The sequence below is a fragment of the Gossypium hirsutum genome, chromosome A09, assembly GCF_007990345.1.
Source record: "Gossypium hirsutum isolate 1008001.06 chromosome A09, Gossypium_hirsutum_v2.1, whole genome shotgun sequence".
NCBI classification, from domain to species: Eukaryota; Viridiplantae; Streptophyta; class Magnoliopsida; order Malvales; family Malvaceae; genus Gossypium; species Gossypium hirsutum.
Window position 1 is genome coordinate 75,273,837 of NC_053432.1, and position 72,089 is coordinate 75,345,925.

Consider the following 72,089-nt stretch of genomic DNA (forward strand, 5'->3'; position numbering starts at 1 on the left):
CATATGTACATACTCATTCAGGGTATCCGAACCTACCTGACTAAATTGCAGAAATACCAAGATTTAGGGGCATATTGGTAATTTACCATTTTCCCAAATTTCACCCAATCTTAAATTGATAATTTCATTCAATTTATTAATTTAGATAATAAAACAATTTATTCCCTTCAATTTAGTCATTTTTTACATTTTTACAAAATTGCCCCCTAAAATTTTACTTTTATTCAATTTAGTCCATGAGCTTAAAACATGCAAATTAGCCATGCTAACTGAATATTCATATATATTTTTCCTCCTCCTCCTCTCCATTCCACATCCTTAATGTATATAACATTCTTGTAAGTACGATTTCACAATTTACTTATTAATGCTCACATCAATCTGTTCACACGAGTCATAGTCACTCAATTATTTATAATTCGAGCTACAGAGCTCAAAATTAAGATCCGTAAATTTTCCCTAAAACTAGACTCACATATCATTCCACCATAAAATTTTAAGAATTTTTGGTTTAGCCAATTAGTACAGTTTATTCATTTAATTTTCCCCTATTTCACTATCCAACAGTTCTGACCTCTCTTCACTAAAAATTAATTATATCATAGTACAAAACTCGGATAATGTTCCCATTGATTTCTATTGAAAATAGACTCATTAAGGATTCTAAGCATATAAATTTGAGACTCTAATTAATTTTATCCAATTTTTGGTGATTTTTCAAAGTCAAAACAGGGGAACCTGAATTCATTCTAACCTTGTCTCACAAAATTCATCATATCTCATAATTTACAAATCCATTGCTTACACTGTTTCTTCTATGAAAAACTAGACTCAATAAGATTTAATTTTATATTTTATTCATCTTCTAATTTGATTTCTACAATTTATGGTGATTTTTCAAAGTTAGTCTACTTCTGCTGTCCAATATTGTTTTAGTTCAAGATGTTTATTACCATTTTTCCTCTAAATTTCAAAGGTCATATAATTCAGTCCTTGCTCAATTAGCCCATCTATTAAGCTAATTTTTCTCAATTAACATTTTATTCCATCATTATAAACTATTAAACAACCTTTGAAAATCATCATTTTAACACTAAACCTTAATTCACAACTTTTTCACAATTAGGTCCTAAAATTAATTTCTATTGAAATTACTTGATAAAATCATCAAACAACAAAATCAAAGCTTAAAATTCATTTTATTTCATCATAAACAGCCAGAACTTATCATTGATATCTTTTAATTTTGTTCATAAAATAAAAAAACTAATGAATTAAACACTTGGACCTAATTGTAAAAGTCACAAAAACATAAAAATCTCAAAGAAAAGGGTAAGAATTGAACTCACATATGTCAAAGTATGAAACACCAGCAGCTTTTAGACCTCCCATGGCGTTTTTGCTGAATAAAAATGATGATATCTCTAGATTTTTCAAATTTGTCTTGTTTTATATGTTTAATTTGCAAAATTTCCCATTTTGCCCTTGTTTCTCCTTGTCTTTTTTGCTGATTTTCTTACCCAACCGTCCAGCCCATACAATTTGGGTCCAATTGCCTTTTAAATCCCTCCTTTTTAATCACTTAAACTATTTAATCACAATTTAATAAATTTCGCACTATTTTCAATTTAGTCCTTTTTAATTAATTGACTAACCAAACGTTAAAATTTTCTAACGAAACTTTAATACTAACTTAATAACACTCCATAAATATTTATAAAAATATTTATGGCTTGGTTTATAAATCCGAGGTCTCGATACCTCGTTTTCAACCAAATTTACCTGATTAATTCTTTTAAAATCGCAAAATTCACTAATTAAAAATAATTCTTTTAAGTTCGCGCTTGGCCTATAATTATTAGGGTTTATGGTTTAGGGTTTAGGGTTTAGGGTTTAGGGTTTAGGGTTTAGGGTTTATAGTTTAGGGTTTAGGGTTTAGGGTTTAGGGTTTAGGGTTTAGGGTTTAGGGTTTTGTTAAAATTTCTAAACTTACTCGTCGGATTTAGTGATCTCGAATCACTGTTTCCGACACCACTGAAAAATTTGGCTGTTACATGAAAACAACCTCCAATTCTACTACATTGATATACGGTTTAGTGCCCAAACTACCATAGAACTTTGATTTCTTTTTTTTTTTTTGACATGGCCAAGAGATGCATTTACAATTAACTTAAACATTTAAAGGAAAAATTCCAAAAATAACTTCAAATCTTACCTCCAACTAGCCAAGAAGGTGCCGAATTGCCCTAATGAAATTTCTCTTTTTTTTTCTTTCCCTTTTGTTTCGGTTTGTAACCAAGAAGAAGATGAACACTTTTCTTTTCTTTTATTCATCTTTTTATTTTTTTATTCATTATGATTTGAATATTTTATTCCTTTGCCAATTTAATATACAAATTAATTTAGTGGAAGGGCATCATTACTTGGCTGGCCACTTAGTGCAAAAATGGGCATTTTGACATGCAAATCCATGCTTTCTCACCTTATTGTTATTTAATCCTTACAATTTACCTATCATCTTTTCTAAATTTCTCAACTAAGTCCTTTCAAGAAAATTCACATTCCTAAGGCTAATTTTAAGCATTTAATTTTTTTTCACACATACACTATCACACATAAATATATGCAATTAAAACAAAAATAAATTTTTGTGACTCGGTTTTGTGGTCCCGAAACCACATTCCGACTAGGGTCTAATTAGGGCAGTCACAACTCTCCCCCACATAAGGAATTTTCGTCCCTGAAAATCTTACCAGCGAATAAGTTAGGATATCGATCCTTCATAGTGTCTTCAAGTTCCCAAGTAGCTTCTTCGACCCCATGTTTAAGCCACAGTATCTTCACTAATGAGATTTTCTTATTTCGTAGTTCTTTTACTTCACGAGCCAAAATACGAACCGGTTCTTCTTCATAACTCAATTCAAATTGAATCTCAACCTCTGATGGATTAATTACGTGCGATGGATCGGATCTATAACGTCGAAGCATCGAAACATGAAAAACGTTGTGAATCTTTTCAAGTTCAGGGGGTAAAATCAATCTATATGCGACCGGCCCAATTCGTTCGGATATTTCATATGGCCCGATGAATCTCGGACTCAATTTGCCCTTACGGCCAAATCTGAGCACCTTTTTCCAAGGTGAAACTTTAAGAAACACTTTGTCTCCAACCTGATATTCAATGTCTTTTCTTTTTAAATCCGCATACGACTTCTGACGATCCGAAGCTGCTTTCAAACTTTCACGGATCACTTTTACTTTCTGTTAAGCATCTTTAATCAAGTCAACCCCGAAGATTTTACTTTCACTAAGTTCGGTCCAAAACAACGGTGTACGTCATTTACGACCGTACAAAGCCTCGTAAGGTGCCATCTTAATGCTTGATTGAAAACTATTGTTGTAAGCGAATTCAATTAAAGGCAAATACCTTTCCCATGAACCATAAAACTCTAGGATACAACATCTCAACATATCCTCGAGTATCTGAATTATCCGCTCAGATTGACCATTAGTCTGGGGATGAAAAGCGGTGCTAAAATACAACTTGGTACCCAATGCTTCTTGCAATTTCTTCCAAAATCGCGATGTAAATCTCGGATCTCTATCCGACACAAGAGAAATAGGTACTCCATGTAATCGAACAATTTGGGAGACATATAATTCTGCCAATTTATCGAGCGAGAAATCTGTATGGACAGGGATAAAATGAGCAGACTTCGTCAATCTATCAACAATAACCCAGATTGAGTCTTTCTTACTCTGTGTCAACGGTAAACCAGATACAAAGTCCATCGTTACTCGATCCTATTTCCATTCGGGTATCATGATCGACTGAAGTAATCCCGAAGGCACTTGATGTTCTGCTTTCACTTGTTGACATATCAAACACCTTGAAACAAAGTCAGAAATGTCTCGTTTCATACCAGGCCACCAAAATTGACGTTTCAGATCGTTGTACATTTTTGTACTACCCGGATGGACTGACATTCGACTACTATGAGCCTTGCTTAAAATTATCGAAATAAGTTCCGAATTTCTTGGAACACATAATCGACTCTTGAACGTCAAACAATCATTGTCGTCAATCTGAAACTCTGATTCCACATTTGAAACACATTCAGCTCGTTTAGCAACCAATTCATCGTCGACTTTATGGGATTCAAGTATTTGATGAATCAATAATGGTTTGGCCTTTAATTCTGCTACTAATACATTATCGGATGAAAAGGACAGGTGAACATTCATCGCTCTCAAAGCAAACAGCGATTTACGACTTAAAGCATCGGCAACCATGTTAGCCTTTCCCGGGTGATAATCAATGACGAGTTCATAATCTTTCAACAACTCAAGCCAACGTCTTTGTCGCAGATTCAAATCTCTTTGGGTCATCAAATATTTGAGACTTTTGAGATAGTATAAACATGGCATTTCTCTCCAAATATATAATAACGCCAAATTTTAAGAGCAAACACAATCGCAGCTAGCTCGATATCATGAGTTGGATAATTTTTCTCGTGAGGCTTTAATTGTCTCGAAGCATATGCAACAAGTCTACCCTCCTACATCAGTACACAACTCAAACCATTCAAAGAAGCATCACTGTAAATGACAAACTCTTTACCGGATTCGGGCTGCACTAGCACTGGAGCTTCAGTTAAATAGGTTTTCAATTGATCGAAACTTTTCTGACATTTTTCTGACCATTCAAACTTAGCATCTTTTTGAAGTAGTTTCGTCATTAGTGTGGCTATCATCGAGAAACCCTTTACAAACTGTCTGTAATAACCAGCAAGTCCCAAAAAGCTCCGAACTTCAGTAACATTTCTCGGAGGCTTCCAATCGAGTATGGCTGAAATTTTGATCTGATCAACTTGAATACCCGATGCGGATACCACATGTCCCAAAAAGCTAACTTCTCTCAACCAGAACTCACATTTACTGAACTTAGCATATAACTGCTTATCCCGTAAAATCTGCAATACTAATCTCAGGTGCTCGGCATGTTCGATTTCATCTCACGAATAGACCAAAATGTCGTCAATAAACACAACTACGAACCGGTCCAAATATTGTCTAAAGATTCGATTCATCAAGTCCATAAATACCGCAGGGGCATTAGTGAGCCCAAACGGCATCACTAAGAACTCGTAGTGATCGTATCTCGTTCTGAAAGCAATTTTAGGTATATCTGAGTCTCGGACTCGCTATTGATAATAACCCGATCTCAAATCTATCTTTGAAAACACTGAGGCTCCCTTCAGCTGATCAAACAAATCATCAATACGCGGTAATGGATATTTGTTCTTTATTGTCACTTTATTCAATTGACGATAGTCGATGCACATTCTCATGGTTCCGTCTTTCTTTTTCACAAACAATACTGGTGCACCCCACGGTGAGAAACTCGGTCGAGCAAAACCTCTATCCGTCAACTCTTGCAACTGAGTTTTCAATTCTTTCAATTCAGTTGGTGCCATACGGTACGGAGCTATCGAAATGGGTGTAGTCCCAGGTACAAGTTCAATGCCGAATTCTACCTCTCGAACGGGTGGTAATCCGATAATTCCTCAGGAAAAACATCTGAATACTCACAAACCACTGGCACTGATTCAAGTTTCTTTTCTGACTCTTTGCTATCAAGTACGTACGCAAGATATGTTTCACACCCCTTTTTCACATATTTCTGAGCCAACATCGAGGATATTATTGCTGGCAATCTGTTCAGGTCAGTAGACTCAACTCGGATTATCTCATTATTTTCACATCTCAAATCAATGGTCTTTCTTTTGCAATTTACAACTGCATCATGTACAGTCAACCAATCCATACCGAGAATAACATCAAATTCATCAAACGGTAAAAGCATCAAATCGGCTGGAAAATAGGAACCTCGGATTATTAAGGAGCATTTATTACACACCTTGTCGACAAGCACATATCGACCCAAGGGATTCGACACTCGAATTACGAACTCAGTAGACTCAACAGGTAGAGTCTTACTGGACGCTAATGTTTCACATACGTAAGAATGAGTTGAACCAGGATCAATTAAAGTAAGCACACTAGTACTATAGAGAGTAAATGTACCAGTGATAACGTCAGGGGAGGATGCCTCTTCTCGTGCATGGATGGCATAAGCTCTGGCGGGGGCACGAGTCTCAGATCGAACAGTCGTATCAGTAGTCCCTCTCTGATTACCACCCCTGCCTCCTGCATTTCTCGGTGGTCTACCTCTAGTTGTTGTACCATTCGACCTCCCACCTTGCAGTTTATTTTTCTCATCAGATTCCGTGCAATCTCAAACGAAATGATCGCGCGAACCGCATCTATAACAGGCTCTGTTAATAGATTTACCCCAACTTTCACCTACATGTCATCTTCCACACTGTGGACATTCGGGTTTTTCTGGCCGATTGTTGCCAACACTAGCAACCGAAGTAGCTTAAGAATCCGTTGATGGTCGCTCCTTAATAGAAATTCCTGCAGTCGTCTTTGATCTATTAGTATCGTCTCTGAACTTCTTTGCAGGCGAGAAAGAAGTTTTACCCATCGATCTTTTGCGAAAATCTCTAGCTTCAGTTTTAGCTTTCTTTTTCTCCTTTCCAAGCTCTTCAGCCTTGCAAGCTCGTTCAACCAGTGTTACAAATTCTTTTAGTTCTAAAATACCCACCAGTAGCTTTAAATCTTCATTCAATCCCTCTTCAAATCTTTTACACATGGTAACTTCATCAGCTACACACTCCTAAGCATATCGACTGAGCCTTACAAACTCACGTTCATATTCGGATACCGTCAAATGGCCTTGTTTAAGCTCTAAAAATTCTTTGCGCTTTTGATCAATGAATCATTGACTGATATATTTTTTACGAAACTCCATCTAGAAGAAATCCCAAGTAACTCGTTCCTTTGGAACAATCGAAATCAAGGTTCTCCACCAATAGTAGGCCGAATCGCATAATAAGGATATGGCACACTTTAGACACTCATCGGGTGTGCAAGATAGCTCATCAAAAACACGGATGGTATTATCAAGCTAAAACTCAGCCCTTTCAGCGTCATCAGTAGCGGTGGCTCGAAATTCCTCGGCCCCGCACTTTCTAATCAAATCAATAGGAGGTTTACTCAGCCTCATAGGGTCAGTAGTTGCTGGTATTATAGGCACCGGAGAAGGATTATTCAAATTTGGGAATTGTTGAGCAGCCGGGTTTGTTCGGGCATACTGTGCAACCCACTCATTCATCATGGTAAAGAAGGCTTATTTAGCCCCATCATCTTGATTACTCGCATATGGTTGAGGTTCAACAGGCGCTGTCCCTTGCGTGGGAGCAGGCGCTACACTCTCAATGTCATCCGCTAAGGCTCTCTCTGGAGCGGATTCCATTTACTAATCAACCAACAATTCCAACCGTCAGAAGTCATCACACTATCATATCCTAGCATTATGGCATGTATAGCTAGACTCATACGCGCTGCAGTAGTCCTAGAATCGACTAAACTTGGCTCTGATACCAATAAAATGTAACACCCAAATATCCGTGTCGATTACTAGAGTAGGTTCATAAAACATAACATGCTTAACTTTTCAATAGAACACTTGAGATACAAAAGAAAATTGAAAAGTGAAATCTTAAAATTTACGAATAACATTACCCGATTAAAACCCTTCTATTTATTTTATGATTTATCCCCTATTGACAGAGTGCACATACATAATATATATAATTCAATCATATCACAAATATGAAGTTCTAAATCAAGATTTATAACCAAAACATTTTCAAATTCATACATAAAACTTTAGCCATATTCGTATGACTTTATATACAATTATATCAAAATAGCTAACCTCCCAAAATTACTATCCTATACATGCCATAATGTCTACTAAAGTTTCAAACAAAAGTACCAAAAAGGTTGACAAAAGTTGCGATGACTTCGTGATGGTTCCCAAGCTTTCCTCGAATAAAATGATCTATACCAAAGCGAAAAACACACCGAGTGAGTTATTAACTCAGTAGGTCCTAAGAAAATTTCAATACTATAATAATTCAATTATCTACAAACTAAGTAATTAACTCAATACTATTCGAACTTAGCCATGATATCACAAGGAAATATATTATGTCACAAACGTACCTTATGCATTTGGTACATACTTACCCGAATACACCATATACTCCTACTCTAAATATTCACAATTAAAATACCATGGCAATGTCATATACAACCATTGACGTGTATATATATATATATATATATATAATATTCAAAGCCTAAAATTTAAAGCATAAACCAAGCCACTCCATCTATCAATCAAATCTCCAATTTAATGTTTAGTTGCATTCTTAATTGCCACAAATAATATTCCATAATCAACATTTCACACTTAGTGCTCGATTTGAAAGTCCGCACACACAGTGCTTTTACTTATTCGCACACATAGTGCAATGTTTTCTCGCACACATAGTGCCACATAGCTTCGCACACATAGTGCTGTATTTTCTTATCTTTAATCGTCATATTATCATAGATTGATCAATAATTTCACATTCGATTCCCAAGAACATATATATACTATGATATCTTATCTAACTTAATTTGTCTCATCTATGCTCAAAGTTAACTATAACTTGATTACCTAAGGACTTACCTTTTTAATCGGATGACAACTCCGATCGGCTACACCATCACTCTTGCTTTCCCTTTTTCCGAACTTGGCTCCCTTTGATCTTGAGCTCCAACTCCAACTAAGCAAATAAAATAACTAAATCATCGTAATCCCAATTTATACTTCTTCCTCATAGACACACACACACAAAGATTCGGTATTTGCTCATACATAATTTAAAATTTAAATCTTTAAACTTAATGTATATCCAACATACTTCTCATATATTCCTATAATTCAATACATTATAAGATCAATTTCGGCAATTCACATTTCCAAATTTTATTAGCTAAGTTCATTTTCGGTTAGTGCTCTTTTAAAATCTATCAAGCTCGTATTCCTCTAATTTCATGAGTTCAACGTCTTAGTGCCCATAGTAACTACTCAAATAAATTTCGAATACATAAATTAAGTCACCCCAAACTATCTTGATTTAAAATCGACAAACATACATATGTCAAACTATTTTAACCAAATTTTACTTATCACTTATACTAAAATATGCACTTAAACTTACTATGTTTACATCATGCCTTACACTCCCAAAACATAAGACATCAATCTATTTCCTTCTTCCATGTCTCAGTCAACTACTCATTTTACCCCATAATCTTGAATTTTGCATTTTAATGTATCTATCACGACTTATTCGGCTTACATTGAACCATTACTCATACAAGAAAATAGCAAACAAAATGAATATTCCATTCAAATCCTCATATGGCCGAATACACAATGTACTACCCAACTAATAATTCAACAAGTTCAATCTCATTCTCTCATCTACATATTCAAAACAACATGAAAACAACCTCCAATTCTACTACATTGATATACGGCTTAGTGCCCAAACTACCATAGAACTTTGATTTCTTTTTTTCTTTTTTCTTTTTTCTTTTTTTGACATGGCCAAGAGATGCATTTACAATTAACTTAAACATTTAAAGGAAAAATTCCAAAAATAACTTCAAATCTTACCTCCAACTAGCCAAGAAGGTGCCGAATTGCCCTAATGAAATTTCTCTTTTTTTTCTTTCCCTTTTGTTTCGGTTTGTAACCAGGAAGAAGATGAACACTTTTCTTTTCTTTTATTCATCTTTTTATTTTTTATTCATTATGATTTGAATATTTTATTCCTTTGCCAATTTAATATACAAATTAATTTAAATTAGTGGAAGGGCATCATTACTTGGCTGGCCACTTAGTGCAAAAATGGGCATTTTGACATGCAAATCCATGCTTTCTCACCTTATTGTTATTTAATCCTTACAATTTACCTATCATCTTTTCTAAATTTCTCAACTAAGTCCTTTCAAGAAAATTCACATTCCTAAGGCTAATTTTAAGCATTTAATTTTTTTTCACAGATACACTATCACACATAAATATATGCAATTAAAACAAAAATAAATTTTTGTGACTCAGTTTTGTGGTCCCGAAACCACATTCTGACTAGGGTCTAATTAGGGCCGTCACAAGTGGGCTAAAGGAAAAAGGGTAATGAGCTTCAAGATATACAGCTTCTATTAGGCCAACGATTGGAAACGGAGGTATCTATTTATTTAAATTTGAACTATATAATATTAATGTAGTTGGTTTCGTATTCAGTAGTATATATAAAGCTAATGTTTTTATCACATTAATATAGTTTGAATGGACACCATACGAGGATCCGACAATTCAATAAGTCATCCCCGAGGAATTATTTGTGAATCCCAACATCTAGCACGTGAATGTCCCATTAGTAGTGTATGCTACCATTGAGATGCACAAAACTGATAGAGTGTTGCGGTAGTTAGGATTCCGACAATTGATTCTCGTGGCACCTTAAGACCTTGATGATCTGCATCCTATCGACTTGCGGTGGCCAAATGAGAATTGTTCGGTATCCACTCCCAACATATCAACATGTGGAATAATCAATATGATTTCTTATCTACTCGTGAACCTATTATCGTTTTGGAGTTAACATGCGATCTAGAGTACATGCCATGAGTTAGGATCCATGGCAAGCCATATTTGTACGAAAAAGAGGCGAGGCGTCGACATCCCTATACGAATAGGTCACGACTGTAATGACCCGAATTTTACCGATACTGAAAAAGTGTAATTTCGGATATCTGTTTATGAAAAATAGATTCCGACAATTGATTCAATAAGCCATATTCGTAAATATTATATTATATATATAATAAATGGAATAAAAAAAGATAGAAAAGAAACAGAATGAAATGAAACAGAGAGCAGGGGAGAAAAAGAAGAAAGGGGGAAAAGGGAAAATTGAAGGTTTGAAGCTTTAAGCTTTAATAGGTAAGTCAATCAAACCCTTTTTACTTAATTTTGATGTTTTAGAAGTTTCAGAACAAAGTTTTAATGAAATTAAGTTGATATTTTAAAAGTTGTTAGATTTCTAGATATTATCCATGTTAAATTAAATGATGAATTAAGGGCTAAATTGATAGAAATTCAAGTTAGAAATGATATAAGGATTGAATTGTAAAGTGATTCATAAGTTTTATGCTTTAAGGACTAAATTGAAAGAATTTCAAAATTATGGTTTTATGATGAAAAATAGATAATTATGTCTAAGTTTGGTTAAAAATTGAGTAGAAGTAAAGTATAAATTAAGATAGAAAAGCAAGTGAATTTAGTTACGATTAAATTGAAATTAAAAGTAGAAAATCAACATTTTGCACTAAGACTATTTTGGACAGCAGCAGTAGTCTAAGTTTGAAAAATCACCAAAAATTGTAGAAATTTAATTATAGGATGAATAAAATATGGAATTAAAGCTTATTGAGTCTAGTTTCTTATAGAGGAAACGGTATAAGCAATTGAATTGTAAATTATAAGATATAATGAATTTTGTGAGACAAGGTTAGAATGAATTCGGGTTCTCCTGTTCTGACTTTGGAAAATCACAAAAAATTGGAGAAAAATAATTAGAGGCTTAAAGTTATATGTTTAGAATCCATAATGAGTATATTTTCAGGAGAAATCAACGGAAATATTATCTAATTTTTGTACTGTGAGATAATAAATTTTTAGTGAAGAAGGGTCGAAACTGTCAGACAGCAGAACAGGGGTAACTTTAAAGGAATAAACTGTACTTATTGGCTAAACCAAAAATTCTGAAAATTTTATGGCAAGAAGATATATGAGACTAGTTTCAGAAAAAATTAGCGGATCTTAATTTGGAGTTTTATAGCTCCAGATATAAATAATTTAGTGACTATGACACAGATGGACAGCTTGAATATCCATAAAAGTAAATAATAAAAATTATAGATAATGTTACTTACAAGTGTGTTATATACATTAAGGATGTGGAATGGAGAGGAGGAGGAGGAAAATATATATGAATATTCAGTTAGCATGGCTAATTTGCATGTTTTAAGCTCATGGACTAAATTGAATAAAAGTGGGGCAATTTTGTAAAAATATCAAAAATGACTAAATTGAAGGGAATGAATTGTTTTATTATCTAAATTAATGAATTGAATGAAATTATCAATTTAAGATTGGGTGAAATTTGGAAAAATGGTAAATTACCAATATGCCCCTAAATCTTGGTATTTCTGCAATTTAGTCAGGTAGGTTTGTATATCCTAAATGAGCATGTAAATATGACAGTTTAAGTATTGTATCGTATTTTATATGATATTTTGAATTGAATATATGAAAAGGATGTTACATGAAATATGAAAATGAATACTAAATAATATAAATTAATTGAAATTATTCTGAAAATCTCGATAATGCCTCGTATCCTATCCCGGTCTCAGGTACGGGTAATTAAATATTCATATATATTTTCCTCCTCCTCCTCTTCATTCCACATCCTTAATGTATATAACACACTTGTAAATAACATTATCTATAATTTTTATTATTTACTTTTATGGATATTCAAGCTGTCCATCTGTGTCATAGTCACTAAATTATTTATATCTGGAGCTATAAAACTCCAAATTAAGATCCGCTAATTTTTTCTGAAACTAGTCTCATATATCTTCTTGCCATAAAATTTTCAGAATTTTTGGCTTAGCCAATAAGTACAGTTTATTCCTTTAAAGTTACCCATGTTCTGCTGTCTGACAGTTTCGACCCTTCTTCACTAAAAATTTATTATCTCACAGTACAAAACTTGGATAATATTAATGTTGATTTCTCATGAAAATAGACTCATTAGGGATTCTAAACATATAACTTTAAGCCTCTAATTATTTTTATCCAATTTTTGGTGATTTTCCAAAGTCAAAACAGAGGAACCCGAATTCATTCTAACCTTGTCTCACAAAATTCATTATATCTCATAATTTACAATTCAATTGCTGATACCGTTTCTTCTATAAGAAACTAGACTCAATAAGATTTAATTCTGTATTTTATTTATTCTCCAATTAAATTTATACAATTTTTGGTGATTTTTCAAACTTAGACTACTGCTGCTGTCCAAAATAGTCTTAGTGCAAAATGTTGATTTTCTACTTTTAATTTCAATTTAATCCTAACTAAATTCACTTGCTTTTCTATCTTAATTTATACTTTACTTCTACTCATTTTTTAACCAAACTTAAACATAATTATCTATTTTTCATCATAAGACCATAATTTCAAAATTCTTTCAATTTAGTCCTTAAAGCATAAAACTTATGAATCACTTTACAATTCAATCCTTATATCATTTCTAACTTAAATTTCTATCAATTTAGCCCTTAATTCATCATTTTATTTAACATGGATAATATCTAGAAATCTAACAACTTTCAAAATATCAACTTAATTTCATCAAAACTTTGTTCTGAAACTTCTAAAACATCAAAATTAAGTAAAAAGGGTTTGATTGACTTACCTATGAAAGCTTAAAGCTTCAAACCTTCAATTTTCTCTTTTCCCCCTTTATTTCTTTTTCTCCCCTGCTCTCTGTTTCGTTTCATTTTGTTTATTTTCTATCTTCCTTTTTTTTTATTCCATTTGTTTTATATATATAATATAATAACAATAAAAATCTACTAAATAACTAATATTTATTTAACATTTGTATCCATTTATATCCTTACATTTGCCTTTCTTTAATCTATTTATTATATAAATATCTTTTACTTAATACTAATATATAATTTAATAATATACTTATATGATAAGTAAATATACATGTATTTTACAATTGTATGTATATTAATATTACACATGTCACCATATCCATATACACCATACATTTGTCTTTTCTTAATTTATTTCAAAATATAATAATATAAATAATTTAATTTGTAATATAATAAAATAATAACATTAATAATATATTTATAATTTAAACAACATAAAAATTAAAGATTTTTATGTTTTGCCGCCTCATTCTTTAGAATAGGCTTAATTGCCTATTTAGTCCCCCTTATCTTCTTTAATTCTGTAATTAAACTTTTACACTTCATTTAACTTAATCCTTTTTCCTAATCACTCTTAATTAAGTTAAATTCACTTAATTAAACTCTAATTAACCACTCATTTTACTTCGTAAATATTTTTAATAAATATTTACGAATCCATTTTTCATAAACAGATATCCGAAATTACACTTTTTCAGTATCGGTAAAATTCGGGTCATTACACAACTGTCGACCACCCCGATGTGGCATAGATTCTGATCGACATTTGGGTTGATTAATTTTATCATTGTATCGAACATTTATATTTTTTCAATGATTTTTATTATTATGTTTTTAAAGGAATATTGTTATCATTTAACCAAATTAAAGTTGAAATTTGTTATCATTTTACAAAATTGAAGTTGTAATTTGTTACCGTTTCACAAATAAAAGTTGATGTTTATTATCATTTCACAGAACTGTGCGTTTACATGTTACAATAGAATTGATATTTGTTTTCTAGTTTGCATCTTCCTCGATTGGTTTGACTTGTCCTAAATATCCATGTTGTCGCGTATTCGAGTCAACGTTAATTAACCTTTTGGTTTGCGATGCAATGACCTATTGGGTAACAAATTAAATGGAGCGTTCGATACAGGTGGCCACATACGATTGGTGTAAATACAAATATTTTAAATATCAAATTCAATAAATACTATTATTATGTTAAACGTTTAATCAATTTAAATTTTAAAACCCTAAACCTTAACTTTAAGACCCTAACCATAAACTCTAACACAATAAAAACCATAACAACCCTAATATAACACGAGGGGAAATGCTTCCAGCTAGAAGTGCTTTCCTAATTTAGCCTATACACATAAATATTCAAAAAATTGTTCTATTTTGATAATTTTGAAAAAAGAATTGACATTTTTTTTTGTGATTTAATCAATTTACCGTATTTTTTACAAAATTTTATCATTGACAATTATGGATAATAGCATCAATTACATTGGTAACTAGCTAAACATATTGCAATGTAATGAAAGCTTGAAAGCTTGCAGCCCTCACATGGCTAAATGATTATTGAGGTGAAAATTAATGAGTCGCACCACTCCACTGAAAATTGAGAAGATTTTGATAAAAGTATAAAGATTGAAAAATGAGTTTAAGTAAAATTTAAGGTCCGTTTATTATACAGGGGCTAGGTCTTGGGCAAGATATTTGGGCTGAGCCCGGCTTGATCCAAAAATATTATGTTATAAAAGAATACTTATATTAATTATATGTTAAATAATTATTATATATTTATATTAAATCACAAACTTAATAACAATTAAACTTATTGCCCAAAACCTAAAAAAAAATTATCCAACTAAATAATCTAACTCAAAATATAAAATTTTTAAAAATTATATTTAATAAAATAAAAAATTATTATATTTATAGTAATATTTTTTAATATAAATATTTTTAATGTGTTAGAAAATTTTTATATTAGTGTTTTTAGTATATTTTAGTGTATTATATTTTAAAAAATATAAAAATTAATCTAAAAATATTCAATAAATATGATTGGGGTAGGTAGAATCTAAATTTACATTTCTTAAATGGAGTCGAACTTAAAAGAAATTATTTTTTGAATTAAATTCCAACTTAAAAATTAATCTAAATACCATCTCTAACGAAAAACTGGTGAATGATTTTAGAATTTTCATTATTTTAAGGCAAAAGACAAGTTGTCTACCGACAACATCTTGGGCGTTTGAAATTTGCAAATGAATTTTTAACAAAGAAAAAAAAACATTGATTGGGCTTTTTAACTAATTACTAATAAAGGTGGTGGTGGTCATTGGAATGGAGACATTGACTATGACTACATAAGCAATGGAATTGTTTGAAGCTTTCCTCTTTTTGTCTCTTCTATCACGCCTTTCCCACTAGTCGTTATCAGATTACATTCGGCTGGCCATTATTTACACAAATTTTACTTACTAATTTTATTATAATATAATTGCTAGACACGAGAGAAAATAAAATATCTTATGATGAAAGACAAAAATATAATTGAGTTAATGAATATATGAATAAAAATATATTTATTTTCAAGTTGGTGAAATCAGATTGAAAATGTTTCACACAAATAAAATAGAATCAAAGTGTAGCAGGGCAGGGGGAGCCCGTGAAGCGGCAGAAAGATTGTGAAATCGGGGTCTTAAATATCTTTTTTTTTTCCAAAAAAAATAATCGTAAAACTTAAGAAATTAAAAAAGAAAGCAGAACAATAAAATCACGATTCTTGATTTGCAGAGTTTTTATTGGGAAATATACGAATTTAAATGTAATGCACAAAAAAAAAGTAATTTAGTTTTTCAAAATAAAATTAAAAAAAAAGGAAATAAATGAAGTTGGTTTCATTGTAAATTACAATTTCAACCTTCACGTTTCATATATATATTCTTCATTTCTCTTAAAACTCGGTTTTTATTATATATAATTTCTTCTCATGATAATTTGTATGTTAGAAAATTCAATGCTGGAAAAGAGTAGAAGGTATTGAATCATGGAAATTTATTTCATCTTATTTTATTTTTTTAATATATCTCCTTTAATTGGATTATTATCACTAATCAATCAGATAACCACTTAATTGAATAATTATATTATTTTGAAACTTTAACTACTATGATTTTCATTTTAACTAAAATTTCCTTTGTTTTTAATTTAGTTTTCTATAAATATATTACTTTAATTTTTTTTAAGTATTAACTGTCCAAAAAACATTATTTTTATACTTCCTACAAGTTACAAGTTTATTTAAAAACATGATTTTAGATTATTATTGCATAATAATTATGGATTGTGTGTAGAGCTGATCATGAGTCTGGTCAAGTCAATGCAAAAAGTTAGGCCCGTTTCCTAGGCTCGATTCTAGTCTAAAAATTGGACTTAAATTTTTGCCCCAAGTCCGTTTCAAATAAAAAATTGCTAAACTCGAGTCCAACTTAGCCCGCCCGTATGAAAAATTTTAGATTATTTTTTATATAAAAATAAATTTAAAAAATATAATACATCGAATTGACTAAAAATATTTATTTCCCAACAAATTGAAAATACATATAAAAATATTTATACTTAAATAACACTAACATAGTTGCAACTTAACAAGCAAATGCCTTTAAAATAGTAGCAAAATTAACAATAAAACAAATATTATACAGTATCCAAACAATAACAACAAAATAATAATAAAATGATAGTAAAACAACAACATAACAGCAATATGCAATAGCAAACAACAACAATTTTTTTTTCAAATTCGGGCCGGGCATGAGCCAAAAAAGTCTTACCCGACGCTCGACCCGTTTTCTAAATAAGTCTTATTTTTTTGTCTAAACTATTTTTCAAGCCTATATTTTTGTCCAAATGCTTCCATTTTTCAGGTAAGCCTTCAAGCCTAAACAAGTGGCCCGGCTCATGAGTAAGTCTAATTACGTGGGTTTTTTTCTAGTTTAGTTTGGTTTTTGTTCTTTTGTTCTTTTTTTTTTGTTCATTGTGCATTATTTGGTTGATTTTGTATTATAAATGGTGGGCATATATTTATATTTGTACTTAAGTTGTATTGTATTAATAAGACTTTAAAAAAATTTTGAAATCTTATCACACACGTATATATGTAGAAACCACAAATTTGGAACACATTGTGCACGTTAAAATAAAAAATGTATGAAAACATTAAAATGAAGCTTTGGTTTTATGGTAAATTTAAATTTTTACTAATTCAATCGGCGTAAGCTCAAATCTAGAGCTATCCATGGACTAGACTGAGTCAGGCTGAGGCCCAATTCCCAAAAATTTCCATGCTAGACTCGTTTTCAAGCTAGCTCGACCAGCTTAAAAAGCACATTTTACTATTCAAAAAAATTAAAAAAAATTAAAAAATATTTTTAATTGATATTTTATAATTAAAATTAAAATTTAAAAATATTTTTATTATTTAAATTGAATTCAGCTAGATCAAGTTGAGATACAAAAATTTTAATCCAAGTTTAACCTAAATTGGGCTAGGCGGGTTACCCAACTTTTAGACAGCCTACTCAAATCTCATCAGAAGTATATTTTTATTAATCATTATGAAAATGAAAAGATTAAAATACGATTAATAAATAATATATTTTATTTTAATTACGAAAAAATATTTGAATTGGTGAGTGAATTAAGAGTTTCGAAAATTGAATAAAACCTATAGATATAGTAAATTGTAATGAACCAAACATTCATGCCCTCAGTCTGCTGCTAAGTGCTTCTGCATAAGATTCGGAAATACAATCTGAAATGGACCAAAATTAGATACTTTTTTCACCAAACTAAAAACTAGTGTAATTAAAAAGAAAAAGAAAGATAAAAGTTGAGATTAGCACATAATCTCTCAATATCTCCCATTAATGGTGGGTTTGGGTGGAAGGTTTACGCAATCCATTATAGCAATCCAAAGATTCTCTTTTTCTCCAACTTCACTTTCCCTTTGCTTCCGTTTCCTTTCTCTGTCTTCTACTCATTAATCAAATATCCGTTTCGTTCCTTCCTCTCCCAAACAACTTCATTTCTCTCTTCTTTTGTGGGAAACCCAAAATTATTGACATGAATTTGGATCTATCTTTGTTATAAAATTCTTTCCTTTATACATATTTATAACAACTTCCAATTTATTTCCCTTTATTTTCCTTCTTCTGCGAAATACCATGGGAAACATCGGAAGTAGCGGTTCACATGGCTGGCGTAGGAACGGCAGTCGCCGGAACCACCCTCCGCCGCCGCATCCGCCGCAACCGCCTGCTCCATCTCAACCTCAACCTGAAATCACTGCCAATCGCTACGTCTTTGCCGCCGCCACGCCTTACCCTCCCCAGTACCCCAACACGAACCCTCCCCAATACTATCAATATCCAGGCTACTACCAGCCTCAGCCGCCGGTTCCCTTGCCTCTTCCGGCGCCTTACGATCATCACCATCGAGGCGGTCCGCACATGGAACCCGCCAATTGGGGTAGGTATCCTTATGTACCGATGGTGCCGCCTCCTCCAGTGCCGTATATTGAGCATCAAAAGGCGGTTACTATAAGGAATGACGTTAATTTGAAGAAGGAAACTTTGAAATTGGTACCTGATGAGGAGAATGCTGGGAAGTTTTTGGTTTCTTTTACTTTTGATGCTACTGTTGCTGGAAGGTATAAAACTCATAACTTTTCCGCATGAAATTTTCAATTTTCGTTGTCAATGAGAACCAGTAGTTGCAGCTTGATTGGAACTTTACTCTGTGCTTAGAATTGATGTGATTATTGTTTAAAAGCTGTCTTTATTAGAGCTTGAGATGTATATTATGTCAAATTAGAACGATAAGTGTATTACAGTTGGAGAGAGAAGCACTTTTAGATAGATTAAGCTTGCCAAGGGATTTCTAAAATATGGACGTTTTGGGTGGAATTGAATGAATGATTATCGGGCCAGCTTTTGTTAACTTATATCAATGTTGTAGTTTGTCTGTTGTGATTCGAGGTCTTAAGGCTTCCTTGCTTGAATGGGGTTTGACAATGATTAAAGAACCTGGTTGTCTGTAAGTTTATTTACAATTGTGAATCTACTTTAAAATACATACCAATATGGCAGGAAAAAGGATGAAAACTATTGAAATGGTATTTCAGAATCCTGTGCGTGTCAAAATTCAAGCTGTGTGATTTTGTTGTTTTACTTGACAGAGAAAATGTTAATAGCTTTAATGTAATCAAGACTGAAATGATGGTGAGTTCTGTGTCCTGGTGGTAATCGATTATGGGAACTGCTTAACTTGACTAAATTATGGAAAAGTAAGCTCTATGCTTTGCTTGAAAGAAGTTTTGCAATAGATTACCGAAAAGAATCATGAATGGTTTGTTGATTGGCACAACTTAGGTGACAAGCATTTATCTGGCACAATTTCTTTCTGAAAATGTACAAGTACATTTCATACCGTCCTTTGGTCGTTCAATCATATCACATTATGGGTGGTATTGTACTTTGAATTGTTCTAATGGATATAGCATTTATGGTATTTTTGTTTCTCTAGCATCCATGTAGCCATTACCGACAAAGTCTTTTCCTTTTCTTCTTCTTACTAGCATTTATGCATTGAGGTTATTTCTTATACAGCATCTTATTTTTCTTCTGTGTTGCTTCTCTCTACTGAAGATTGCCATTTGTGTGTCTCTGATATAGTTATTAACAAGATGTAGTGTTTTCTTTTGCTCTGTGAACAGAATGACTGTTATTTTCTTCGCAAAAGAAGGTGAGGACTGCAATCTAACACCAATGAAGGAAAGTATTCTACCCCCAGTAACTGTGCCTTTCGAACAAGGTCTAGGACAGAAGTTCAGACAACCCTCTGGAACAGGGATTGATTTCTCTATGTTTGAGGAGTCTGAATTACTGAAAGTGGATGATGCCAGTATCTATCATCTGGCAGTGAAAGCAGAGGCATTGCCTGTCAACCAGAGTGGACCAGATGGAAATCAAGTGGCGGGAGCCATGAATTCTCAGATAACTCACTCAGGCAGTGTTTGAGAAGGAGAAGGGTGAATACCACGCTAGAGTAGTGAAACAGATTCTATGGGTGAATGGTATGAGGTATGAGCTGCAAGAGATATATGGAATTGGAAATTCAGTTGATAACGGGGTCGATGCAAATGATCCTGGAAAAGAATGCGTCATTTGCCTTTCGGAACCTCGGGACACAACCGTTCTTCCCTGTAGGCACATGGTAACCAAACCAATTTTTTTCTCTGCATTTCTTTTTTGGTGTTTTATAATATTGGTCGATTAGATGAGAAATCAGGGGCAAAATTTGATTGTTTCCCTAAACCAATAAATAACAGACCTAATAAGGACATTATATCACAGTGGTGGGTCTCAAATAAATGGTGGATTTCGCCAATTTTCAATCTAAAAGTCTATTCACAAAGAAGACAGACAAATGCAGTAAAGAAGATACTATATGCATATGACTGGTTGCTGAGTCAATTGTTTTGTTTTTTTTTATCATAATGCAGTGCATGTGCAGCTCTTGTGCAAAGGTTTTGAGATGCCAGACTAATCGCTGCCCAATATGTAGGCAACCTGTTGAGAGGCTTTTGGAGATAAAGGTCAACAATGGCCCTGATGAATGAGATGACTATGTTTCTTCAAATATCTTCCTGTATAGCTTGTTCCCTTTTTTTTTTTGAACTTTTACCCCCATCTTTTTCACTTTTTCATTGCCTCTCTCTCACTATATGTTTGGCCTTTCTAATAATCAAACAGGAAGTTATAACAGTTATGCTGCTACATAGAATGAATGAATTGATGGAATTTTCACACAATATCTATTAGCCAAATAGGTGCTTTTCTCATCTGTGAAATTTTCTATTATGATCTGTTACATTTTTTTTAATGTTAAAGAAGAAACAGTAAAAATCATATGGTCGAATCCCATCTTATAAACATGATTTACCCAAATTTGAAGAAAAACCGTGTAAGCCCAGTCACCTAACTCGTGGAGCCATCCACATGTTCAACATTAATCTTTCAATGATCCAACAAAAAATCATAATCTTAACGGCTATGATGCATCGCCAATAATAAATAACAACTCAAATTCACCTCTAAGAAATACAAATCTTAAAGGAGCGACTTCATGTTATTCGTGTCAGTGTCATCATATATTCTAGGAATAGCCGTTTGTAGTTTTATAATGGAGGGTCTTTCGTCCTCCACAACTCTTTTGTGCTGTCAAATGGATTCATCTCACTGGAATTCAATTCAGTTCAAACGGTTGTAGTTCAAGACAACCAACGGGTTAAAGAGGTGAGCGGCCAAACTTGCAAATCAAAATGACAGAAAAAATGAAACCACCACCTTTGTCTCGAATCTTGATGATGGTCTAATCATTGCTTGTAGCTAGAACCACCAATCTTGCTGGGAAGTAATAGCTTATCCTTGGCGCTGCTACTTAATGATTCGGTGTTGCTTGATTGACTTTCTGCAATACCTGGTCTCATCCAGATTTTTATGTGCCCCTCTTGACAAACCGTAAGTACAGATTCCTGGGTAAAAATCAAACCCGAGAGGGGTTCAGAGTGTACGCGATGAGCAACCACTGGTGAAATTTTTGGAACATCTCGAATGCTTGAAGCAGGTTGCAGGGTACCCAATGGGGATACATTGTCCCAATGGGAAGACTGGCTCCCGGTGCTGTAAGTAGGAGACCCTCCAGGAGGGCATCGACGTAATGGCACCACAATTTCATCCATTACCAAGTCCCACAATAGCAATTGTGTGTCCTACAGAGATGAAGGCGGTAATGAGATATATATAGCAGGTGCTACAAGGAAGCATATTCTCAGAGCTTGATGTTCAGTGCTAATATATTAATGCTCAAGCACTACAGTCGGATGCCCCTCTTCAACAGGAAAGAAGGAACTATTTTTTTATGGTCAAACATATTTTGGTGCGCATCTGTGGGTTGTGTGGTTGGGATGGTGTCCATTATTTGGCAGGGGGTTGCTTTTCCCCACATGTTAAAGGATCAGACGGGAAAAAGAATCACAATAACCAACTTTTATAACCGTGTTCCTTGACCATAAAATGTTTTTGTAGGACGGTAAGACATTTCATAAATCTGTTCATCCCAGAATTTTCTCCAAGTACTCCCTTCTTCTCTGCCAATATTTTTTTTGGATTTGACCATCATTGTTCAGTTTAAGCCACTAGTATTCCCATATTAGCTGTAGACGGCACTATTAAACAAGAACCTAATCCAAAAAACCTACAACGGATAGTAATCTATGCAGAAGTAATGTTACATAAAGGAGGCAACCCCCCACTATAAATGTTGCTTCGTAACTTTAACATAAACGTGAACCATCTATAACTTGCAAAAGCAAAGACAATTGCACAACTCAAGCGTGATCCCACATAAACACAATCAAGAAACAATCAGAATTCGTAAGCAGGAAAGAACCACAGGAAAACATGGCATAAAGATAACAGGGCAGTCATTAGTTTGACCAGATTATATACCTGTCCAACAGAACCAAATCGGTACATCACGGTCTCCGCTGTGCCATCTGAATTAGGTGATGACCAATATGAATCAAACGCCACTCCACTGACCTGTCAGTGCCAGTTCATAAGAAATGAGTCTAGAGACATCATCCAAAATAAATAAAAAAGAAGCCTTCATTAGAAGACAAAAATCTCACCCACGAGTTGTGCCCCTCACCCCATGCCACAACCTTCCGATCTTCCATACTCCAAACTTGAACCAAATCATCTTCGCCCCCAGTCAGAATATATTTCCCATCCATACTGTTCAGTGGACATTGTGTCAATAACAAATTTTATTTTATGTATAAAACAGATAATATTGACAAAAGGAGAACACAGTATACTCTAGAGAAACAGCCACAAGTTTAAAAAGTTTAACAGCAAAAACAGAGCACCTCCAAGCACAACACAGTACAGCACCATAATAACCTTTGCCACCACATACAAGCTGTTCTTTTGGATAATCAAACACTCGCAGATAGCCTGCACCCGGCATATGAAAAGAGAAAAAGAGAACTTAAACTTCAAACAAACTAGAAAAGAAATGACCATAAAATGTAAATTATATGAATTTGAAGTAAAATACCATCTCTTCCAACGGTGGCCAAGTAGGCCCCATCAAAGGAGAAAGCAATGCTATTAATTGACCCTTGACAAACATGCCACCTTGCAATTGGATTACTCTGCAAGTAAAAATGGCACATCAACAAAGTGAAAGACACAGAATACATGGAAAGCTTGGAGTAAAAAGTATACGGCTTCCTCAATGATGTCAAACAACAGTCAGACTAATCCCAAGTTATGGTGCTAAGGTAGGTCCACTATCTTGCCACGTACGAAGACTATCATAGCATTAACTGTAACAAAATAAAAAATAAATATATACACCAGCAGTCAAGCACAAGACTAAATTCTTTCTTCTTTCTTCCTTCTTCTTTCATTCCTGTACCATGTAGCCAGCTAATCTGTTGAGTAAAGGTTTGCAGCATGCATGATTAACATGGGCTTCTATATGACTACTTGCAGCTCTTCAAAAAAAAAAAAACAAATATGGGCAAACTTAGGACTAATTGCAGCAGTCTAAGAAATTTGGGTGTAAATTACCATTTTCATAATCTAGATCATGAACACCCCAGCTGCATAAAAATCATCAAATTTTAAACAAAATATTTTCCAGCTAGAACTTACTAGATAAGCGAAAAATATGTTATAAGCAATAAAGCACCCACTAGAGCTGTACAGATGATATAATGCTAATGGCCTTCTCCTTTAGGTAAAGAAGTTCTTAGGTAAAAAAAAAAAAATACTAATTTCAGGAAGCATACACAAATGACAAAGTCAAATTTCTAAAATAATCACCAACTGGTACCTTACTGTAACGTGCATGTGCTACAGAAAATTGAGTTTGGTCTTTTATAACAGAGAATGAAGAATCGCCAGCACCATCCTTGTTCTAGAGGGGAAAAGAAGAAAACGAAAACTCAAAATCCAATGTACTGTATAAAAAATCATGAAATTCGTAAGTTTTACCCCCAGATGAAAAACAGCCTTGAAATTATTGGAACTTGCTTTTTCATACACATACATATTTCCATCAGCATGAGCAACCACAAAAGTACCATCACCTCCAGGAACCCATGCGATACTAGTACAGCGACTGCTGGAAATAACAAGCATTAGTCAAAAGCCAACACTAGAAATAAAAAACCATCAATATCAAAGATAAACACCAATTAGTCACAAAGTTGGTTGCCCCTTTCCATTATCCTAAGGGAAGCCCAAGAGGAAAGCAAAGGCAGAAGCAAAATTACAAGTCAAATATTGCTAACAAGGTTAACAATCAACTCATAGAGAGGCCAACTAATTGCTAAATTTAAGCGGATAACATTGATACCTTAGACATAAAGATTGAATATTGAAGGTCAAAGAGAAAACAAATAAAGCACGCTACAAAAAGGTCTCAAAGGTGGATGGAAGATTAAATTCATGGTCAACCAAAAAGGCAATATTGCCCTGTAAAACAGCATATTCCAGAGAAAGATATTTTGATAATGATCTTATGGGGTAAGCTACATATGCACACCTGAAAGAAAAACTAAGCTATATGATGTCATGGAAAATTATTCTGCTTCCAAGCCTTTGGGTATTACAATATGTCTTTCTTCTATCCTAGAACTGAAACATATAAATCTGCGAGTCAACACCATGCAGTAAGACCTAAAACAGAACCTGCTGAACATGGAGGCTTAGAAAAGAACTTGGGTAGGGAAAATAAGTTGAAAGAGTCTTTAACTTTGAGAATGTCGAAAAAATGTATAAAAGATGTGGTATTCTTAATCTTGCCTGTTATTGACACAACCATCTTTATTGTAATGATGTGCCCCAACAAGCTTCTTTCCAACGTCCTGTAACTGCTGTCTCAGTGACACGGAGTAAACTACAGCAATAAAACAGAACCCATAAGTTGCAGAATTTAAACCTTGGAATCAAAATTGCAAATCAGAACAATGATTACCATCAGCAGAATTCAACCCAATAAGCAAATCATGCCCTTCCTTGGCATCCTGATCAAAAGCATGGCAGACAGGGTTTGAATTGCTGAAATGGATAGACTTTATTGGATCCTGCGTCAAACATCAAGGTTCTTAAAATAGCACCATGTAAAACCCTTTCCATTCATCAAACATCAAGCCAAAAATCTAAATTACCTTTTCCTGAGAATTCAAATCACTTATAAAAATAGCATCACCAACATTGGAGATTAAATAAGTTCCTTTCCCATCAAAATTTGTATTAGTCATTGAAGTGCTTGAACTTGAAGTACCCAATGACCCAATCCTACTAGTACTACTAATACTTTTACTCCCACCATTCCCTCCAACAAAGCTAAGAGCACGGCTGCCATTTCCAGAACCTAGCCACCTTGCTGCAGCTGATTTTACCCCAGTGCTAGCACCGAAGCTGGAAGATGAAGCTGTTGGAGTTGACGGAGCTGGCTTGTCCTTTAGATGCGCAAGGGTAACCTAGAAAACCAATATTGAAACACAACACTTGAAATTTGAGTTTAGAAACATGGGCATTAATTTGAAGTCCTTAATATTCAATCTTTCAACAAACAATGCTCTAATTGAACATGAAAAAGTAACCTATCAAAATCCATCCATTCAGTGCTTCCAACAAATGAGTGTTTGTTAAAACCCTATTTTTACTAATAAATCGGAAATGTTATTATGTAATAAGAAATTTTAAGTACAAACCCACCAAATTGAAATTCCATACTACAAGTAAGACCTACTTAAAGCGAAATAAAAAAGATGGATCTTGATTACAACCCCAAATATAATCTCTCCCATTTTTAAAATAATCTAAGAAAATGGACATATAAAACCCTAGAAATTTTGAAGTTACCTGAGTAACAGTCTTGCCATGAGCGTAGTGAAGAAGGCTAGAAGGGTGAGTCTTTTCATAATGAAGCTTATATCGACCTTCTGGGGTTTTAAAATAAGTTTTCAAGCCCGGCGATTGAGCGTTCGCCGATGAAGATGATGTCGACATCATACCGTTAGCTGTGTTGATCATGCCGTCTCCTAATCATACACCCAAGAATATCATCTGATCATGACACTCTAGGGCTTCCTCTTATCTTCTTCCATTTCTTCTCAATTCTCAATTTTTATCATACTAAGAAAAAGACAATAAAAACCCAAAAATAAAAACAAAAAGACTTCTTTTTTCTGTTCTTCAATGGCAATAGCCTAAAGGGATCAAAGAAAGGAGCTAAGAGGAGGGGAGGATCCTGTGTGGTTGCAGCTTATGATAAGTTTCTTAGTTTGCACTGATCGGTCTGTAATCTGAGTTTTGCTTCATATTTTTATATAGTTAAGAGTTTGACTTTGTGGCCAAATGAGAGGAAAATCAACACAATGGACGGTGGAGATGGGATGGAGAATTGAAGAGAGCGTTTCTCAGGCTTTGAAGCTATAACTTAGAAAGGGTTGGGAGAGACTGACAGACAAAGATGAGATTGAAGAGAAAAATGGCAATGAGTCTGTTTTCCTTGGTTTGGTGTTTGAGATTTGATTAAATATATTTCAGATTTTTTAGCTCCAATTTTCACTTTTCTAAACTTAATTAATTTATGGGCTTTTTAAGGCTTAAGCCTACCTTAGAATGTTTTTTACAAAAAAAAATTAGTAAGGTTCAAAGATTGGGCCTTTAATAAAAATTATAATCCATATTTTTTTAATTAGCACCAACCCAAAAAAATGAATGCCGAATGAAAAGGTTTTTATGAACTTTTGTTAAAGTTGAGACTCTCAACTCAATGACAAGATAAAATAGATAAATTTCTATTTCACTTTGATTTTTTTTTGAAAAAAAAATGAAGGGTTTCATTGAATGGACTACATTATAAATTTTTGGTTAGAGCAAAGAAATACCAACATTTCAGGAAAGTCAGATATAATAATTCATTTATTTTAGTTATTTAAATTATTTTTTTTCCATTTTGGATTCAACCAAAGGAAAAAAAAAAAAGCTTTTGTCAATTTGGTAAAGATCCAATAATCAGGTTCAAAGGCCCAGCTTGTTTTATGAAAATATCAATGGGAAAGTAGTAGTAGATATATGACAAATTAAACTTCCAGTGAACCAATGAAGAAAGACTCGGCATATAACTTAGTAAAGCTCTTCAATTTATTTTCCTATCATTATTAACTTATACAAATTTTAAAATGAATGAATGGAGCAAAACTTTGTTAAGGGGATCAATTCTTTCTTGTAAGAACAAACCAGTTATAGTGGATGTAAAAAAGTTACATACTGCTGGAAGATGTCAGGAAAAGTCATGGTGTTAACGCTCAAGATTGATAATGTAATCTCTTTATAACCCATATGGTAAGGTATCAAAAGTTGAAACCAAATCCACCACCTCCAAAGCCTCCGGGAAACCCTCCATCAAACGTAAACGTGAACTGCTGTCCCCCACCACCACCACCACCAAATGGGTTGAAACCACCACCTCCCATTCCCATGTCTTCGATATCTTCTCCCCTGTCATACTTTGCTCTCTTTTCGTCATCCCCAAGAACCTGTAAAATGCAATCTATTATTACCATTTCATATATTTCATCTTTAGAATGGATGGCGTCAATCAAAACGTATTAATCAGCAAAGTTTAAGTTAAAGAGAGTTGAATATTAATGAACCAGACCTCATATGCGGCAGCAATTTCCCGGAATTGTGCCTCAGCTTCTTCTCTGTTATCAACATTCTTATCTGGGTGCCATTGCAAAGCAAGCTTCTTGTATGCACGTTTAATTTCAGCAACTGAAGAAGTCTTTGAAACCCCTAAAATCTTGTACCAGTCTTTACGTTTGCTCATCTTCAAAGCTTTCTCAGCTCTCATAAGTGCTTCACGGATATTCATGTCCTGCAAAGCAAGCAACTTTTAGCTCTCATGAACTCAGAGATGCACATAATTAGCATAATAACCAAAATATAATTCTAAGTAGATCTAAACTTTCATTAACAGTAAGAAGACAGCAATGAAAGTTTTAACATAAGGATTTTGAGGCTGTTACTCTATTATATCATCCATTATCACTTGCCAATAATTCGTAGAGTGACTAAAAAAGCCATGAAAGCAAACAATTTATTAATCTCTTCAAAATGCACAAAACCTCAGCCTCAAATCTGTCCCACACATATGCCTATAAATTTAATATTATGACTAACCTGAGGTGATTTTTGAGCCGCTGATTTCAGATCATCCACAGCACCTTCCCAATCTTCTGTTAAAAGTTTAGCCTCACCCCTCTGAAGAATGCAAACACAGTTAAAGAATGAGCTATGGCATTACGTTCAACAAACTGTAGTAAAAACTTATACCAAGTGAATCTACAGCAGACCTGTACTAAAGCTTCAAGGAGTTCCCCATCAATGTTAAGTGCCTCGGAGCAACTACTTGAAGCATCTTTCCCTCTGCCAAGCTTAACCAAGACCTTACATAAACCAAGGTGAAGATGCACATTATGAGCAAGATGATTGGGATCCAATGCAAGTGCACCTTTATAGTCCTCGACTGCAAGGCGTAGCTTACCCTTGTTTACATTATCCTCCGCCTACACAATGTTCCATTAGCCCAATTAACAAAATTAGGACATATAGTAGACAATATGACCAACTTAATGTTATAAAAAAAATGTTAAATTGAAGGTTGCTCAAAAATAGGGCTCATACCGAACAACCATATCTAAACCTAGGCTAAGCTAAAACTAGACATAAAAGGGAAAGGCAGGATAAAAATATGCTTAGTAGGCTTACACTTTTAGTCTTCTTCAGTAAATTTTTCAATCCAAAATATGCTTTCTTCAGTTCACTGTGCTCTGGATCAAGGCGGAGACCTTTCTGGTAATGCCTGAAAAGATCATGTATCACGTCTATTTAATCACTATTCTTTAGGTAACCCAATAGTAACATAATACTCTTTTGCAATAAAAAAAAGAAACCTTTGAGCAACATCATGATCTGCTAAATAGTAGTATGCTTGACCTCGAAGGAGTAAGGCCTCAAGATTGTTCTCATCTTCCTTGAGAATAAACCCAGTTTCTGATATGACACTAGAATAATCTTTAGCTGCTAACAGCAACTTCGCCTTCAGGATCTTAGCCTGCAAACAAATGAAGCAAGTTAGACTTTATAAAGATTGCTATAACTCAGGGAAAGATAAAAGAAAAGAAAATTAAAGTCGGTGCTACCTTTGAGCATGCTGGTGAAAAAACTAGCACAACTCTGTCCAGGTATTCCAGAGCTTTTGTATGGTCTCTAGAGTCAAAGAGACTGAAAGCTGTTTCCAGAGCACTTTGAGCCTGACGCAATTGAGACAGTTCCTTTTCACCAACTGAATTTCCAGGTTTTAATTCCAGAAACTTTTTGTAGCTTTTCTCAGATTCCTCATATCTACATCATCGAAAAAGCGCCTGTCATGTAGTTTTCCAATCAAAAGATGAAGATAGAGAGAAGGATATAAAGAGAAGACCAGAAACTTTTTATTTTCAAGGGGCAAAGGAACCATAAAACTTCAAAAAAATCCATACCACATTTTCCCAGCAAGTATAAGAAAATGTCATCAAAGACTTCAGAATATCTCAATAAAACCATATTTTGTAATAATCCCTTCATTTTGAATAAAACATGAAAAAGGGAAAAATAGCTATTGTGAATGATAGAATGCAAATTCATGTCCTAACATCCTAAGTTTCAACAGTACCGGCATAGTTGTCGCAGGATGGATGCACGGTGAAAATATGCTTCTGAAAGTGCTGGATCTGTCTCAATAGCAGCATTAAGATCATTGAGTGCCTCACTGTAACGCTTCACTTTTATATTCTGTGAAACACTCTCAAATAACTCAGCAGCATTTCCTGGCTTTCCACCTGCACATCCAAGTGTAAATTCTAAGGGCAAAGAAACAGGGAATGCATGCATTTGCTAATTAACAGTTACAAAAACAGATCAATAAACTGAAGAATACCAATTCTAATCTTCAAACAAGAATCACTAGATATTCTGCAGCTGAGACTTAAAAAATCATACAAAAATCAAACAAAAGATATACATTTCTACAAAGATGTTAGCAGTTATAAGTAGTCATCACTTTCATGCTGGAACCACCTGGTGCTTTTCAGTTCAATTTTTAACTATAGTACATTATAAAAGGGTGAAATTTGATATTCTTCATCATGCTGAACTATCCGATAGAAAATTTATACTCCACTAATGCCAAACAGAGAAGGGTAATGAACAAAAATGATGATAAATCATAAAAAGAATGAGGAACCTATACGTCTCAGGCAACTAGGATATTAAATTGATAATCCTTTTATAGCCTCATTCCAAAGAGGCCTTTCATTTCATATTTTCTCTCTAGCAGTTTTGCATATTACAAAATTCAAAACTTCTTTTCTATACTTATAATGAAAAAGAAGAGTCTTTTTTTGGTCACATGTCTACTCAATGGATAAAGAAAGATTACTAATGGATAAAGCAATTAATAACGCATATGACTAATTGACTATCCAAGGACTGCTTTTGAAGAAAACAATAATCCAAGAAAATCCCCAAAACAGTTTCTTTGACAATGAATAAAATTATAATCAAAACTAAAACAAACAATTAATGTAAAAAACAATGTAATTTTTCCCTCCAAAAGACTTCAAGTTTCACATGATCTCTAACGCAAGAACTTCCTTTATCCTCAAACAAAACCTAGATAATGAATAAAACTAAAGATTCCGTATTTAGAGGTAAAACCCACCAACTAGATGCAAGGAAACCCCAGATCAAATCGTGAAATGTGCACAGTCCTCAAAAAAAAAATAAAAAAGAGTAAAGAAGTTGACTAACCCAAAGCAGAAACGAGAGGTTGAAGACAAACCAAAACGAAATGGAGTATGAAAACTGTGTACAGCAATCCTCTCCAAGCCATCGAATTGAAGGTCCAGCTCAAACTCAACGTCTTCAACATCTGTCTTCCTCTCTTTCTATAGATTTACATACCACTTGTTTATTTATTTGGTGATTTGGAGACGTCTCAATATTGGGGTAGTCGTTGGAATTTCAATTAAGCATTCGAGGACTTGCATGACATTCCACGTTGTTTCATCCAATGGGTAAAGTACACGTGGAAATTACTTGGCTGGCAACATTCCGACACGTGGAATTTTGAACCTGTAGTAGATTAACACGTCAGGTTATTTGTTCTTGGGACCAAAGACTAGCCCAACCAAACACTTTGTCGGACTTTCCTAAACCCAACACTTGCTTACAATTGGAGCATTTGAAACAAACAGCCCAAAGAGGAAGTTAGTCCCAAAAATATTGGATATTTGTTGTAATGGTTATGGAGGACGTCATTGCATGTCTAAGGTTGCTGTCTTGATTTGTGAAGTTTATCAAAAAAAAAAAAAAAGAAAAAAGGTTAGAAAGTCTCAAAATTAAACTAAGTAGAGAAAATGTTTTAAGAGTTTTTGCAGATAATAAAAAAAAACAAAATTAACATAACAGATGATACTTGAAATGTAATATAAATCCATTAATGTTTATGTAACCATACTTATCTCAAATTCTAATTACTACCACCATACCTTTTATATTGCATTTTAGCCCTTTTATTTAAAAAATATTTGTTTTAGTGTTTATATATAAAATATAATAATAAATTTAGCCCTCAACGTTTACACATTTATTCCATTTGACCCTTACTCTTTTTATTGGAAGTAAATTAAAATTTTTTAAAACTAATAAGGCTAAAGATTCAAAAAGACGTTAGTAATAAATTTTAAAAATATCAATGAAGCTCTTTTAAAATTTAAAATTATTTAAAAAATCATAAAAATTGTAAACAAAATTTATATAAATTTTTTATTAAAAATTAATAATATCGATCTATTAAAATATAATGATTATACGATTTAAAAAAATTTGACCTTTCATTTTTCATTGACTAATTTATCTATTTTTTTAATAAAATAATTAAATTACATTTTAAGGTATACTTTATATTAAATAAAAAAAAAACTCTTGAAATATAAAGTAGCTAGAAGTGGCGGATGGCGGTCCAAAATCTTTAAAATCTAAGATTGGTTAATGTAACTTGGTTCTTTGTCCCTTCCCCTCACACGCACATATATATATATAAGTAATTAATTAATAAAACTCTATTTTCTTAACTGGACTGACTTATTGTTGGGGGAAAGAAAAAGACCTACATATGAAGTCCGATTCCCTAAACTAAAAGTCTATCTTGTTGTGGCCAAAAAAAGTTCTATCGTGTTGGCCAAAATGAAAAGAAAAAACTAAAGGTCGATCTTCTATAGATTTGAATTTTTCGACACTGCACAAAGGTTCGTTGTATTTACTTGTATTTACTTTTACAATCACTTGTCTAACTAAATTTCTAAAAGAATGAGGTTTATGTTCAAAAAAATTTCAATTATACCACAACCTTTTACATATTTTATTTTTAATATCTTTATTATATCATTTCGGCTTTGAAAACGTGACATATCAAGTTGTTTTAGAATTGTTAGAAAGTAACTCTCCGCTCTTCATTGTTCGGGATGTCATTAGCTTACTAATGTCTCAAAGGCCTAGCTCCATTCAACCTCTTAACCCCTCCAAAAGGGTTCTAGTCCTCGCAAACAGACCATCCACTCCCTTCAAAAAGATCTTGTCCATCCGCCTTTGTGAAGATCTTAAGGCACTTACTTTTTTAGTGTGAATACTCCTCCTACTGTGGACACACCCTTTAGGTCACCAAATTCTACTTAAACGTAACAACCTTATACCACAAGTCAGAAAAAATGATAGAATGAATCACGTCACGAATATCCTCTCCTCGTGCACTCCACAATAATGCCTCATTCGTAGTTGGTTTGCCACGTCAGCATTTCCAAACAGGATACATCCACTGTATATACCCTCGATCGATAAACAGGGAATAGACCCTTAAACATTTATAATCACCATCTAATCCTCAACCTCCTTACTTGTTTACTACTTCCGACTCTTTATCCTACTAAAATGAACCAATCTTCTTAATTAATTCCTCCCTCTATCCTCTCTTATTGATACGCTAATCAACAATATTCTAATTTAAAAGTATATGTATAAATTACAGTCAGCTAGCTATTAATGTTGTGGTAAATTGTGTATCTTATAAGTGACATTAAATCCTAATATAGATAATCCTTTCCTTTTAATTTTTTAGAAGAAATAAACTTATAACTTTTTTTTTATAACTACATGTGTCTTCATCCGTTAAGAGTGGTATTCAAGTAAAGTTGTCCCAACAATCAGGGGCAAAGCCAGAACAAATTTTTAGGAGGGTCGAATAAAATTTTAATTTTTTATAATCTATCTCTTTATAATTTTTAAATGATTAAATTAAATTTTTATAATCTTATGAAAGGCCAAAGTACAATTTTATCTTTAGTAATTTAAAATTTTAAAAAAATTTCAATGGCTTAAATTGAAAATTTCCATTTAGAGGGGGTTAAGGCCTATGCCAGCCCCCTGTATCTCCCTTTGCAACAATGTGAACTCCAAACTTTGAACTTGATTCAAATGCGTGGGGAAGAAACCCACTTCCACTACTTCTAAACACTTGATGGTGAACTTGTAAATTTAAAAAAAAAAATTGAATGATTACCAATTTAATTTTTTGAGTTTACTTTTTTTTATTATAAATAAATTATTCATATTTATTTTTAAATTTATTTACCTCACACTATAATTAACTTTAGTATATTAAATATTAATTCAATTTATAATTATATACCACATTTTTTTTCTCTTAAGCTAAAAAACTTTGTTTGTAAGCTTGTGTTACAAATGTGACATTAAAAAATATATATATGGGAATCGTTGGATCATCCATCCTCTAGAAAATGAATAAAATAACAATGGAATAGTGGTTGAAAACACCAAAGTTCAAAGACATAACTTAATGTGGTGACCCTTCATGCAGGTCTCAAAAAGCTGGTCGTGACAAGTACCAATAAAAAGGTTAAAGTCATTCATTTCACACAATCAACATCCACTTTCTTTACATATATTATATATCCCAAGTTAAAAGATGTTGGATATCTCTCTTTTTGTGTATTTCGTGGCCACATCGATGATCCCCTTCCTTCACTACACAACCCTGCTGTTACCCTCCCCATTGGTTCTCTTAACCAAAGCATTCCCGCTTTCAAAAAAGAAACAGCATTGAAAGTCAAAAAAACTATTTTTGTACAAACTGTGGCAAGCAACGGGCTGTTTGGGGCAACACTACGGTGCCCTACACTAGGTCTTGGAGAGCAATATATATATTTAGTGTTTATGTTTTAGTTCCAAGCTTGTTTTTGCCTTTTTACCCCTTTTTTCCCCCAATTTTAAATGAATGCACTATAAAAATCAGCAAACATTGCACATGCATGTTTGACTTAGTTATAATTTATGTAATTAAATATGCATGTATTTATAAGGCATCATAATCTTAGTTCTACTTGGAATATATATATTGAGGTGGATAAGCAAAAGTGTCCTTAAAAATAAATGAGAACTTTAACTTTTATCATATTTATATAAAAGATATTCTACAAGCGTAGTTGATGTTTGAGGATATATTTTCCAAATTCCATCAATTGAAATTGGACTATCCTTGTTTTCTAACCTCTAAATTCTAACATACCTCCAAAGCAATCTTGGGCCACAGACACAGACACATATACATACACATATACTCATTAAACTAAGGTCTACATTTGCAGCCCCTAGATTCTTCCTACTTTCATCAACATGGTCATTGCCTACCTTCCTTCCTAGTTGATTAATACTAGAAGCCAAAAACGGTGGAATTTATTGGATATAAATATATTCAACTAATTAATTTTTGTGGTAAAAGATGCTATTTTGAATATATGAATGCAAATAAGAAATGTAGATGATGTAAATAAAGTCTCCCCTATACCTATATCAATTAATGTACATAGAAAAACAAAATTAAGGGTGCAAAGTAAGCTTTAAAGTTTTTTTTTAATCAAAGTTAAGCTTTAATTTCTTTGATCTTTTAAATATTTATATAATCAGATAATCATAACTAAATATTTCTATTTTAAAATAAATTACTGAGTTGATTGTCTATATATATATATATTTTTTATTTTTCTCATAAAAAAACAAGGTGCAAATTAATTAAATGACAAATACTTGTAATTAATTAATCTCTTAGTTTCTCACTCCTGATCCCGAAACCCGCCAACGTTGACGACCAGTCAACCAAATACTAACTTCAGCTGTTAAGTTTAGAAAAAGGAGAGAGAAAATTACAACTAATATAACGATTAATTAAGATAAGCAAAGGGAAGCAAATAATAATAAAACTGAGGGAAAAAAAAAAAGGATAAAAGAACTGAGACATGGAGCAAAACAACAAGAACAACAATGTGGGGAAACATGCATTACTCGGAGTTGGCTCATTGTTTAGTCATTTCAAACACGGAATTGGGGCCACCTCGGCAGTTTCACTGACCATTCACAAGATGAGCTTACTGTGCTCTGGGAGTTTGGTTTTTGCTTTGCCTTCTACACCCACACTCCAAACTTGGTCCCCAGTTTGTAGCTTTTTCAATACTATATTGCAGTTTGCAGATAATATATATGTGTATATATATTGCATATATAGGACCACGATCGTATATTTTTGCCACTGAGCTCTAATCCGGTAACGGTATTTGAAAGGTAGCTGAGCTTAGTGGTTACTGCTAGTGAATTGACTGAGACCAATGCTTGAGCCAATTGCTGCATATTTGGCTAGTTCTTGGGGTAAAAATGGACGTGGTGATTGATCATTGCTCATCCCAAGGAAGTCCCTCGTCAAGCTTTGAGCGAATGAATTTGAACCAGGGTGATGCATGCTTAATAGACTCGGCTCACTTGGTTTGCCTCCTGTTTGTAACATGAGCTTATCAAGATTGTTGCTTTTTGCACTCATTGATGCACTGCTTGATGCCATGAAAGTAGGTGCTGTGTGAGAGGAAGAGGAGCTCATTACACCGAAACTGTTGCCAAAGAAGGACGGGCTGCTTCTAGTTGAACCCATTTGAGCCGCTTTTTGCAAAAGCGCAGTTGCGGACATTGGTGAAGCATTAGCTTTGGATTGCTTGTTTTGATTATCAGAATAGAGAGATGAAAGGCTTTCCATTAGATTGCCTTCGTTTCCACCTTCTTCTTTTAATCCTTGTGGCAGTTGCGATAAGGAGAGATTATTGGAATTTGATGAAGTTGCACCGCCGTTTTCAAATCCAGGAAAGTGTGAAGACGAGCCAAAGAGATTGGCTGGAGCCATTTGAACCATCTCGGACAAACCTAAGTGACAAATTCAATAACAACGAATAACCCCCTACATAATTAGTCACAATATATAGATAGATAGATAGATAGATGAGAAACAAATATTGTGCAGTTACCTACCTGGTGCAGGCATCCCACTGAAATCTTGAGGAAAACCCGAACCAAATTGAGGAATGCCAGCAACATCTTGAACTCCACGGCTAGCAAATCCATGAGGCAGATTCACAGTATCGTTTCTGAAATTTAGGCTTGTGGCTGCAACTGAAGTGAGTCTTGCACTTTCTTCAGCTAAGGCGTCACAAAAAGCTCTATGGGTGATAAAGCTGTCTTTTCTGTTTGAATTAAAACAGCCCCCAGAATTCAATACACAAACAAGCAGTTATTACCTAATCATTAGGTTGCATTGAATTTGAAAACACCCAAAGCCATGAAACCCCTCAAATATAAGCATTTATGATGCAACGTTTGTAAGAAAACCAGGAGGAATGGAATTGAAAACAAGTGAGCAATGAAGGAATTTATGTGACATATACCTGGAAAACAGTGTCCCACAGTCACACTTGTACTCTCTAGTACCACAAGTTTTCGAGTGAGCTTTCCAGTCGGATTGAACAGCGTATTTCTTTGAACATTTCTCACACTTCCACTTCTTCTCACCATGTTTTCTGCTGAAATGTTTCTTTATTCCAGTGAGGTCGCCAAGAGCCCTGGATGGATCATGGTGGACGCAGGTTTTCTCAGGGCAAATATAAACCTTCTTCCGAACTTCTTTGTTTGTTCTTTGCCTTAGCTTCCATGGAAGATTGTGACCCCTGCGGTGAAGCTGCAGGTTTTGGTCTCTTTGGAAACCTTTCTTGCATATTTCACATATGAATCGGTTTGTAGCCATAAGTGTTTTTGGAGATAAAGCAATTACTTCAGCATCTGGATCTGTTTAAGACCAAAAACGAAGAGAATCCTATTCATTTCTGTAACCAATTGGATCATTGATAGCAACTAAGCAAAGGGTATTATCAAAAGAAAGAATTGATGAAGCAAGCTTACCAGGAGTTCCGGGAAGATTTCTCTTCTTCTTAGCAGGGTTAGCATTAGGTTTAGGGTTAGGGTTTGCATTACTTGGGTCTTGAATAAACCCTCCTATTGAAGCAGCTGGAAACGCCTCATCAGACATAGTTTCTTCCTTCTTCTAATTTTATTTTATATAGTTTGCAACTAAATTCCGAAAACTGATAGCTTTGAAAATTAGTTGCAAGAAAAAAACAACTAGCTTTCAAAAGGCTAAAAACACAGTACAAAACAAAAGCAAACAAGGATTTCTCCAAGGCACAAGCAGATAAATCTTTGGTAATATATATTCAGAAAAAAATACTGCCTCTCTCTCTCTCTCTCTCTCAGTTTCTGCTAAAGAGACAAGAAAAGCACTACTCAAGCTTAAATCTAAAACACACACACACTCTCCCCACAAATATAAACAACTTATACTAAACTTTAAAACAAAAAAAATAGAAATTAAAAAAAGAAAAACCTTTAGGACTCTTCTCAGTTCTAAGTTCTTACAGAGATCTGGTTTTTAGTTACCTTGTTTGATTACAAGAGAAAACACCAAAAAAACATGATGACTAAAGAGTATATATATATCTCCTTCCCCTCTTTCTTTCTTATAGTCTTGGTCTTGCATTATTCTACTCTCTTCTTTTTCTTTTTTTTAATCTCAACATATCTTGAAAGTCGGTCAGCCATTGATTTTAGATGGGCCACACCCTCTCTTTCTTTTTTTTCTCTCCCTCTCTCTTTCATACACAAGCCGCACGATTGTGGAAGCTTGCAATTGTGTGTGCAAGACAGCAAGCTGATGCTTTAGATTAACCAGTTGAAAATGTATAGGCTTTCGTGCGTTCTTTTGCAGTAGTAGTTTTACTACAACTCACTCTCCACATTACTATAATTAATTTAGGGGTGTAGAAAGTAGAAAATTGATGGGATTGTTTTACCGAGAGAAAAAAAGAAGATTAATTATTTGTTTAATGTTGAATAATGAAAAGTGAAGTGATTTGAGGGAGATGAAAAGGGAAGGGGTTAAAAAGCGAGTTGCCTTTACAGTGATATAGATCAAGTATGAAATGATTAAACCATAATTAAAAGGAAGACCAAAGAGAGGAAGAAGTGGCAGAGGGGGAAAAAGGAAGAGAGAGAGAGATGGGGGTTCCCGAGAGAGATGATAGGACGGTCCGTGATACCTGTCTGGGAAGAGGGACCCAAGATTTGGACTGTGATTCTGATGCTGCACCCTCCATCATCCCCCATAAAGTAAATCATCCATTATCATGCAAGCAATGTTGTTGCCACTCCCACTGATATTTACATATATTTGTGTACTTTGCCTTCGGTTTTTTAATTTTGTTTACTGAAAGTTATTTATTTATGAACATCATCATGTTCTCCACTTCTATATCTAATAACACTACTCTTTGAGTCAGTGAATGAGTGACTGAATGCTGTCATATATGGCATGGCGTCAATCACATTTTTCATATATTTGCGCTGTTGCAACACCTGTTGTTTTCACTGATGCTTTCTGCTTACTATTAGTTTTAGCTTTGGTAGAATCGGAATTTTAACCAATCCTTTTTATATTCAATTTATTCAAATAATAACATAATTTACTTTAAATATAATTATTTTTAATATTTTATCCATTAAAACTTAATTCAATTAGTTTTATTATTATTATAAAGAATATATGAATTTAAAGAAATTGTTTGGATTCAAAACATAAGAAGAAATATTGTATGTTGCGATGTGTGTTGACAATAATGTACTCGTGAAATTAACGTGTGAGTTATTTTCATAGTGTTAATAGGTATTTTTATTTTTCATTTAATTACAGTGAATAACCAGAATCAATTAGGGAAATATTGACTTCAAATTTAAAATTTATTTGTAAAAAAAGGCAACTAGAGTGAAGACCATCTGTATTATACTACCCTACTGTATGTGTTTTTTTCTTTTCTTTTGAAGTATGGGTAAACTAAGAATCCAACCTGAGAATGGTGTAAACTTAGTCCTATTTCTCATTTTATTTCGTTTTCACCAGTACTATTCTGATACCAAAGACAAAACTAACGGAAACGGTGTCGTATCAATCACATTATTACTTCAAAAAGCATGCATTCCAATGGTGAAAAACGTGGAGCAACTAGTTATTAATTCATAAATTAATTCTGTCGCTGCAATCATGAATCATGACTGTTGAATTTTTATATGAAACTGATTTTTTTTAATGATTAAGGTATATTTTGTATTTATTTTATTATATTTGAAGATTAATCTTTTAATGGTTCATAATTATCTCTCGATAATGTTATTTTTAGTATTTAAACATAATTTTTTTTAGAGTACAATGTAGATTACTGTTAAACTCAACACTTGTTGATTATGAAATTGATTTTAATCCTCTGAGCACATATCCATCGCTCTTAACCTTGAATACATCCAAAATTCAAACCCAAGAAATTGCATTTTTTTTTATTTTTCAAATTAAAGTTTCCTTTATATATGCAAGAATATCTAAAAAGGCTTGGTTAAACTTATTTGATCTCATTTACAAATTTATAATAAAATCGAGTTGTTTCAACTAAACACGTTTTGACCAATGTCTCACATATAAATTCTACATATTTAAAGCATGGAGTGAGCTCGGTTTCATGTGACCATGTCTTTATCCAAGCTGACTCCAACCAGACCCGCCTCATCAGTTTTATATTCTAAATTATAGCTCGATGGATATGTATTAGGTGACAAAAATAAATATAATACACATATACATGTAAATGTATATATATGATAAAAAGTGGAACGTATGATACGAAATTTTAGGCATTCATATTAGAAAATTCATCAGCTTTTGGCTCCATGCATTCGGAGCTTACTTCCACAAAAAATGATGCCCCTCTCTTTCCATGGTATCCTATGCTTTTTTTTTTTCCTTTTTTTTTTGTTTCTAAAAACATTTAAGTAGAGAGACACATGCAAACGTAGGGACACAAAACAAAATCTCATGTCCAATTTGTTAGGGTTTTTCTTTTATTTTTTTAATTTGTTTAGTTTTCAAATATCTTTATTAAAAAAAAAAGACCCTAATTCTAAGATGATGGATTAAGAATGAGTTAATAAAATATTACTGTATCCGACCAGAAACGACATGCTTCACATTCATCCATTGCATATAGATTCCCAATCTCTGTCCCACTATGCTGCTATTTATCAGAGAATTAATGCCTATTTTCTTACTTTATTATTCTCTCCCAAGACCTTCTTGGGTAATATAAAATTAAACTATTTAAAATACAATCTGTATTTTTATTTATAATAACAATAAAAAAAACAGATAATATTTCATGAAATGCGTTGTTTTGTTTTTTTATGGGGTTCCAAATAATGACATATATAATTCTCCTGAGATATGAAAGAAAACAAGTATCCTAATACCGTTGATGGTTGTGCATGAACCTTTTCATGTGTGTCTAAATTCAAACATCGGTGTGTTTGATGTTTGAAAAATATGCATAATTTTCTTTTTCTTGAGGATTGATATATGCATAAATATTTTAGATTAGAAAAATGGAAAATGACCAAAGTTATTGGATATAATTAGTGATTTATCCAAATATATGTGGACAAGTGTTTTTGCATAGTGGAACATGAAGGCATAAAATCCTAATTCCTACCCATATTTTAAAGTATATCAGCTAATCATAAAATTTGAGGACATATCACTCGATTCCAATTCATAAATAAATATAATTTATCTTGTTGTTATATAGAGATTTGGGACTTAGCAGTCCTTTTAAGTGTAGCAGCTCAATTATTAAATTAGTTTGATTTAGACAAATATATCTTTTTCCTTGGTTTCAAGTGAAATGAAGATTTTGAAATACCCATCAATTACTATATATCAACCTGTGCAAAACCACATGATATAAAAGACTTATCCTTTATTATTATTAGAAAATACCTTGACTATGTTTCTTAAATTTTAAAAATAAGAATGAATTAGGTGCGGGTTTAGATATATGGTAGAATGCAATGCGATGCTTTTAGTATCTAATTTCAGTGACACTATTAATTTTACACTAACCACAAATAAATACACCCTTAAATAATATTAAATTTTCAATTCAAGAATCTCCAGCAACAGGGACTAATTTTATTTTCTATATATTAAAATCATATAAGTATTGAAAACCTTTGAATAAATATATATATATATATTTATCTCTAAACCAAACCATTTGAATGCAACCAGATTTTTTTACGAATTACTATACATAATTAATGGGGCGTGAAAAGTTACTTCGTGAGTCACAAGAAGGGTACTTTTTCTTCTCTGTTTTGTTTAATATTTTAGTGATGGGGTATTCTTATAATGAAAAAAAAAAAGATTGTTTATTGATTTTTGTAATAATAAAATATTAAAACTTAAGAGCTCGCAACTAACACGTTGGGCCATGGCAAAACAGATGCATGGTTCCCACATGGCTGTCTTTACTAGCTATTATATTCGAGGCTGCTACCTTTGAAAATATGCACCAATAAGAAAGCAAAAACTGCTAACCCTTGTCACGCAAATTATCGGATTTAACTTGTTTACCATACTAAAGAATAAGAATAAACGATAAACGACAACTTAACTCATTTGGTAAGCCAAGCCCTACGTTTATCTTTGACATATCTAGAAGATTTTAGGTCATAATATTCAATCCAGCTTATAATCAACTTGTGCTAATGTCATTGTTCATTGGGGTTTGATCCTTACTCATGAGAATTGAGCATATTTTGTAGCTAGTTATTTATCTTTTCAGAAACACCCACAACAATAGAATTAATCACTACTGTTGATAATGAATACTCTAATTTCGACAAAAAAATTAAGTTTAATTAAGTTGTTTAAGTTAATAGTAATTAAATTATATTTGTTCATTCGGTTATTTGGTATATGTACCAATTAAAAATTCATCGCTGAAGCACCATTAGTGTTCTTTTACTCCTAATAAATACAAGTTAGTAATTATGAAAAACTCAATAGCATAATATATTACCAATCAACACGAAATAAAGCAAAAACTACAAGAAGCAAATTAAACACGAATATTACATTGAAAAGCTATTTAAAAAAATGGTAAAAACCATGATACTTCAAAGTCCACTCAATAACTTCATTATACTCAAAAGTTTTACTACAATATTACAATACAAAGTCACAAAGAGCATATAATTCCGATAAAGCAATTGAAAAATAATTTCAAACAAATTAAACAAAAAAAGTTGATTCTAATATCACTAAAATAAGATTGACATTCAAACTAAAAATCTTAAAGCTACAATATTGATATGGAAAATCCAACTATCCACAATCAAATCTTTTAATCTACTAACGACTACCCAAAACCAATCCAAATGGACTTTGGATAGAGTTTCGATTGAAGAGTTGATCAAAACTGCTCAAGATTTATTCATTTTCTCGCTCTCTTTTTTTTTTTTCTTTTGAGTGTGTAACACATTCTCTTTCAAAACTAAAGTTTCCACCTTCATTATTAGAGGACAAAAGGGCAATTAAGGCAGGTTTTTTCCATGCATAGTGGGACACATAGCCCAATAGAGTTGATCTTTTTCTGCCTATTAGGTTACTCAAATTACAACTAATAAATTCATAGCTTTGGTCACTAAGGACTTGCGTAAGAAAAGGGAAAATGTCAAGAGAGAAAAATAATTTACCGTTGTGTTTATCTTCATCAAATTTAATGATTGACTCTAATTCCACATTAAGTACTTTTATATATTTGTGAAAATCATATTATTCTAAAGATCATAGAATGATTGTTTGTGCAATATTTGTTTTTGCTTGCATAATATCAATATCTTAATATTTGATGTGTGATATTAGATCTAGGTTAAATAATATATGATTATTGAAAAAACTAAAGTGATATTTGAAAGCAAACTTGTGCGGTGTCAAAAGCAATGCTTAAAACCGGTGCCAATTGCTTTAAGCACTGAGTATGAACAAGATAAAAACTATGAACACACGATATGTTTACGTAGTTTGGCTTTCCTACATCTGCAAGGCTTTGTCCAGAGAGATAATCCACTATCTTAGGAACTCGTGAAACAAGTGATTATAACCTCTAACACTCACTATATTAACGCCTTGCTTTTGTATCTAAGATCTATACAACTCTTCTCTAAGTTTCCCCCTAAAAACTTAGGACATAAACCAAGTAACATACTTAAATTTGCACTCAATGCACTCACCAAAAACATTCCTCGATGAACAAGAATAAGTTCTCTCCATTCAATACATCACCTATACAAGTCTCCTCAAATTATAAGGAATCGAGACTTGCTAGCATACTAAGGGTGAGTTTGGATGGGCGGTGCGTTTACCTGCGGTTAGTGTAAAAACAGCGGTGGCGGTGAGATTAGATACTGTAGCGATACTGTAGCGTGAGACAAAAAGTAAGCTAAACGCACCGCACCGCACCCAATCGCCCATCCAAACCCACACTAAATCAATTACTATCAATCTTCTCATAAAACCAACAAGATAATAAGCATAAAGAATATCTTCAATGAGCTCAAGATAAGTCTTGAATCTTCAAAATATGCTTTCAAGTTTTACCCAATTCGATCCAATCTCACCAAAATTAGAAAGTCAATTGCCTTGATCCAATCCAAACCAATCTTCAAAATATCTTGTTATAAACAATTTGAATTGTAATGGCCTAAATTCAAGGTTATCGGAACAATGGTTTCGTAACCACAAATCCGATTTAAAGAAAAATTTATTTCAATATTTTTTCATGAAAATTGATATGATAGGAAAATCGTATGAAAATATTGACAAAATTTTTTTACCGATTTAGTGGTTACTTAGAAAAAGAAATTATTGAAGAAATTGGGTAAAATAAGGTATCGGGACCTCTATCTCGTAAGACCAAGTCGAAAATAATTTTAAAAATATTTATGAAATGTTAGTAATGTGGTATTAAAATTTCCTAACGAAATTTTAATGTTTGGATAGTTAATTAAATGAAAAAGACTAAATTGTAAAAGGTGTAAAAGTGGATGGGATGATTAAATAGCTTAAGTGTCTAATGAGAGAGGATTTAAAAGGAAATTAGACCCAAAATTTATTCGGGCTGGACGGAAAAGGCATGAAATCAGCAGGAAAATTAATAAATTAAGGGCAAAATTAGAATATTGCAAAATTAACTAAATAAAGCTAGGACTAAATAGGAAATATCTAGATTTCTCTTCATTTCTCTTCAAGTCCAGCAGCTAAAAATGCCATAGGAGGGTTCTATAAGCTGGTATTCCATAATTTTTGCACCAAGTGAGTTAATCATTGCCTTTTTCTTGTAATTTTTGTGTTTCTAAGACTTTTACAACTAGATCCTACTATTAAATTCATTAGTTTTTGATTTCATGGATGAAATTGAAAGTCACCATGGTTTAGTGCTGTAAGTTTATGATGAAATAGAATGAAATTAAAGCTTTAATTTGTTTATGAGATGATTTTATTAGGTAATTTCAATAGAAATTGATTTTTAGGACCTAATTGTGAAAATGTTTGGAATTAAAGTCTATTGCTGAAATTTTGATTCCTAAAGGTTGTAAACTAGTTTAAGGTGATAGAATAAAGTGTTAATTGAGTAAAACCAGCTCAATTGAGAGGCTAATTGAGTAGGGACGAAATTGTTATTTATTAAAAGCTTAAGGGAAAAATGGTAATAAACAGCTTGCACTAAAACAATATTGAAAAATGGTAATAAACAGCTTGCACTAAAACAATATTGGACAACAGCAGTAGACTAACTTTGAAAAATCACCATAAATTTTAAAAATCGAATTAGAATATGAAAAAGATATGATATTAAATCTTATTGAGTCTAGTTTCTCATAAAAGAAACGGTGTAAGCAATGAATCTGTAAATCATGAGATATAATGAATTTTGTAAGACAAGGTCAGAATGAATTTGGGTTCCCCTATTCTGACTTTGAAAAATTATAAAAAAGTGAATAAAAATAATTAGGGGCTTAAATTTATATTTATAGAATTCTGAATGAGTTTATTTTCAAGAGAAATAAACTGGAACATCATCCGAATTCTGTATGAAGAGATAATTAATTTTTAGTGAAGAAGGGTTAGAACTGTCAGACAGCAGAACATGGGTAACTTTAAATAATAAACTGTACTTATTGACTAAACTAAAAATTCTGAAAATTTTATGATAAGAAGATATATGAGTCTAGTTTCAGGAAAAATTAACGGATCTTAATTTGGAGTTCCGTATCTCGAGTTATAAATAATTTAGTGACAATGACTCAAATAAACAGCTTTGAATAAACTATAAATAATAATGAAATTATAGAAATTGTTGCATATGAACATGAAATGTATTAAATTGATAATTAAATTTATTTATTTAGATCCAGAAGATTCAAATACGAAGCTAGATCGAGGAAAGGAAAAAGTTCAGGATTAGTAGATTTTTGTACACGAACAAGTATCAAGGTAAGTTCATGTAACTTGAATTATATTCTTAAATGCTTGTTATTGATGTGAATATGATTTGAAAGTTCATTGTATGAAAATTTATGAAACATTGATATATTTGATAAAAAGGGGAAGAAATCCCAGTTGAATGAAAGGAAATTTCGATGGATCTCTGAAAAGGAATTGATGGTAAAAAGGATCTAGCCCGGACGGGTGATCCTATCCTAATATAGCCCTCCCGAAAAATATGTGAAAAATAGATTTAGCCAGAACGGGTAATCCGAATTAGAGTCTGAATTTAGTCTGGACTAGTAATTCAGATCCAAGCTCATTAGAGTAATTGTCGTTGCAAGGGATTTAGCCTGGACTGGTAATCCCGACAATACTCAATGAGTTTATATTACAGGGGATTTAGCCTGGACTGGTAATCCCGCTATAAGGATGAGGTTCGCAGGAGTGTGCTCTCTGAAATTGAAATGTGCGCACATGAATATGAATTGACGGACCCGGAAATGTACACTAAAAGTGTACCTCTGAAAATCCATCGAAATTTCCAAAAAATTCAACGGGATAAATATGAAAAAAAATATATAAGGAAATGGAAATCATGGTATTGATGAGCTCATCAATCATAGTATATAGTATTGGTACATGGAAATTATTGTACTAACTTGAATGTTGAGTTTGTGCATGTTAGGGTAATAATGCATTGAATGGATATATGAATTTTTATTGTATTGTATTAAAAATATTAGGTAAGTATAATTCTTGTTACATGAGCTTACTAAGCACAAAGTGCTTACCCTGTTTCCTTTTTTGCTGTTTTGTAGTGTTAAGAGCTTGGAAGTCGGATTTGGTCGGAGACACATCACACTATCAACCTCAAGATTTCGGTGTATAAAGAAACTTTATTTTAGAAATCAATGGCATGTATAAGCTAATAAAGTAAATGTTAACGTGAAATGACTGTAAAGTTAGCCATTAGTATGGTTAACAAACTTGGTTTTGGGTATGTGATGACGTTATCTTATAAATATTATGAATTTATCTTGAAAATATGTTGAATTGGTTTGGTGGATGTGGATTGGTCTCGATTTAATATTGCAAGGAAGGTTAGATATTTATAAAGGGGCTATATTGAATAAAAAAATAAAAAAAATCGTCAACTCCAATAATACATCGTACCCTGTTCCGACAATAAATACGAGTAGGAGGTATTACATGAATATCATAAATGAGCTTATAGTCGTCCCAACTATCAGTAATAATCAAAGCCTCGGAATTCCTGTTGCCAAAATTTTCCAACTCAAACATGACAAAATTTTAAATTGAGTAATAATAGACACCAGTGATCGCTACTCAAAAACTACCTCAAATATTTATTCTTCGCTTAAATCCTCTCAAATATTCAATCTTTTGGGTGGTGACAACGTGTAAAGCATAGCCACAACATAATTTTCTTCTCTTGCATTGTCAAAACTGCATTTATTTTTTGATCTCGTACTTCATTAATTTCATGTCCTCAAGACTGTAATTTTTTTTTTCAAATGATTGTTGGAAATCTTTTACATATCCCACATTTTTCGAAATATTTTGTTGATATTTTATCTTCCAAAAATTATAGACTGAGCTTGGAGGCCCACGGTGAGGCAAAATTAATGCAAGTTTGAGACATTGGTCCAACCTCCAGACCCCTTTTTGTGACTCACATGATTCTCACTCTCAAATATAGTCACGAGCAAAAGTCAACATCTTTAATGCTTCTTGTTTTAGACATAGACTACTACTTCAACCAACACGATTTGTATATATACATTTTATCCTAAACAGGAATTTGAATTTTCCAACTTCTTCGCTTATATAATTTCGGTCACAAATAAACTATATTTTCAACCCTATGATCAGAATAATAGTATTTATTAAAAGGGTAAATTATATTAGAGGTCACCAAACTATAATTTTTTGCTTTTTTAGTCACCCAATTATGAAAAATTTTAAAATGATCATCCAACTATCTAATTTCGTCTTTTTTAGTCACTAACGAGCTAACATAAAAATGGAAACACAAAAAATTTCAAGATAGTTGGGTGACCAAAAAAAGATAAAATTGAAAGTTAAGTGGCCATTTTGTAACTTTTTGTCTATTGATAGTTGGTGATAAAAAAAAGTTGGGTGACTACTAATATAGTTTACCCTTTTTAAAATGATTATATTTGCTAACATTTTTAAGTAGAAGACAAAAGTGGGTAGTTATTTTGGATTTTTTAAAGAAAATAATCAACTGCTAATTTTTTAAATTTCACAAGTAAGGTCACTTGTGGAATAAAAAAAATAATCGATGTACCAAATATTGACTTTTTTTAAATGTTTAACCTTTTTAAAGATATGATATAAAAGTATTGAAAAGATATAAAATCTTTTCTAATAATATTTTTTGTTATCAAAAAATTAGATTTATTTGTGTTTTCTTTTTTTGAGTTGATGTCTAATTAACCCGTGCAACCAATTTAATTAAAGGTTTTTTGATGGTATAATAATAAATTTACCCTTCAATGTTTACATCTTTTGTCAATTTCGCTCTTATTCTTTTTTGAGCTAAAATTTACTCATTAACTTCTCAAGGAAAAAGTCAAATCATTTTTTAATGGAAATGTTGACTAAAATATTAATTTTTGACAATATTGTTGCAACAACCCATGTGACAATTTATGTGTACTTTATGTTAACATGTCACTATTTATCTTATATGTCACATCAACAAGTAATTTAAAATTATAAAAATATTCAAAAAAATTCTAAATTCAAAACAAAATTATAAAAAAAATTAATTTTTTTAAAAAAAAGCATGAAGATTACCCTGCAAGTTATTTTGTTTCAAAATTTAATATTTTAATTAATATTTATATTACAAAGTATAATAATTTGACTCTTTTTGAAAGAATGAACGCAATTTTGACTATTTCTAAAAAAGTTAATAACTAAATTTAACTAAAAAAAATATAAAGATTGAACTGACAAAAGATATAAACATTAAAAACTAAATTTGATGTTATGTCAATGTCCAATTAGTATAGATTAAAATTTATTATATTTTGAAAAAATAAATGAAAATTTAGTTTCTTTCAAAGATATTATTATAAAAATATTTAAAATCTCCACAGGATATTAATTATAAAAGTTATTTTTTTTAAAAATTTATATTATAAAAGTACGTGAAAACTCTACGCGGGATATTGATAAAAGGGATATTCTTTATATGAATAGAGAGGTGAATAAACTTGTGGACGAGCTGACCAAGGATGATGTGCATGGTGAGGTCAACATGAGTTTGATGTTGTCATTTGCTATGTATCGATTCGTACAATGGAAGGGTTTTTTTTTTTTTTTTCTTTGTGTGGCTAAGCTGTGTGTGTTTATTTTCTTAATTTCCAGTTAGCCCCTCTACCAAGGCACCAATTTTTTTTCAATCATTTGATATTTTAATATTTTAGGATGAACCCTTTTATTAGGGATGATATTGATGCTAAATTGAGGCATTTAATTTTTGTTGGGCTGGAGCTGTCGGTGCATGCCAATTTTTACTAAACTAATCATTCAATTCTTCCTTGCTTCTATATAAAAAAAAATCCAATTATGTCAACAAATGTAATCCATATATAAAGAAAAGTTGGATATTAAATCAGGAATAGATGAAATTAAAGGTTAGAGGCAGCTAATGTAAATGACTTAATCAATCATAAGACATAATCTAATGAAATCTTTCATTTATTACATCACACAATTAATGCTGGGATTTGAAAGAAAATTTGACAATTTTGGATTGATACGATAACAAAATAAGACCATAATATATTTATAATTATTATTTATAAGATAATAAAACAAGTATAAAAATTTTATGAATGATATTTTGATTTATTCGCAAGGTTGTTGAGATATTTTTATTTTTAAAAAATATTTTTAATTAAAAACACATTTAATAAATAAAAATAAATATTTTTAATAATGAAAAGATAAAAAAACATGTTTGGTACTTTATATATATATATTTATAACAGGAGAAATAAAATAAAAAAAATTTCCATTTATATGGTTTTGAATTAAGGTACCTAATTTAATATTTAAAATTTTTTAAATATTTTTACGTTTATATGAGTTTGAATAATACAATTAATTTAAAGTTAAACACCCTTATTTTTATTTTATTTCAAGAAAATGAAAACATAAATAACATCTATTTTTTCTCATGAGCTCAAGTTAAAGTTTTTAGTAGAGTGATTTTTATTTTATTTTAAAAAAAATAACTTATTACTAACATATTAATTTTGTGATATTGAATATTAAATTCATGATACCAAGTAAAAGGAAGTAGAAATTAGTCAACAGCACTATTAAGAACTTTATCATCAATATTAATTAGAAGCAGATATTCTCGAAAGATTAATCATTTTAACTACTAATCATCTCCTGAAGGAAAGCCAATAATTGGGGATATCATATCATAAAGCTGAAAGAAGAACCAACAATTGGATATCATGGAGAAAAAAACAGACACACATAAAGCAACATGTTGTGCAAAGCAAACAGATCAAACTGTGGATTATTGTCATTTGCACAACTTAGGTTTTACTAAAAACTATTTTATTGGTGACAATTATTCTTAATAATGGACCTGTCCTAACCGACACTACTTTTTTCTCTTTCCTTTTTCCTTTTTTCAACACATTTTCCCTTTAAACAAACAAGATCTCCTCATCATAAATTTGTTTATATTCATCAAATCGGCTTCTGTTTGGACCTGTTTTTACGTATCCAAGTTTCAATCACTTTTGTTTTTCATATATGGTAAATTAATATAAATTTCGATGTGTTAATAATTTATATATTGAATTCTTTTATGGTGCGGTGGGATGATATCCGAATTGTTTTACCACCAGGCCACTTGCCAAGTGCTCTTTTGTCATTTACAACGAGGTTTTGGATTCCCTTCCACAAAAAGATTGGACCCTTTTTCTTTTTCCTCTATACATTAGCTTCCAATTGACTGGCAAATCCTTGTTTCATGCTATCTAGTTAGCGCTAACGAGATGGATATCTAGAAGCTAAGACAACAAGTTGTTCGGACCAACTGCCACAAGATCATGCCAAAACATGATTAGGAAATGAGCTAAGTGTCCCAAATGCGTTATTCTCACTCGAGGGTCTTGGCTGTTAACAGTATATGTTCCATATGCCATGCATGCAGGCAAGCTAGTTGGTCAACACTTTATTGGCAATGCAAGGAACAGTTGGGAAGAGAGAATTTCTATGAGTCCTGAACCAGATAGCTATCTCCCAAAACTGAATGAGCTATGGCCTTCAAATGCGAACCCCAAGGTTGATAAAGCCAAAAGCTATCTGCTAAATGACTGCCCCATGTTACCTTACACTTTTGCATCTGAGGATCTTCCCTGCTTTGATATAACCTTAACCCCAAGCATTTGCTGCCAAGGCATTGGTATATCCTGCACTTCTGACCAAGGGCCCAATTCTAATAAGAAGAATTTGCAGATTTCATTTTCATCTCATCACAAGTTATGTACCACAAAGCAGGAAGCTCATCGAGGAGAATACAGAGAAAGAGGAAGTAATATCAGTAAGTAATTGCACTAGTGATATAATCTTTTATGGAACAGATCATGACCAACCCAAAGGCAACAATTTTAGTTCAGAGCTTAGGAATTAAAATCCTACATTATCAACTCTATTGGATTTCACAAGCATGGAAACGTTGCTAACTTATAATGCCTATTTGCTTAAAATGAAAAATAAAATCAGTGATCATTATGGATTAGACCTAATCATTGGTCGGGCCACTCGGTTCGGCTTGAAAGCCCGCTCGAAATGTGAGAGGGTTTGGACAAAAATATAGACCAGAAAATTGGGCTTGGACAAAAAATAAGGCTCGTTTAAAAACGGGCCGGGCCTCGGGTAAGACATTTTTGGCTTAGACCGGCCCGAATTCACTAAATGACATTATGTTGCTACTATTTTGTTGTTACTGTTTGGATATTTTATAAAACTTATTCTATTGTTAATTTTGTTATTATTTTAAAGACATTTGTTAATTTTGTTATTATTTTAGAGACATTTGCTTGTTAAGTTGCATCTATCTTAGTGTTATTTAAGTATACATATTTTATATTTTTTAAATTTTATTTTCAATTTGTTGGGAAAATTTATTTTGATGTTTTTAGTATTTTTGATGTATTATATATATTTTAAAATTATATAAAAATAATATAAAAATTAATATGGGCGGGCCGGGTCAGGCCTGGATTTTAGCATTTTTATCCGGGTCGGGCAAAATTTTAGGCTAGTTTTTGGGCTAGGCCAAACGGACATAAATTTTTAGTTGAGCCCAGCCCGGCCCATGTACACCTTTATTATGGATTGGTATTACGAAAATTATACAAACAAAAACTCGAAGAACAAAAATGTTTGTTTACGCAGTTCGGTTTCTTTACGTCTGCGGACTCTAACTCAGTGAGTAATTCTATTATCTTTAATCTACAATACAACAAGTAATTCACATTCTATTACTACCCAAGTATAGAGATCTCATATTTGTATCTAAAGATTAGAACACCCACTTTCAAATCCTCTCATTGAGAACTTGAACAGTAAATACTCAATAATGGTTACAATATTAGTTTGCACTCTCTCACAAAACAGCTCGTCAACGAACTAACCTCAAAGCATGTATCAATTTCGGCTTCCTAATATCGAATCTAAATAAATACAAAGTAACTCATTAAAAATAGTTATTACACCAATAACAATCAAAATAAAATTGCTCGAAGATATGCTCTCCAAAACCAGCAGCACCATCTCAATCACGTCTCTACATTCCTGAGCTTAATTCATTCACATGAATCCAATCAAATCTTCAGATTACCAAAGATTGGTTTTCATTGATAGACCAAAGTATTTTCAATATATTAGCATATAATTAGATTTGAAGATTTTTTTTATTAAATTGCCAAAATAAATAAGACAAATTTTTAATCACCATAGTAACAGTCTACAATTAGCATTGTCGAATACCACTCAGTAACTCTTTGTTGATTTTGCCTCAACAACAAGGATTATGTACATAATATACAAATTTAAGCGTGGGTAGCTAGTAACAACCTTCAAAGATTTGTCATGAATTTGTCTGTAAACCAGTTGGGTGATTGCAATGCAAGGCTTGAACTTCCATGAATGTATATTTTTGAAATATAGGTAAGAAAATAGGCTAAATCGATAGTGTATTGCTGGGTAAAACAGAGGTTCAATGTCACAAAAACTGTCTGCTTATGCTCTTCACTGCTCAACCCATCCGTTTATCACTTTACTTCTTCAAAACATTGTGAATGAAGAAAAGTTAAGGGTCAATGATAAAAACGTAAGAAATAAGAGAACTCGGTTAATCCATCGACCTAAATCATTACCAAAGCATCCAAAATGTATCACCTTGGTGACCGCATCTTTTAATCTGACATTGGTACTCTCAAGGATAAATATATACTATTGATCGGTGGTAGTCTTTAAGCAGATGCACAACAATGTGACGGTCATCATGTTTATCTTACCTATCCAATTCCCAGACCCATTAATGATACAATTACTTGACAAAAATGCAAATCATTACAGATTACGCCATGATCAGCCCCAAGCCTTGCACCAACCACCATGTGCCAAGCCAAGGTAGCCACGCCAGGGATGGCCTTTGACATTCTTTGATATTTTGGATTTTTAATAAAGGTTTTTCTGTTGTCTTCATCCCGCCGATGATTTTCACTTATAAATATATATATTTTTTGGTATTCTTTGTCGCCTTTTTAGTGCTTATTTTTTGCGTTTGTGATTATCTTTCTAATAATATTGTTTTCAATTTTTGAACTTGTTTTTCAAGGTTTCAATGTGTCTTCTGTTCAAAATATAATGTGTTTTATCATTGCACCAAATACTTATTATTAATATAATATTTTTGTCATTAACTCCAAATATATCAAACTTTAAATATTTTAATTGTGTTAGATTCAAAATTAGATTTTTAGCTCTATTTAAAAAAAAAAACTCAAATTCTCGTTTGAATCTTGTAATTAGATTTGAATTTTCTTTTAATACACTTTTATTTTTAGTAAATCTTTCTGTTTTTCTATCAACTTGAGCATTGGATTTGTTAGTTGGACGAGTAGATTAAAAATAGTTTTTATTGGAGGATTTCAAGTAGGGATCGCAACAAAAATTAAATTTTATGGGTTCTGATTTGAACCAATTTGTTAGGATCGGATTTTATTTGAAAAATTGAGTTCTGGTTGGTTGGATAAAAATAAAAAAAATTGTCGAATCAGATTCGAAGTAAAATCATCTCTCTTCAAGATATTTACAAAAATATCTCGAATATGTATATTAAGTTTTTTTTTAATAAATGAATATATATAAAGTTTTAAGTATAAATTAAATTAATAATGTTATTTACTTCAAAATAAAAATAAAACAATGAAAAATGTAATATTATTTATTTCAAAATAAAAAATAAAATAATTAAATTAAATCCGGTTGAGTTAAAACCGGGTCTCTTATTAAATTTCTAATTCAGATTCAAAACAAAATTTTTTAAAATAAATAGAGTTGAGTTAAAACCGAAACGAATTGATTAAATTTCAAATCGTAATTAGGACGGGCAGAAATCCACCCATCCCGTTACTATACTTGATTTCAAGCAACCTCAAAGCTTCCATTGGAATATATTAGCCTTTGTATAGATTGTGATTTTAAAAGCCTGAGGTTGAATACAAGGCCCAGTCTGGTGGGCAAGGGATTTTCCCAATAGCCTGAGATGATCATGGCAACCAACTATCAAAATTGTTGTCTCCATGTTTTAAACTGTGCTATCACACAACTTGACTTCTCAAAATCCTTCTTTCACAGATTTATAACTAAAGAAATTTATATGGAGAAACAGTTGAGTTTCATTCATCAAAAACTGCCTTTGATTATGTTTGTAAATTCCACAAATCATTGTATCGTTTAGTAAGGCATCCCAACTCCTCTATTCTCCAACTTGGTTGAAAAAATTATCTTGGAAAAGTGTAATTTATTAATTTCAAGTGTTTTTTTTGTTAAGGTTAAAAATTGCAATAGAAAGTTAAAATAAATAATATTTTAATATAATGATATATGAAATATAAATTTTAAATATTTTTAAGAAATTAATATAAATTATTTTTAGATTTAATGATAATTAAAATATTAAAAAAATTAATAACGATAAATGGTATTTAAATATTTTAATATAACTGATATTATATAATTTAATATAATTAGAAATTCTATTACACGCGTATGCCTGTGGAAACCACATATTTAGAACACAAATGTGTGTTTAAAAATAACATACAATAAATAATGAAACGTAAGGTTTAAAACTAATTAATAATAAGACATGAAATGTGTATGATATTAAAATAAAAACTAGATTAAATTGTGAGTAATATGAAATTTAAATGCATAAATACATCATATTAAGAATACTAAATGCCTTACGATTGTTTATTATAGTGTTGCAACCAATTCTGAATTAGTGTTGAGGGGATTAATTTGGGACATTAACTCAAATCAACAACATTATTTTAGTTGAGGTGCTAGAGTATGTATAATATAATTAAAATAAAGCTTTAATTTAGTGGTAAAATTAATTTTTTATTGATGTAAATAGCACGGGTTTAAATCAAATCACATGTAAATTTTTATTGACTTTTAAAATAAAAAAATTAAAATACTCTCGAATAATATAACTTATTTTAATTATTAAAGGATATTTTCGTAATTTATCTAACCAAGTTGATGCTAAGTGATTTAAATACCTTTTAAATAATTAATATACATAAGAGTATTTCGATAATTCATTTTTTTTTGATAATTAAGAAAGAAGAGACACACTCAAATTCTTATCACCAAATAGAGAGGTTGTTTACATCTTCATTAGATTTTTGTGATTACTATCTCACAATAAAAATAAATTAGTGATTTGTTGACTCATTACAATATGGACACTTAGGGTGAATTTGAATAGGTGGTACATTTATTTACAGTTAATGTAAAAATAATAATGACTGTAAAATTAAATACTATAATAATATTATAACGTAAAACAAAAATAAAATAAATACACTGCACCACCATCTATTCAAATTCACCTTTTATAAGTCTTGCCCTACTCATACGGCTACAACCCTACCTTTTTTTCAAAATATTCCGGTGAACGGCTCTCCATTGGTGGATCAAATTTGGCAACTTGATGGGTCATTACAGTATATCACATTCATCTATGTTTGACGGTCAACAAACTCACATGGTTCATGCATCAAACCACACAACACCATTGCATGCTTATCTAGTACGGGGTTCTTCTTTTTATCTTAATAAACGTGGAAAATATTTTATATCCAACTAACTTTAAACAAATATTTTTATATCATTGCCTGTTTAAATACTTCTATTCACTAATTCCGTCATGAAAACAAAGTCAATAATGTCATTGTTGCGATATTCTTTTTTTGGTGAGAAAAAAATATAATCACATTATTCGTAATTACATCAATGTCAATCAATAAAATAAGAGAATTAATTTATTAAATTTTAATGGAATAGGCTAAATCAATTTCAAAAATACCTTAAACAATTTTATTTGTATTAAATTATAATGTAAAAATTTGAGAGTTAAAATATACTTTAAATTTCTATAAATTTTGTGTATTTAAAATTTAATCTCATTATTTTTTATTAAAACTTTTTATTAAATTTTTTAGTGTGAATTAAAAAAAAATTCACTTAATAGTTATATAATAATAAAAATATCATTGAAAATACTTATTACGATTTTTGTCTTAAAAACAGTCATTTGAAACCATAGCAAAAAAGAAATTTTTTATTGAAATAATGTTTTTGAAAAAAAAATACTAATTAATGACATTATAAAAATAGATGAACTAAATTATGTAAGAAAATTAAAGTATATAAATTAAACTTTAAATTTTAACATAATTTAAAGACTAAATTTAAAAATTGACCATTATCTTATCATGTAAAAAAAATATAAATTTTAAAAAAAAAAAAATATATAAATTAAATCTCGAAATTTACAAAATTTTTGAAAAACGCTAGAAGGAGAAAAGCAAAGAGAATAGTGCTAGGTGGCAACATAAGGAAGGTCATTTGTACCTTCCTTTTATATATATAGATACATTTTGGGCGGGTAATTTGGGCCTACTCTTTTTCTGAACAAGGCCAGACCACCCAAACCCTTTATTTCTTGTCTTTCTTCGTTGTCCCGAACATAAGATTTCCCTATTTTTCCCCCTTTTTTTCCTTTATAAGTTATAATTCTAATATTTCTCTCAGAATTTCATCGAAAAAAATCGAGGTGGGTTTTCCCTTTTCTTTTATTTTGGTTGATGATTTTGTTAGTTGATTGTTTTAAACCTACTTCGATCATGAAATTTTTGTTTATCTGAGGTTTGATTATTGTTCGTTTGGTTGATTTAATTTTTTTTCTTGATTTTGCATGTTAATCTGTTAATGGTTTCTGTTTTTTTCCCCTTAATCTTAGATTCTCTTAAAACTTTTTATTTATTACAGATATCCAAGAAAAATAATTGCCATCAAAATCAGTTTCCTAGTTCTAAACTCGTTATCTTTGCGATGGCCATCATCATCGGCTTGATATATTTCATTGTTGATCATTGATTTTTTTACTTGGCTTGACTTAAAAGGATGATCAGTTGCTATAATTTTGATCTGATTGTTGTAGAGATTTTGTTGCTGTGACCGTATTTAAACAGAAACTCTGTTTGTAGGAAGTAATTCCAAGTCCGGTTTTCTGCCTTTTGTTCTAAGAATTGTGATAATAAGGGTTTTAAAATTGATACAAGAGTTCATAGTCATATTTTTTAAAATTGATACAAGAGTTCATAGTCATATTTTTCAAGGGGAGTGCTTTGACATATGAGATGTTACCCAGTATATAATTGGACAACCTTTTCCGATGTCCTGCAATGGGTTCAATGCAAAAAAATCAAGGGAAAAGAATTGGGCTTTTTGGCATATTGCATCCTCTATTGTGCAATACTAATTTGCTTTCCTGATTTTGAATCTCAAATGTTTGCTTGCACGATATCTGTGATAGGCTTAACCTCTCAATTTTATTCTTTTGTCCAGCACATTGATGCTGTCAATGTTGGTTTAAAGATTTAGTTTATAAAAAGAAATAGAAAATGGTTATCTTAAGCTGCTCCCCCTAGGGCTGCTGTAACATGAGAAATTGACTTTCAATCTTTGTGGTTCAGATTCAAGTTTGTAGATGAATACGTCATACCTTCCTTCCAGCATGTCCAACAACTTCTTGTTGGATGCTATAATGGATAGGGTTGGATATAGTTTTCTCTTGGTTTCCTTAGCAGCAACTAGGTTTAGATGTTTTCTTATGCAGGTCATTCACTTGGCGTTTCATTCTTGCACTGATCTTGATTTTGCCCCTGAGCCTAAATACTAATTTGTATGCCAGTTTTGGAACGACAGCCAGTCTATATCGGAAGGTATGAGGTTTCCTCTAGCTCTGCACAATATGTTTCCATATTCTTATTGCTATCAGCTTTTAGGTGCAGTGTGTCTAGCCTCTGTTTTCATTCCTTCACTTTCCATCATACTCATCCTTGTCATGTCTTGCAGCACCTTCACTTTACTTATAGTTCCTTTCTTAATTCCCTTGATTTTATCTATGTTCTCCCAGTTGCAGATAGTTTCTGTTGCATGTTGAGCATTCCTTTGAATTATCCATGCATAGAAACCTTTCTGGAGTTGTTAGCAGCTTAGTAGCGATCTTTCTTGTTACTATTTTCTGAATTGCAAATGTTGTCGCAGGAAAGCATTGGTCAATTTGGCAACTGAAGGGGAAAATTCCTATATCTTCTTATTAGGTTCATATGCACTCATTTTGGACTGTTTATGTCAGCTGTTATACCCGGAGAACACATATGCACTCATTTTGGACTGTTTATGTCAGCTGTTATACACGGAGAACAAGTAAATGGTTTAGAGCTACCAATTTGCAGAACTCTTAGACCTTGTTCAATCAGAATTCACTTTGACATCAGGATTTTTCCACTTCAGGAAATGGAGATTGGATTGAAAATGATTTTGGGGGGGGGTGAACAATTGTAGTCATGCCATTATCTTAAATCCATTATATTTTACCTATGTGTTAGCATGCTCAATGCTTGTTTTAGGGTGTCACAGGAGGTTTAGGGAGTGACTGACATTAAGGAATTGATAATAGTGTCTCGTGCTGTGTAGTTCTAAGATGTAATGACCTAAGAATCCCCTAAAGCTTGCTGGGGTCATCTTCATGGCCTTTACAGTTCCTTATATTCAACCATTCTACTGTTTCTGCTAATAGGTTGATTTATAGTGTAGGCCTTGTGATGACATTGCTGAAGATTGAGCTTAGTATTGTCTGCTGGACAATCATTACATTCTGTTTATGGAGACTTAAGACTTGGAAAAATTGGATGCCAGGATGATGACCATTAACAGGCAAGTGATGGGAACTGTCTTATATTGCTTTTCAGTGAATGTAGTAAAAACCTTAGGGGTTTGAAAAAATTTAGCAGTTGAAATCATGCTTGTCTAGATGCCTCGGAGGAGGGACAATTATGCAAACATTTAAAGGTATGATGGCATCAGGTTCACATATTTTATTGAGGCGGAGGGCTGACTTGTACTTGCATGTAGTGGCTTAGACACTTACTTAAGCCAAAACTGAAGATTGTTACTCTCAAGATGCAAGGAAGTGAACCATCTTGACAGGAGAGCTGAATGTTTGTTAAGTTTGGATTAAGATATGGTGCGTCTGATATGGCCTTTCTGATACTCAGTTTTGAAGAGAAATCACTGGAGCTGGGTTTTGTAAGATTCTCCCAGTTGCTTCGTAGGCTTTGCTATATGTGCCTCTTTCTAAGGAGTTTATTCACACATTTTGAAGCTTTTTTTTTTTTATTTCTCGGGTAATATCTTCCCCCTGATTTGTATTAGTAAAGCTTCCTGGTGAACCATTTCACTATTTTTGGTGGCAGTGTTCTTTAATGAATGTACATAATACTAGCTCATAATTTTTTGTTGATGCTCACCTAATTGTTTAACCTTGAAAGATTTCAGAAAGACATTGTGAGGCACAATATATGAGATACTATTATGTAACCACTTCATCTCTACTTCAAATGTTACATAATAAGAAGGTACTGTAGGAATCAGTCTAGACCTTTCATTTTGAAGCTAAATATATTTTCGATGGATAGGAATCTTACATTAGCAATGGCGACTGTTAGTGTCGCCTACTTTTCAATTATATCGTAGACATTCCTGTTTTCTGTTTATTTCCTTTAATTTGGTGATTTTTATCAAGAAAATATAAATTATTGGTTTTAAACGATACTTCTACGTTCTTTTGGCAAAGGTTACTCTCTTACTGATTGATTTATTGGAAAAAGAAGCTATAATCACAGCAGACTATGTTTACTCTCTTACAGATGGAAATCCATGCTCGTTTTCATGTATATTAAACATGTTGTCTAATTACTGAACTTTCCTCTTCAATAAACAATTTATACATCCCCATGGCATTTGACTTAGTTCCTTATGGAGATGAATAATTTCAAAATTGTAGTTTATCTCCTATACTGCCTCTTCAATTTCTTTGAGGATGCTTTCTTTTACTACAGATTAATGTTCCACTTTTTTAATTTTTTTTATCTGTTAAAAGTTTACATTGTACTTTAAATAATTTCTTAACTATCTTATTGTTTTTTTATTCTTCTAACTTATCTTCATAATAGATAGGTTTTTGTCCCTCTTACAGACTGGAAGTTCAGTGTCATGAAGGTTACTTTATACAAATTGATTTCTTCTCTTTTACTGAACCAAAGAGAGACAGGACTTACTTTTCTATATTCATTCAGTTACTAATTTCATGACTGGAGTACGAGGCCTTATTCTTCTGCTGTTACTGTGACTTCACAATCTTTATATCCATTCTTGGATAAGTGATTATCACTTTCATCACATACATCTGCTGAGTTATAAATCAATTCCGGGTGATGTCCTGATGTATAATCCTGCTTCTAGTGGTTTCTCTAGCCTCAATCTAAGGTACTATTGCATTGGGGTTATGGGTTAGTACTAGCGACCAATTCAAAGTCTGTATGTAATTACAATCTAGTGTTATCTATCTTACATTCACCTTTTCCTTCTTTGTTTCTTGCCCCAGAATATGACGAATGCCCTCTCCAATTTTTTGGAGAGGGGAGAAATGTATAACCAGATAAGTGCAAGAGGCAGGACCATGGCTGGCACGCCAGTTTATAAGAAGACCATAGTTGCGTACTTGGTATTAGGGCTGTTAACTTACTTTGTGAAAGCCTACTGCAAAACACACCCTAAGCATTTAATTCCTTTTTTGCAGCTCACTTTGTCCTACTCCTAAGAATCAACTCACACAAGACTTACTGTTCATTATGCACAATTTGGATTTGATGCGTCAAAGTAGAAAGTTTCTTATAGTTGTTGAAGTTCTATCCTAGGTGACCTTTTCACGTATCAGTTTGTGCTTGTGCCTGTGCTTGTCTAGTGGATGCTGGAGTGTCTTCCTGATGCATTTAGAAATTTTACATCTATGGTCTGTTGTTATTTGTTTCAAGAGATTGATATTTATTAGGTTATTCTCATCTTTTGGAGTTTTAATAGCATGGTAAAACTGTCTTCTCTTTTAAATGGATTAAACAGTTGTGGGTCGGAAAAGAAAATTGGGTAGCTTTATTTTCAGCTTCAGTGGCAACTAATTTAGGATACAACTAAAAATGTAATTCTTGGTGTTGCATTTTTCTTCATTTTGCTGCCGATATGTGAGATCCAAAACATGATAATTTTTGTGTTAAGACTTATGGAAGTTCTTGATAAGAAATGAAATGCATTAGAATCAGTGTATTTTGCTTGTAAAAATATAATGGGGACAGTTAACATATCCTTTGTTTTAATTATTTCCTGTCATTGGAAGTTAACTATATTTAATAGCTCCTCTTCTATGTATTTGATCTGTTTTTCCTTTTGCAGGTTTACTCTTCTTCTGAGACATCGTTCTTTTCCTTTTAAGTGACTGTTATGGGGCATAGACATTTATTTGGCACATCCCAAATGTTTGAGAGTGAACCTGAGCAGGGCAGGAATCATTTGCATGTAGAGCAACCTTATGCAAATATAGGTATTGTTATTTTATTGCCTCTACTTTTGCCTTTTATTTTAAGGGAAAAGGGTTGATGTCAATGACAAATTTATATTGATTTATAGCATGAAAACATGTTTGCAAGGTTGTCTGGGTTCAACTTATCATATTCCCCTATCTAGAGAGTTGGGCCTAGGTTTTGGATTTTCCTGCCTCGTGGCATCCTCTATTTGTACCTAGCTATTGTTCTAATGGGTATTATTTCTTGCTTTGTTGCACAGCGAGGTCAAGCTCTGCAGAACAAGTTTCATTCTTCTATCCAGTAGAAAATATGCCTGTTGATGCTGTGCATTTTTCTTCTCACTGGAATTCCATGCCTAGGTCAAGTGGTTTTGCTACCTCAAGCCATAATGTTGAAGCTCCACGCTACCAGCCTGACACTTCAGGCCCATCTCATGATCTTTTTCTGCATTCATCTGCGCCTAGAACCTTTGGTTCTGCCCCTGAGAACTACATGCATCATGCATCTTCTTCCAATTATGATAGGCAGACTTTCCAAGGAATTGATGGCGGTCTTGTTGATCTCCCAATGAGCAGTGGAAGAGGACCTCACAAGCGAAAAAGCCCGGGAGTTCCTTCAGTCTGTGAGAGGGGTGGATCAAGCAGATCTGCTGGTGCTGGAAGTTCATCTGATATTCCTTTATCTTCTGACTTTTGGCAAGAGAAACCTAATGTAGATCCTCAGCACATGTATTGGGATCATATTTCCATGCCCCCGAGCTGTAGAGGCAATGGCCTCTCAATTCGGGGTGAGTGTTCTATGCGGAATGTGAGAAGCCGTCCAGCACTTGATCTTGAATCTAACCTAGTTAGGACCCATTTGTCAAGCAATACTTCCTACCTTACAAGCCACCCGGTTGAACATTCTAGCTCAGTGAATATCACTGGTCAGAGCTCGAATGCTATGTCAAGGGACTGGAGCCATTTGAGAATGTCTCCTAGTCATGGAAGGATTCCAGCTGCAGGTTACTTGAATATTTTTGTGTTATTATTTTGATCTCTCATTATCTCTGAGTCTGTTGCTGGTGAATTGCAGATTCAAATGTTTTTAATCATGAGACAAACCGCTTTCTGGGTGGTAGTAGTGCTACAAATGCTTCTGTTGAGGTCGGGGGACTACAGCATAATTTCATTTCTGGTAGAAATCCTGTTCTTCCTCAAGGTTTCCATGGCAACTCAGCACAATCTTTAAGGGGTCCTCGAACAAATTATTTTCAGAGATCTAGCCCAAATTTCAGGGCCTCTTCCAGCAGTGTGCACATAGGACATGCTGCATCCTATGAAGAGGGGATGCAGGTTGTTTCTGAAAGTTATTCAATGAGGTATCCTCGGCCATTATCAGCTGTAACATGGCGTAATAATGAGCGGAGTGGGAGGTCAAGGATATCTAATGATAGATACCAATCTCTAGCTGATGATGCAGCTTTCCATGGTCGATTTTCATCTGAGGTATTTACCGCTTATGAATGAATTATGTATTTGCATATTAGCAATTGAGGTGGACTTAAATGTCCTCTAAAAATAGTTTGAAAACTCATTTGACATAGCTTTCAGCACGTTGCATTTCTTCTGAAGAGTGTTCCATTTATTTCATCTTGGTGTACTTCTCTGACTTTATTGCTTCATAAGTACCCTTCTTTGGTGATTGGTAGTGACCTGTTCCGTTGATAACCAGGCTGTAATTATCTATGTTTATAGGTATTGGTGATTCTACTGTATCCAAATGCTTCATATCAAGTGTTTTGCAATTGAGATACAGGAAAATTGTATTCATTAGCATTTATGATATATCAGCTTGCCACCCAATTTTGCGGATTTAATGAGTCGTCAGGTAATGTTTATAGTTTATCTTCATTCTGCAGGGTTTTATGATTGTGGACCGCTCCGCTTTTTATGGATCTAGAAATATGTTTGATCAGCATAGAGATATGAGGTTAGATATAGACAACATGACTTACGAGGTATGTACATACTTCCTGTTTCCATTATGTTGTTATTTTCCTTTTCTTGTTTTGTTTTAAATGACCTTGGACGATTTCTCTGGCAGGAACTACTTGCACTAGGGGAAAGAATCGGGAGTGTTAATACAGGCTTGTCAGAAGACTTGATATCTAAGTGCTTGGCTGAAACAATTTACAGCTCTTCAGATCAATTCCAGGATGAAAGCTCTTGTGTGATCTGCCTGGTAAGAATTGTAGTGTATGAAGCGTAAACATAATTGGTTATGTTGTTTGGTTCAACATGGTATTATCAAGAAGAGTTGGTGAATGATTGTTGATCATGGTCTGCTACTTGTGATCGAAATGTATGCTAGCTCTTTTCGAAGATCCCATTAGTCCTGCTAATCAAATCATCTAAGTACTTTTGATGTTGCAAAATGCAGGAAGAGTATAAGGACATGGATGAGGTTGGGGCATTAAAGACTTGTGGTCATAAATACCATGTTCCTTGTATCAAGAAGTGGTTGTCGATGAAGAATACATGTCCGATCTGCAAAGCTTCGGCTGTGGCCGATGATATAAAATAGTGACTTCTATAATGGCTTATCATTTATCATTCTTGTATATGTATGTTAAACTTGCTCAAACAAAATGACATTGTTTAGGGAAATTTGTAAAAGAAAAAGGGGGAATGTTAGATTAATTTTAAACCCATTTGTTTGGCTTCTATCTCAAATATGTAGAGCCCAGTGTTGGATTATGTTTAAATGTCATATGTTGATTTCATCACCCAAATTGCTCGTGAGTGATTGTGGTTCAGCTTTCAACATATGGTATGAGACAACCAATGCCCGCAAAGACTAGCTTTTTTTATTTTTATTTTTTTGTTGATATTGTGTTGGTATATGTATGAATCTATTCAGTTGCGTTGTGTTCATTGGCGTGTATGGATGACATAAGTGGTGTGAAGAAAAAAGTGTCCTTGGATTCCTTGGCTTAAATTAGGGTCTTATCCTTTTCTTTTGGCCAAAGCTAAATGGAATAAATAAAGGAAAGCAGGCAGAAACTTGGAAGTTGCGTGAGTGAGCCGTAAGGTAATCATTGGAAGTTGCGTTCATCAACATCCACTTGGTTTATGCGTGAAGCTGGACGGTTTTGTACATTAGAATAATTGTATTTTATTTTAATTGGTTTCGTGAATTACAATGTTCATAACTTTCTTTTGGTATCAAAGGAAATAATTGAGAAAGGATAAATTAGGGCTAAGAATAAGATATGTTGTCGTGAGATTAAATTTCAAAATTTGAGATTAACAACATATTTTAATATCGATATTTTCTTTGAATGTGACTTTTCTAGGAAGGTTTGGGAGATGGTTTTACAGCTTTTCTAAGAATTATATTAGTAGAACTGTTGGGTCATGGGATCAGGAGTTAAATTGGGTTGTTTTGAAGCTTAAGGTTTTTTATTTTTTATTGTTGTCATCTTTAAATCGGCTTGGAATACATATATTCACTCTATATGGTGTGAGAGGAAAGAAAGATTTTTTGGCAAGCCCGCGAATTAAACATGTAAGTATGATTGATGATGTTAACATCCAACTTTGTTCCAATTGGGGTCCTATTGGTGATAGTTAGCTTGTATAGTTTCTTGCTATATTTGCCTGTATAGGACTTTCCTATTGTCTTTTTGTAGCAGGTTATTGTTTGCTAGATAAATGAAATTCAATTATTAAAAAAAAATTATTATCATTATATTTATATTATTATTTATTCAATGGAACATTATCTGAATTAGGAAAACTACTAAAATATCTTTTTATATTTAGAATAAGTTATATTATTGTTAGTTTTATACCCGATTCATAACTAGAAAGTTTTTCTTAACCCTTTTTAATCAAAGGCTAAAACTCCAGAAATTAGAAATGCCAAAATAGGAATAGCACTTGATATTATTAGAAATTTTCAAAAAATGTCATATTCGTACAGCTGAAACATAGATGAACTCCTATGAATGTGAAAAATAGATCGGATTAGTCACTTTGACTTGGAATTCATTATCAAGTCATCCGATTTAATTTTTTTTATTTAAAAACATAGAAAATAGAGATTTAAATTCATGCTAATTGAGTTTGTAAAACCATAAATTTAACACTAAATCTAAACTTTACTTTATTTATTATTATATATTTTAATTTTATAAGGCACATTTATTACTATTATCAATTATACATCTATTTTATTATTTAAACCCCTAATTAAATTAATAAGAATTATTAAAATATTATTTCATATTTAAAATAAATTATATCATTTAAAATAAACCACAAATAGATATTTTACATACGTAATTTTCCTACAAATTTTAGTTGAAAATGATTAGTTTTCCTAAATTAATTAAATACTTAGCGGCTAAGGGTTAAAAGTTAAGCCGATTCATCTGACCCACAATCAACTTTCTGGTGTTCTCCAATATTTCCTTAGGAAATGGGTCACCCACCTCCACTCCTCGCCTATATAGACATCCCCTCATCTTCAATCCAATTCCATTCCCCAACCAAATTCAAACCATCTCTACAAACCCATATTTCCCTTTGAAGAAGATGCAGATCTTTGTGAAAACCCTTACCGGCAAGACCATAACACTCGAGGTCGAAAGCTCCGACACCATCGACAACGTCAAGGCCAAGATCCAAGACAAGGAAGGGATCCCACCCGACCAGCAGCGTCTCATTTTCGCTGGCAAACAGCTCGAAGACGGTCGGACCCTTGCTGATTATAACATCCAGAAAGAATCCACCCTCCACCTCGTCTTACGCCTTCGTGGGGGCATGCAAATCTTTGTCAAAACCTTAACCGGCAAGACCATCACCCTCGAAGTCGAGAGTTCCGACACCATCGACAACGTTAAGGCCAAGATTCAAGACAAGGAAGGAATCCCACCTGACCAACAGCGTTTGATCTTCGCTGGCAAACAATTGGAAGATGGGAGGACCTTGGCTGATTATAATATCCAAAAGGAATCCACCCTTCACCTTGTTTTGAGGCTTCGTGGAGGGATGCAGATTTTTGTCAAGACTTTGACAGGCAAAACAATCACCTTGGAGGTTGAAAGCTCCGATACCATTGACAATGTTAAGGCAAAGATTCAGGATAAGGAAGGAATCCCACCTGATCAGCAAATGCTCATCTCTGCCGGCAAACAATTGGAAGATGGGAGGACTTTGGCTGATTATAACATTCAGAAAGAGTCTACCCTTCACCTTGTTCTTCGTCTCCGTGGTGGCCACTGATAATTCTAACGCAACCATCTTGCCTTGGTTTCAAGTTTTAAAGTGCTTGTGTGTCTTTCTAAGTTGGATTTCTGGGTCTTGTCCCCTTTGTAATACTTTTTACTTCTCCTCTGGAGTAGAAAGTTTGGTTTTCATTTCCATTGGAACTCTTCGAACCATGGAAATAGCAAATAAGTTGAACATTAATGCCTTTAACAAGGGAGGCCCTGCTTGTCTCTCTGTTAAATCTTAATATGGTTAAATAGAGACAAATCAGAGAATCTGCTTTATATGGTAACTGAAATTTAATGTTGGGCTTTGTTCACAGTTTGTCTCTCTTCTATTTCCGGGCATGCATTGGAAGTGTGAAATCCAGTTGATAAAAAGGATGTTAAGTTAATGTGTTGAATGGAAGTTCGAAGTAGTTGTTACATAGTGGTCTCTCCAATAATTAATGCTCACTTTAAACAAGAATTTAAGATAAAACTGACAACATCTCCAGTAATAATTTGTGTATGGTTTCAACTTTAGATAAAAAGATAGGCTATCCCTGGGTTCAACATGTAATGTTTACGATAGGACAAACACTGACCCAAAAGGAGGACGACCAAAGCCCAATCGCCAGTTTCAGATTAAAATATAAAACGGGGCATTCCGAGAATTGAACCGGGACCTCTCGCATCCTAAGCGAGAATCATACCACTAGACCAAATGCCCTGCTATGTTTTGGGTTCGTTATATGCCTAACATATAGGCTTATTTCTAATTGACATAGTAACTTAAATTATTAATCCATTTCTTCACTTCGGATATGATTATATTTTTCGAAGATGTCAATGGAGATGGTTTGCAGTTGCATTCTTTGTAACTTATTACAATGCTTAATGTTATGATGTTGATTGAACTTAGTCTCCTCCATTGGAGAATAATGATCTAAAAAGTCCACTTATTTGCAATCTTTCTCTTCGGAATTTTAAGCCATGAACTTATTTTGCTCCAAGTATATAAAATATATATATGATATAACGGAAAAGAGATCCATTCATAGTTTAGTTGCTTTGGTCTTTGTTTTATACGTATTTTTAACAATATAGAGTAATGTTTTCCAGGGCGATTTAGTTTCAGGCACTGCCCCTATATCAGGTCCTTTTCATCAGGTTTTGGCGTGAAGTTGCCATCCCTTTTAAAAATAAAATAAAATACCATGTTTACTTGTAGTTGCCAGCCCACCAAAGTATTGGCCACCTTTCTTAAATCATACCAGTAAAACCTATTAATATTGTATTGTTTGTTTCATCTGGTTTTCTTCTTCTCCACTTTCTGATATATGTCTACTTCCATGATTGCAGACATTATATGCTTCCATGTAGGAAGAAAGTTGAATACAAGATCACCATTTTGTCAGCCTGTATGATAATGATAATTCCATGGAAATTAATCCATAGCCAACTGACTGGCTGATGAAGCTGAGGCTACTTTTTCTGATCCTTGCACTTCTAAACCATGCAATTGGATACTAAATAGTAAATACCCTTTGGGTGTTGTTTCCTGTCTTTACTATAATTATTGCTGTTCGGTTTGTTTGTAGGGAAATGTTTCATTGATGAGAAGAAAGGGCATGGAGCAACTGCCACAATTCATATTTGTTCTAGCAGATTGTTTACAGTTTTCTCACCTCACCATGGCTTTTGGTAATTAAAACAACTCAATATACCTGTTTTAGGCATCTTGCCACATGAAACAAGTTTTAGTTTTTAACTTTTTAGGTTGGAATCTACGTGTGACTTTTATTTTGGGGTTAAATACGGTGATTGTTGGGAATAAAATCACATCAAAATCACCACACGGAATATTTCTTGATTTACATGATAATGATGATATTAAGGTTCTGTTTAATAAAATAACAATGAAGTGTATGTTTTTTTAAAAATTAAATATGTAATTTAATGAGAGAGTTTGATAAATGAAATTTTTTATTTTATTTTATATTTGTATGCTTATTTTACTTATGTTTTTTTTAGATTATGTATTAAATATATGTGAAATATCTTTCAAATTAAATTTTTGATGTTTAGAAAATAAAAATTACCCAAAGAAGAGAATGATTCCAAAATTTTTACTCAACAAAAAAAATTAATGGGCTAGATTAAAAGTAAACCTAAAACATTTAAGTTTAAAAAGTAAATTCAACATATTCTTTATTAAATAAATAACTTTATCTATTTATCATTTTCACTATCTTTTATTGAAAATTTCTATAAAATATTTTTATCGAAGATATTAAGAAAATTAAATTAATAAAAATATTAATATTTAGTTAGGTTAATTGGATTTCTTTAATGATTATTTAAACAGGTCTAACGTGGGTAAATAAATAAAATTGATAAAATTTAGAGTAAACCTAATTATTAGTATATTTTGGTTTTGATCACCCTAGTTTGAGGATTTCTATTTTTGTCACTAATATTGTCAAATTTTAATATTTTAGTTACTCCTCTGTTAAATCACTAACGATGACCTCTTTTCTATTAGCATAATAATAAGTTTAGCCTTTCAATATTTATAAATTCTATCAATTTAGTCCTAATTTTGAAAAAATCAATAATTCAACCCTCAACTTACACATTCTGCCAATTTAATCTTATTAAAATTTCAAATTTTAAAAAGTTTATTTTAAGATAAAAATACATGCAAAATTATAAATAAATGAATACTCATTTTTCTCTCTTTTTTTTTACATGAAATTTATTAAAACATTAATTTTATAAATAAAATATTTGCAAAAAAACTCACAAATAAGACTTAAACCAAATTCAAACATTTCCTTTTTATTTTATAAATAATAAATTTTATTATACATCTCTCTTTATTCTTTAGTCCTTGTCAAATTTGTCGAGTGTTGGGCCTGACTTCACCCACAACCACTGGCACCAATAACTGTTACATTAAACTCCTTGATTTTCATATCCTCCATTATTGCGTCATTGAACTAGGATTTGATTGTGGGAGCTATCGACATGACCTTCCACTTATTGTTTCTCAAAGACCTCATCCTAATCACCTATATATCCTTAGTCATGCTCGCCATAAAGCATAACTTCAAACACAATAAGCCCATTCTAGGCATCAACCTAAAGACATCAATTCTCACCCCTTTGAACCTCAAGTTGTAGTTTTTCAACCCACCTGACGTTAATGTTGAAAAAGAGGGAAAAGTTGAATCTTTATAAATCTTCTTCATGATTTTCCCCTTAAATTGTTTTATTTATAAGATTATTAATTATTGTAATAAATAAATTTCATGTTAGAAAATGAGAAAAAAATTCATTTATTTGTAAATATATTTATAATTTTGTATGTATTTTTATAAAACGTTATGTTTGTTTATCGGAAAATGAACTTTTAAATAAATTTTTTATTTTTGAAGTTTTTTAATTTCTTATTTTAAAGAATAAAGACTAAATTGATAGAATGTGTAAAGTTGAGAGCTAAATTTGTTTATTATTTTTTTAGATTTAGGACAAAATCGATAGAACCTATAAATATTAGAGGGTTGAATTTGTTATCATATCAATAAAAAAGAGGCCACCGATAATGAATTAATAGAGTGACCAAAATATTAATTTTTGATAACATTAGTTAGTATTTTTAAACCTAGGTGACTAAAACAAAAACACGTAAAAAATTGGATAATTATTTTTATAATTTACCCTACAATATATTATTTTAATCTTTCATATTTTTCACTTTTAAATCTTTTAATGATAAATGTAGATGAGGTGGTGGAAATAGAGGCGATCATGGGCAAAGTTGGACAGTAACAAAATTCCTGACCATTTTTATAGGCCCGACCCGAAAAATGGGTCTAAAATTTTATCTAAACCTGACTTAGATAAAAAAGTTA

At 32.4% G+C, this 72,089-nt stretch overlaps 5 protein-coding genes and 1 pseudogene across 31 annotated transcripts; 3 read left to right on the forward strand and 3 right to left on the reverse strand.

The window, feature by feature from the left end:
• Positions 1-18,408: 18,408 nt before the first annotated feature.
• Positions 18,409-21,430, forward strand: LOC107889609 (probable E3 ubiquitin-protein ligase LOG2; annotated as a pseudogene).
• Positions 21,431-21,529: 99 nt separating this feature from the next.
• LOC107889608 (WD repeat-containing protein 20 homolog) lies at positions 21,530-27,219 on the reverse strand. 3 transcript variants are annotated; one of them, XM_016814094.2, is made up of 11 exons: positions 26,565-27,219; positions 25,865-26,179; positions 25,672-25,780; positions 25,500-25,593; positions 24,726-24,813; positions 24,526-24,609; positions 23,743-23,839; positions 23,552-23,639; positions 23,312-23,417; positions 23,130-23,222; positions 21,530-22,390 (listed from the first exon to the last, which is right to left on the reverse strand). In XM_016814094.2, the coding sequence occupies exons 1-11, from the start codon at positions 26,733-26,735 to the stop codon at positions 21,995-21,997; spliced, it is 1,641 nt and encodes a 546-aa protein (XP_016669583.1). In that variant the 5' UTR covers positions 26,736-27,219; the 3' UTR covers positions 21,530-21,994. The 3 variants fall into 3 exon arrangements, with proteins under 3 accessions (XP_016669583.1, XP_016669582.1, XP_016669584.1); XM_016814093.2 differs by having other exon boundaries at positions 24,687-24,813; XM_016814095.2 differs by lacking the exon at positions 24,526-24,609 and having other exon boundaries at positions 24,687-24,813.
• A 610-nt stretch (positions 27,220-27,829) lies between these two features.
• LOC107889610 (dnaJ protein P58IPK homolog) lies at positions 27,830-31,753 on the reverse strand. Its single transcript, XM_016814096.2, has 9 exons — positions 31,563-31,753; positions 30,427-30,592; positions 29,915-30,116; positions 29,666-29,826; positions 29,481-29,574; positions 29,066-29,278; positions 28,893-28,973; positions 28,369-28,587; positions 27,830-28,246 (listed from the first exon to the last, which is right to left on the reverse strand). Exons 1-9 carry the CDS (start codon positions 31,681-31,683, stop codon positions 28,061-28,063), a joined length of 1,443 nt encoding a protein of 480 aa, XP_016669585.1. The 5' UTR covers positions 31,684-31,753; the 3' UTR covers positions 27,830-28,060.
• Positions 31,754-35,897: 4,144 nt separating this feature from the next.
• Positions 35,898-39,384, reverse strand: LOC107889611 (zinc finger protein JACKDAW). Its single transcript, XM_016814097.2, has 4 exons — positions 38,100-39,384; positions 37,589-37,985; positions 37,176-37,387; positions 35,898-37,070 (listed from the first exon to the last, which is right to left on the reverse strand). Exons 1-4 carry the CDS (start codon positions 38,224-38,226, stop codon positions 36,454-36,456), a joined length of 1,353 nt encoding a protein of 450 aa, XP_016669586.1. The 5' UTR covers positions 38,227-39,384; the 3' UTR covers positions 35,898-36,453.
• Positions 39,385-57,905: 18,521 nt separating this feature from the next.
• LOC107889612 (probable E3 ubiquitin-protein ligase ZFP1) lies at positions 57,906-65,703 on the forward strand. 25 transcript variants are annotated; one of them, XM_041076769.1, is made up of 12 exons: positions 57,957-59,237; positions 59,563-60,935; positions 61,537-61,578; positions 61,656-61,845; positions 61,964-62,083; positions 62,159-62,276; positions 62,806-62,953; positions 63,196-63,939; positions 64,011-64,423; positions 64,837-64,935; positions 65,022-65,159; positions 65,358-65,703. In XM_041076769.1, exons 7-12 carry the CDS (start codon positions 62,854-62,856, stop codon positions 65,499-65,501), a joined length of 1,638 nt encoding a protein of 545 aa, XP_040932703.1. In that variant the 5' UTR covers positions 57,957-59,237; positions 59,563-60,935; positions 61,537-61,578; positions 61,656-61,845; positions 61,964-62,083; positions 62,159-62,276; positions 62,806-62,853; the 3' UTR covers positions 65,502-65,703. The 25 variants fall into 25 exon arrangements, with proteins under 25 accessions (XP_040932704.1, XP_040932706.1, XP_040932707.1 ...); XM_041076774.1 differs by lacking the exon at positions 59,563-60,935 and having other exon boundaries at positions 57,952-58,066; positions 61,964-62,071; positions 62,159-62,371; XM_041076759.1 differs by lacking the exon at positions 62,159-62,276 and having other exon boundaries at positions 61,533-61,578.
• A 600-nt stretch (positions 65,704-66,303) lies between these two features.
• Positions 66,304-68,510, forward strand: LOC121203534 (polyubiquitin 11). Its single transcript, XM_041076778.1, has one exon. The coding sequence runs from the start codon at positions 67,517-67,519 to the stop codon at positions 68,204-68,206; it is 690 nt and encodes a 229-aa protein (XP_040932712.1). The 5' UTR covers positions 66,304-67,516; the 3' UTR covers positions 68,207-68,510.
• The last annotated feature ends 3,579 nt before the right edge of the window (positions 68,511-72,089 follow it).

Coding starts and splice junctions, on each gene's coding strand:
- LOC107889608 (XM_016814093.2), bottom strand. CDS start 26,735: ATGATCAACACAGCTAACGGTATGATGTCGACATCATCTTCATCGGCG. Junction 24,814..25,499: donor GATGGTTGTGTCAATAACAG/GCAAGATTAAGA, acceptor TATTTCCAGCAG/TCGCTGTACTAGTATCGCAT. Junction 23,840..24,525: donor CACATGCACGTTACAGTAAG/GTACCAGTTGGT, acceptor TTTTACTTGCAG/AGTAATCCAATTGCAAGGTG.
- LOC107889610 (XM_016814096.2), bottom strand. CDS start 31,683: ATGTTGAAGACGTTGAGTTTGAGCTGGACCTTCAATTCGATGGCTTGG. Junction 30,593..31,562: donor ACCTCTCGTTTCTGCTTTGG/GTTAGTCAACTT, acceptor TTGGATGTGCAG/GTGGAAAGCCAGGAAATGCT. Junction 28,588..28,892: donor CGGCTCAAAAATCACCTCAG/GTTAGTCATAAT, acceptor CTTGCTTTGCAG/GACATGAATATCCGTGAAGC.
- LOC107889611 (XM_016814097.2), bottom strand. CDS start 38,226: ATGTCTGATGAGGCGTTTCCAGCTGCTTCAATAGGAGGGTTTATTCAA. Junction 37,986..38,099: donor AAATCTTCCCGGAACTCCTG/GTAAGCTTGCTT, acceptor GGTCTTAAACAG/ATCCAGATGCTGAAGTAATT. Junction 37,071..37,175: donor CAGTGGGATGCCTGCACCAG/GTAGGTAACTGC, acceptor TTTGTCACTTAG/GTTTGTCCGAGATGGTTCAA.
- LOC107889612 (XM_041076770.1), top strand. CDS start 62,854: ATGGGGCATAGACATTTATTTGGCACATCCCAAATGTTTGAGAGTGAA. Junction 64,424..64,836: donor ATGGTCGATTTTCATCTGAG/GTATTTACCGCT, acceptor TTCATTCTGCAG/GGTTTTATGATTGTGGACCG. Junction 65,160..65,357: donor GCTCTTGTGTGATCTGCCTG/GTAAGAATTGTA, acceptor TGCAAAATGCAG/GAAGAGTATAAGGACATGGA.
- LOC121203534 (XM_041076778.1), top strand. CDS start 67,517: ATGCAGATCTTTGTGAAAACCCTTACCGGCAAGACCATAACACTCGAG.